Consider the following 72,089-nt stretch of genomic DNA (forward strand, 5'->3'; position numbering starts at 1 on the left):
AATTTGACCCTAAAGCTCCAAAGGCTCTAGTGGGCCAGTGTCTTTAAGAGTTTAACTCCAACCCTAATTAAACACACTTGAACCAGCTAATCAAGATCTTACTAGACACACTAGAAACTTCCAGAATGGTGTGTTAAGGTCAGTTGGAGCTAAACTTTTCAGGGCATTGGCCCTCGAGGATGTACTTTGGAGACCCCTGTCCTACAGAGTTGTTACTTTGCACATGCTTTTTGATCATTACAAATAATAATGTAAAATTATTTTCTTAGAATAGGAGATATGCTGTCTCTCGCATCATATACATTATCAGTAGTTAAGTATGTGGTTTGAAGAGGATACTTTTTTCTCTCATTTGGACTGGGTCTTGACTTGGACTCAAAACTTTTGGACTTGACTTGGACTCGAACCTCTTTGGACTCGGTCTTGACTCGGTCTCGACTAGTCCTGGACTTGGTCTCGCCTTGGACTCAACAAAAGCTGGACTTGACTACAGCTCTATTTATAATAAGCAATATTTTAAAATATATACAATGTTTAATAGGGAACCAGTGCAGTGTGGAAAGAACAAGGCTAATATGGTCATACTTCCTGGTTCTAGTAAGAATTCTAGCTGCTGCATTTTGGACTACCTGGAGTTTGTTTACCAACCGTGCAGAACAACCACCCAATAAACCATTACAATAATCTAACCTTGAGTTCATAAATGCATGGATTAACATATCTGCATTTGACATTGAGAGCATAGGCCATAATTTAGATATATTTTTGAGATGGAAAAATTCAGTTTTAAAAATGCTAGAAACGTGGCTTTCTAAGGAAAGATTGCTATCAAATAGCACACCTAGGTTCCTAACTGATGACGAAGAATTGACAGAGTAGCCATCAAGTCTTAGACAGCATTCTAGGTTTTTACATGCAGAGTTTTTAGGTCCTATAATAATCACCTCTGTTTCTTTCAGAATTTAGCAGTAAGTAATTACTCGTCATCCAGTTTTTTTATATCGACTATGCATTGCGTTAGTTTTTCAACTTGGTGTGTTTTGCTGAGCTGCGAAGAAATATAGAGCTGAGTATCATCAGCATAACAGTGAAAGCTAACACTGTGTTTCCTGATGATATCACCCAAGGGTAACATTTAAAGTGTAAAGTGTAATGGCCCTAGTACTGAGCCTTGAGATGCTCCATACTGCACTTGTGATCGATATGATACCCCTTCATTCACTACTACAAATTGATGGAGGTCATATAAGTACGATTTAAACCATGCTAATGCACTTCCATTAATGCCAACAAAGTGTCCTAGTCTATGCAAAAGTATGTTATGGTCAATAATGTCGAACGCAGCACTTAGATCCAATAGCACTAATAGAAAGATACAACCACGATCAGATGATAAGAGCAGGTCATTTGTAACTCTAAGGAGAGCAGTCTCAGTACTACGATATGGTCTAAATCTTGACTGGAAATCCTCACAGACACCATTTTTCTCTAAGAAGGAATATAATTGTGAGGATACTACCTTTTCTAGTATCTTGGATAGAAAAGATAGAGCCGATATCAGTCTATAATTAACTAGTTCTTTGGGGTCAAGTTGTGGTTTTTGATGAGAGGCTTAATAACAGTAAGTTTGAAAGTTTTTGGTACATATCCTAATGACAATGATAAATTAATAATTCATCGGGAGAGGATCTTTGACTTCTGTAAGAACTACTTTTAAGAGCTTAGATGGAATAGGGTTTAAGTTTAAGTTTATACAATTATTCCTCTCCTATAGTAGAGAATGAGTGGAACTGTTCCTCAGGAGATCTATAGTTCACTGTCTGATACAATAATGTAGCTGACGGCTGAATAGTTACAATTTTATCTCTAATAGTAACGATTTTATAAGTAGTTCATAAAGGCATTAATGCTGTGATGTTGGGCAATGTCAACAGTTGTTGATGCTTTTTTCCCCCTTAATTTAGCCACTGTATTTAATAAATACCTGGGGTTATGTTTGTTTTCTTCTAAAAGAGTCAAAAAGTAATCAGATCTAGCCGTTTTTAATGCTTTTCTGTAGGATAGGTTACTTTCCTGCCAAAGCAATACAAAATACGGTAGAGCTCATGTGATTGTTCTTCTACCAGCCAAGACAAACATATGCAATGGAAAAAGTAGGTTCTGCTTTTCATTCATTTTTGTTTGAGTGTACAGATTTAATTTAGATTTATATTATATTTAATCTTTTGCCTCCATAATATTTGTATTTATTGGCAGATCCGTGTTCGGCAAAGAGGCTTCCCGGCAACAGGCTTCGCTGCGTCAAGGCAAGAGGTCAGTTGCTGATTACTCTATTGAATTTAAGACTCTTGCAGCTACAAGTGAATGGAACTCAGCGGCCCTGGTGGCTCGTTTTTTGGATGTATTGGTGGCGGATGTTAAGGACGAGATCTATGCACGTGACCCGCCGGACCTGCTTGACGATATTATTGATCTCGCTATTCGTTTGGATTCCCGTATGGAATTGAGACGTAAAGTTTGGGGAAATACCAGCTGGATGCGGCCAGAACCGTCTGTTTCCTCCTCTGCTTTCCGAGCTCCTGAATCATCTGACCTTGAGCCCATGCAGCTGGGGAGAATGTGTCTTACTGCTGAGGAAAAGCAAAGCAGACTTTTAAAGGGGCTTTGTCTATATTGTGGCGGTCATGGTCATATTGCTGCCGTCTGTCCATTAAAAGCCAACGGCCACCAGTAAACAGGAGAATTCTGGCGGGCGGTACTTAAATTTCTCCATCTGAGGGTTCTCGTACTCTCATTCCTGCTTCAGTGTTACTGAATGGCTTGGTTATTAAATGCTCTGTGTTAATTGATTCAGGTGCGGAGGGGAATTTTGTTGATGTTAAATGGGCTCAATACTATGGCTTACCCATTCATTCCCTTTCCTCTCCTCTCACCGTTCATTCCCTTAATGGACAGCAGCTCATGGCAGTTACTTAAATCACTGGTCCGGTGAGTTTGATTACCTCTGGTAACCACCGGGAGGGAATAGAATTGTATTTATTTAATTACCCTTCTGTTTCTATTGTATTGGGTCATCCTTGGCTTTCTCTCCATAACCCACATATTAACTGGGCTGAGAATTTAATTATTTCTTGGAGTTCTCGTTGTCATGCTGCTTGTCTTGTGTCTGCTCCGTCTTCTGTTGTTTGTTCTGTGTTGCAGGAGGAGGAGGAGGTGGATCTTTCCCTGATCCCTGGCATGTACCACGATCTGCGTGCGGTCTTCAGTCGGTCCCGAGCTGCCTCTCTTCCTCCCCATCAACCTTATGATTGTGCTATTGATCTTCTTCCCGGCACTTCTCCTCCTCGCGGACGTCTTTTCTCTTTGTCTGCACCCGAGCGGGTGACCATGGAGAAGTATTTATCAGATTCTCTAGCAGCAGGTTTGATTAGTCCCTCTTCCTCTCCAGCAGGAGCGGGGTTCTTTTTCGTGAAGAAGAAGGATGGCTCTTTGCGCCCCTGCATTGATTATGGTGGGCTGAATGACATAACTGTTAAGAACAGGTACCCCCTGCCTCTTATGTCAACAGCCTTCGAGGTCCTGCAGGGTGCAAAGTTCTTCACGAAATTGGATCTACGCAATGCTTATCATCTAGTTCGGATTAAGGAGGGGGATGAATGGAAGACGGCTTTTAACACGCCCACCGGGCATTTTGAATATCTCGTTTTACCTTTTGGGCTTTCCAATGCTCCAGCCGTCTTCCAAGCGCTCGTCAATGACGTGCTGAGAGATATGATTAACCATTTTGTCTTTGTGTACCTGGATGATATTTTAATTTTTTCTCAATCATTCCAGGTGCATGTCCAGCACGTCAGGCGAGTGCTTCAGCGGTTGTTGGAGAATCAAATGTTTGTGAAGGCGGAGAAGTGTACTTTTCACACCCAGTCGGTTTCGTTCTTGGGGTCGATCATCTAGGGGATTCGCATGGATCCTGCGAAGGTTGACGCTGTCTGGCCGGTACCTAGCTCAAGAAAAGCTTTACAGCAGTTCTTGGGTTTTTCCAATTTCTATAGGCGTTTTATTAGAAATTTCAGCCAGGTAGCGGCCCCTCTGACAGCGTTAACCTCCACCAAATCCAAATTTGGCAGCTTTTGACGAGTTGAAATCCAGATTCACTACTGCTCCTATTCTTATTTTGCCAGATCCTAGTAGATAGTTTGTGGTGGAGGTGGACGCGTCACAGGTTGGTTTCGGAGCAGTTCTTTCCCAAAAATCCCCTCATGATAATAAGTTGCATCCTTGTGCTTATTTTTCTCATCGCCTTTCTCCCTCAGAACGAAATTATGACATCGGCAACAGAGAGCTGCTGGCAGTACGCTTGGCTTTGGGAGAGTGGCGTCACTGGTTGGAGGGGACGGTAATTCCATTTCTGGTGTGGACTGATCATAGAAATCTGGAGTATATTCAATCTGCCAAAAGGCTGAACTCCAGACAGACTCGTTGGGCACTGTTTTTTGGACGCTTCAACTTTGTGTTGTCTCACAGACCGGGTTCTAAGAATGGCAAGCCCGATGCGCTGTCCCGGCAGTTTGATGCGCCTGTTGACGAATCTCCTCCTAACACCATTTTGCCTTTGGGCCGTGTGGTGGGGGCCGTCACCTGGGGTATCGAGGGTCGGGTCAGGCGAGCATTAGCTCAGGTTGAGGTGCCCATGACCCCATGTCCGGCGGGTTTGTTATTTGTGCCTGATACAGTCCGCACCGCCATCTTGCAGTGGGGTCACTCTTCTAAACTCACGTGTCATCCTGGTGTGAGGAGGTCGCTGGCAGCCATCCGTCAGCGTTTTTGGTGGCCGGCCATGGCTGAGGACATCCGTCGGTTCGTGGGTGCTTGTGAGGTTTGTGCTCAAAACAAATCTTCCAATCAACCTCCCGTTGGTCTGCTTCATCCCCTCCCTATTCCTTCCCACCCCTGGTCGCATATTGCCCTGGATTTTGTTACTGGTTTCCCTCCATCCAGCGGCAATACGGTGGTCCCTTACTGTTGTGGATAGCTTTTCTAAGGCGGTTCACTTCATTCCCCTTCCTAAACTCCCTTCGGCTAGGGAGACGGCCCGGGTTATCATTGACCAGGTCTTCCGGATTCATGGTCTTCCCGGAGGATGTGGTCTCTGACAGGGGGCCCCAGTTCGTGTCCCATTTTTGGAGGGAATTCTGTCGACGACTGGGTGCCTCCGCCAGTCTGTCCTCAGGATTCCATCCACAGACCAACGGCCAAAACGAGCATGCAAACCAGGATCTCGAGCGGTTGCTCCGATGCCTGGCTTCTCATAACCCCTCCTCCTGGAGTAAGCAGCTAACTTGGGCTGAGTATGCCCATAACTCCTTGCCGGTGTCCTCGACTGGGTTTTCCCCGTTCATGTGTTGTCTTGGTTATCAACCCCCTCTGTTTCCTTCCCAGGCTGCTGAGGCCGCAGTTCCCTCAGTCCAGGCATTTATGCAGCGCTGTTACCGTACCTGGAGGAGGGCCAGGGAAGAGTTGGTCCGGTCTGGGGGATGCACTAAAAGAGCTGCTGACCGCCGTCGGACTGTGGCACCCAGGTATGTTTGTGGGCAAAGGGTGTGGCTCTCTACTAAAGATCTGCCACTTCGGGTTCTGGCCCGTAAGTTGGCACCCAAATTTATAGGGCCTTATTCCATTGTCAAGGTGGTCAGTCCGGCGGCGGTGCTGCTTCGGTTGCCTCAACCTCTCTGTCGTGTCCATCCTGTCTTTCATATTTCTCATGCTAAACCTGTTGTACGTTCTTCCCATTCTCATGTTTCTATCCCCACCCCCCTCCTCCCCTGATGATTGAGGGCGCTCCAGCCTTTATCGTTAGTCGTATTTTTTCCTTATTTAAATCTCATGTTTTCTCTTTGTCTTTGCCAGTGTGTTTTGTTGTTGACGCTTTTTACGCGTTTCTTGTTTTGATTCATCAGTTATAGTTTTGTATTTGTTTTCTCAGTTTCTCTTTTTTTTCTGCCCAGTTATTTCAACTGCTGCCTGGACTGTTTATGCTCCTTGACCAGTGGTCTGTTCATCTGGACTTTTGGATTGTTTGCTCTGGATTATTATCTAGATTTGTGGATCTCTCTGAATCTGCCTGGGCTATCATCTTTAATGACCATCGCCTGATTCTGACTACCGCTCGATTGTGGATCTGGAATTCAGCAGTTCGAATAATCACTGAATAAAACTCTTGTTGCATTTCTACTGCAACTGGGTCCTTCATTTCAGCAACACCTGACACGCCCTGTGAACACAGCTTGATTTTTGGCCATTTGGAACAACATAAGGGTGATCACATCTCAAATTATCACATATTTTTATTATTATTTTTTTTTTGTATGAACTTTACCTTTAATACAGTGCATAATTATGATTCTGAATAAAGTGTAATGTTTCTCAAAAAATATTATCAGAAATATATTGTGCAAAAGGCGATAAAGAGAGCGACAGAGTGCTGCTGCATTGAATCTGTTGAGGACTTTGATTTTGAAATACGCACATCACGTTTCGGTACGTGTGCACGCATACGTGCCGACTTCAGTATGAACCAATCGACAGTCTGTGTCTGTGACATTTAGCGATCGGTCTCTCCGCATAACGAGTGCCAGAGACTGCATTATCATTTATCAGCCTCAGCTTGACTGTATCTGTGCCGTGTGCGTCCTGTAGGAGTGAGTAACGATCGCTTCACACTGTTGTTTGGTTTATAGTTGTTTGTTAGTTGTGACACAGTTAGTTGTGCGTCTGAGGTATTTATGATTGCACTTAAAGTTACAATGTTAATACCCATATTATCGATCACATAGATATCAGTGAATGTGTTGTTATATTCAGTGTTTCTACTATTGTATTACAGCCTGAGGGGAGCAGCCTATAATGTATGTCAATATGTTAGTTTATTATGTTAATTACTGATGTTAGATTCCTGTTCTTTGTGTTTGTAGGAATAAACCACACACATCCACAAACTTGTATGCATATGTCATGCATATATCTACAATACATCAAGCTCTCATCCTTTGATAATCATCCAGCCTGTCGTGAGTCAAACCAACTGCAGTAAAGAACACACAGTGGATAGCCTGTACATTTGATTCCCTTCTGGATGGATATAATTTGCACTTGATTCAGCTTCATCATCTCGATGTTCTCTGATGCTGCAATTACAGAGATTGAACAGAGGTAAGAATATTCATCTTATCTGAGTATTATAAAGCAGCCCATTGACTGAACAAAATACCCAAACCTCTCATCGTGACCAAGCTCATATTAAAGTATCCTGACATTTAATCACTGTAGTTTATGTAAAGGCTGTCTTCCCTCACCAATGTTAATCATCATACTTTATGATTATTAAACGTATTGAAACTAATGCTCTGCTCTGTGTGTTCTGACCGACACACCTGGTTCACTACTATACCTTACTAGCCTTAGTAATTCAGAGAGCTCTTTGCTACATATATGAAGACATATATTATTAGAAATTAGAGCTGCACAATTAACCGATAAAAGATTGTTATTTTGATCCAAACACAACTTACTCATTTCTAAATGACAACAATTGTTGTTGCGATAAAAGTTTACTTTGTATATATACAATGGTGTCTATTAGTTTTTTTCGAGTATGGCTCTGTGTGACGTTAGATGGAGCGGAATTTCCTTATATGGGTCCTAAGGGCACGTCTGTCGGAAGAGCGCGCACTCCCGTATAGCAGAGCACTGAGAGGTTGAGCACAGACATTCACTGATCAGAGCGAGAGTGTCGCAAAATGTCACAAAAGAAGTGTATTTTTGGTTGCCAGGGCAAGACAACCCTGCACAGATTACCAAAAAAAAACAGCATTAAGCGACCAGTGGATGGAGTTTATTTTTACAGAGCATCAACGGAGTTGTGCAAGTGTTTGTGTTTGTTCCCTGCATTTCGAAGATGCTTGTTTTACAAACGTTGATGTTTGACGACGGATTTGCATATCGTTTATTTCTTAAGGATGATGCAATCCCAACGAAAAAGGGTTACGATCGTGCGTTGGAACCGCAGGCGGTGAGTAAAACTGCTTAAAATATCTCTGCCTCCTTGTTAGTGAGCCCGCCTCCCATGCCGGAGACCCGGGTTCAAGCCCCACTCGGAGCGAGTCGTTGCTGCTGCTGCTCTCGTTCAGTTTCAGCCTCTGGATCTGATTCTGGATCATAAATATACGCTGAATCTGACTGTTAGCCATGGTTTGTTTTGGATGTTTTTTTCCTCACGGTAATGTCACAGCTTCCAAACGCTCTCAACGCAAAAGCCTACTGGCGCTCGTGATTCTTTAGCTCTGCCCACACGTCACGCCTCCAGCCAGTCGTGTTTTTCCGCGAAAAATCGGTACAGACTATCTTTCTCTTATGAATATAATAAAACTAAAGACTTTTTGGAGTTATGAAGGATGCAGAACTACTCTGTAGGAACTCAGATATTGAGTGAAAACGAGCATTTCACCCCCCCTTTAAGTTATTGAAACTGAGACTCTTAAATGAATAATTGACAACAACAACAAAAACATCTGTCACCATTTAGTCACCCTCAAATTGCTCCAAACCTGGAATAATTTTATTATTCTGATCAACACAAGATATTTTTTTTATTTTTTTGTAACCAAACAGTTGTGGGCAACCACTGACTTAATATTATTATTAATAGTATTATTATTATTATTATTTCATATTGTGAAAGTCAATGGTGCCTCACACATACACACACAAAAGAACACTTTATTATTTGTCACAATACACTGGAACAAGGAATGAGGAGGTGCTGGAGAACATTTTTATTCAGGAAACAACGAAACACCGAACACAGGAACTTTAAGAATGGCATTTAACAGCTGACAGGAAACACTTGGGAACAGGGTTTACATAACACAGGAGAAAATGAGGGAATTAATCAACAAAACGGGGAAACAAGGGAAACACAGGTGGAGTCAAATAAACATTGTGACAGGCACAGGAAACTTGACCAAATAAGGAAAACAGGAACTAAGACGGGGAAAAAAAAGTAGACACTAGTCCACAACACTTACATTATGCATTCTTTTGTCTGTCTATTCTGTCCATGTCAGAGAATCTAAACGTGAGAAACACTAATAGAAAAAAATCTCAAATGCATATGCCAGCATTATAAGCTGATTTTATCATTACAAATTGAAATAAGAATTGTCTGACAGTAATAAACAGTAATTCTCAATTAATTCGCCCTTCCAGTGATATTCCAGTGCATTCCAATTTAAGTTGTTGTTGTTTTTTCTTAGCATAAGTTATTTCATATGGTATTTTAATGTGTAAGTAACTTAATATTTCATGTTTACTAAACACATCCTAGAAAAGTCGGAATGGCATGTAAACACTTTGGTTTTTACTTTGTTGTTTTCCTTACTTTAAGGGAGGGCAGTATCCTCTCACATCATCCTCCTGACAAAGTAAAAAAAAAAAAAAAATGAATTAATTCATTATTTTTTTTAAATGATTTTTAGTATTACCATGATTCAGCTGAGCATAAAAGTCTTATATAAAAATAAATATTATATAGCTTTATATCTATAATAATAATAAACATTTTCTTTTTGCAGAAGCTCTTCAGAAGACTGCACTGATGTCAAAGATCAACTGGCAAGAACTCTCAAAATTTGTACACCTTTTTAGCCCATGTCAAACCTACATGGGCCCCACATACGAATGTTGACTAGGACTGAATACAGTCTCTCTGGTAAGTGATCTCACTTGATTGATTAAACTAACTGCTCAATTTAGCTTGTTTGAAGTTTAAAATCATTGGTTACCCATAAGCCAATCATTTACCCATTAGTCAATCACATAACTTTGGGTTATGACGTGTGTTATGTGTCAGCTCAGTCACCTCGAACTTCTGTAGTAAACACAGGTATGCTGCCACAATTATCTCCTTGCTGGACTTTGGCCTCCCCAGTTTCTCGCTGACGATCGGTAAGTTGATAAATTAAACTTTTCCCAAAACCTGTCGAGATGGGCCACGACATCACCTCCATTCAAAATGTAAAACAAACACTCTGCAAATAGCATCCTGTGTCTCCATGTCCACTGTCATTTTTGATTTCCCTAATCTAAACTACGATCTTACATTCAGTGCTTTGCATCTATGTTACGGCTTTCAGCACGCCCTATGTTCGTTGATTTGCCGGATGTTTTGAGGCCAGAGGAAAACTGGGAGATAGGTCGCTATCTCAGACTGATTATATAAGTGAAATTAAATTGAGCGGAAGAACGAAGTCTGACGTAGTCAGGCTAGTTATTCTGTGCACGTGATAAACAAACTGCAGCTGCTCCAAAACGCAGCAGCTAGAGTTCTTAATAGAGCCAAGAAGTACAACCATATTAGCACGTTTCTGTCAACTCTGCACTGCCTCCCTACTGAACAAGGAATACGTTATAAACTCTTGCTGTTTATTTATAAAGCCTGAATGGTTAAGCTCCTCAATACTTGAGCAAGATCATATCGCATTATAGTCCAAAACTTAAGCCATTTAATAATACAGAGAATATCAAAATCAACTGAAGGCGGCAGATCCTTTTCCTATTTAGCATCCAAACTCTTGAAAAAAATACCTGTTGTTGTTCAGGAGGCACACACATCTCTTTAATTTGGCATACACATAACACACTATGGCATTTCTATCATTCAAATATGTAAAAGAATTGTTAGGCTGCATAATTTAGGTCTACTGGAACTGGGATCACTTCCCATAACACCCAATGTACTCTTTACATTGTAAGAAAAATGGCATCTACACTAATATTAGTATCTTTCATTCTAATTCCAAGGTCTGCTGTTTTACAATTTTGAACATGAGCCATGGCTTTACAATCAACTTCAATAAACTATTGAATGCTCAAAATTGTAAAACAGCAGTTACTCTTGTAGCGAACAGCAGCAGGTGTGTTGTTGTTTGCGTTTGTTTGTCAAGAAGTGCTAAAAAGTTTCTTGTTTGGACTCGTTGTTTGACGGAAATGGACTAGATACGATTGTTCATTTAAGCAGTCGGCATGGAGATATACTACGTTGTCATCTAATGGACTTTATGGATTTATTATGTCCAAGGCGAACACAGCCAGCAACGTGAGCTGGTAAGGACATACTCTCGGCGGTTTATGACATAAACTTGTAAGCACAAAACACAAGATACTTCTCTTTTCAATATGAATAAGGCTTTATTAGATAAATCTAACATTCCCCATGTACATACTATGTACTTATTAACTAGGTACTATCCCTGAACCTACTCCTAAATCTAACCCTACTCCACGTAGTTACCTTGTACTACCAGAACTTTCTCAGATAAATACATTGTAAGTACACTATAAGTACATGTAAGTACATGTACTGTAAAATAAAGTGCACCCGATAAATCTAAGACATATAAACTAATCTAACACATAAACGCACGCACGCACACATTCACAAGTTTCTGCGAGTTGCAGAAAGATCGAAAGTTAGGGAAAGATGAGTGTAAAAGAATGGAAATGTGGAATCCCAAGTTTACAGCAATACGTGAAATTGCATAGGCATGAACAACCCTCAATCACTTAATTAACCCTCGCATTAAGTTCCTCAATGAGGTTAAAATTAAATTAGATACACCAGCACAAATGTCTGAAGGTACATTGCCTGAAGGTGTCCCTTTGTTGTCGCTGATTGTCTGGAAGTTCAGTCGCTGAAGTGACATCTTGGGGAGCCCGTGGTTGGACGTTGGCTGAAGATGGAGTTGTGTGCACTGGTTGAAGTTGAACGGGCACCCGAGGTCAGGCGTCGGAGGCTCAACGTTACAAAACTTAACTCAGAACACGAAACTCTCAAACGGAAAAGAAAAGAAATAAAGTTTGCAGAGACAAGGTTGTGTTCCTTCTCATCGTGGCTAAGTAGCACGCTGGGACCATGCTTAAAGAACAGTGACAACAAACAGCATGGCTAAAAGCTAAAGCTAGGTAGCAAAGCTACAAACTAAAAGCTAAGAGCAGGCATGAATAGTAGCAGAAGCAAAGCTAACAACTAAAAGCCAAAATTGTATGGTGTCCTAAGTATTTAAACTGGCCTGTTGGCCACACCTCAGATGTTGTCTTGACCAATCAGATATTGTCTTGGCTCGGAGGTATCATAAATCATATGTTTATCTTACCAAGCATGTGGTCTGAATTTTCCTGCTCTGGCAGGGTCTAAGGTGGGTTTTGTTGTCCTTACCCACACGAGTTGCTCTTGGATGAGTCAGGTGATTACCTTTGGATATCTGATTAGGTTTCCAGATGTTATCCTTTTGGTTTCTTGAGAAGCGTGGCTGGTCCCATGGATTTTTCCAGCAGTTGGGCTGAAAACGGTTGTGGATATGGGTGTCACGCTCTCTATGCTCTTGATGGAAGCCTCTGGCGTTGTGATGCCACTGGGTGTCGTCCAGTGCAAGGCTTGAGTCTTTGTTGACCGAGTTCAAGAGTGTGGAGGTTCTGTTACCTTTCTTTGAGGCCATCTTCTGCTTGTTATAGGTCTTCTGTGTTAGGTCACGCAACTGTTGGATGGTCATGGAGTTCGGACAGGCCATGACACCTAGACGGTGACTGACTCCAGGGTGCAGATTTCTTAGGAAGAGGTTTTTGAAGTTCACATCCTCTTCAAGGTCAGGGTTGTTGTGTGCACCATAGTAGGCTTGTCGGAGTCGGTTGTAGTAAGCTTGTGGAGTCTCTTGACGACCTTGTTTGGTTTCCAAGGCAGTTAACAGTCCATGTTCAGACTCTGGGTCTGTAAACTCTTTAATCAGGACCTCACAAAGTCGCTGGTAGTTTGACTTGGTTTGACTGGGCTGTCGATCTAGAAAGTTTCGCACCCCTGGACTGGACGTGGCTCTAAGGAGGTATAACCAGCCTCTGTCAGTCACATGAGGTCTCATTTCCAGATGAAATTCAATATCTTGCAGGTAAGCCTGGATGTCGTGGCCCTCTGTGGAGTTCGGGTTGAACCTGCTGATGTTTTTAGACAGCTTGTTGAGGTCTTTGATGGTCATCCCGTGTGCAGCTCCAAGGTCTTGGACGGGGGGGGGGGGGGGGTTTCTTTCGTTGGCAGGAAAGGGTTGTGTGGCGAAGGCAGGTGAGGTTTTAGGTTTTGGCCCTTCGCTCCTTTCGTCATATGCCAGTTCTTGGACGTGGGACTCTGCTCTGCTCAGCAGTGATGAGGCTAAGAGATGTTTCTCTTTTCTTGGCTCTTGTTTCTGCTTGTAAGCATATTGGAGTTCTTTTCTGACCATGTAAAGCTCATCTTTGGTATCGTCTAGTTGTTGGGTCAGATTGTCCATTTCAGTTCTGTACCTTTCAAGGTTGTTTCCTGCTCCCTCTCGCTAGGTACTTTGAGTTGATCTTGAACTTTCACTTCCAGCTTGTCTATGCGCCGTTGAGCACGTATCAGTTCCTCTTGAAGGTGGATGATGTGCTTGTCGCTCAGTTTCAGCTAGGTTGTGAAGGCATAGCTTATGCCGCGTTTCCACCGAAATTACCCGGAACATTTGTACCAGGAACTTTTTTTCCCAGGAACTTTTTTCCCCCCAGACCTGTTGCTTTCTGCGTTTCCACCGCGGTGTAAAGTACCGGGTAGATTAGGCAAATAGACTGGTGACGTAGGTCTGCGCGCGTTTCTCAATACAAAGTACCGCTGATAAAAATTTTTTTTTAAAAAGTAAGCTGATTTTGGACGTGCATCCTCAGTAGTTGGTTCAGACTTTGTGCATTCGTCTCAGGAGTGTGATATCCGCGACGACGCAAGTCTGGTAAATAAACAGCAGCGTACTTGATAACTTCAGTCTGCTCGTCATGGCTACTGCAATTTTCCTTACTGTATATTTACAATAAAACGAAATATGATATCAAATACCACTGCCTCCTTTCGTTTTCATTTAAGCATAATAACAGCTGCAGAAATGTACTTAGTTCAGGGAAATGTGTATATGCAGCCATTACAATGAAACGAAATATTATATAAATTTGCCTTTTTTATTTTCATTTTAACATATAGATAAATTGAATACAGACCAAAGAAAACCTGTTAGATTTACCCCGCAGCTGAATTATATGTTATGTTTAACCACTAAAGACACATCAGAGCCAGCGGCACATATCAGAAGGTCTATCCCAGGAGAGGCTGCTCTCTGCGGATACATGAGGACTGAGCTTCCGCTGATCGAGTGGAGCTCACCGTCTACGAGATCGGCGAAACACATTTTTTAAATAGGCATGATCTTTATAAATAAACCATAGATTTGAGTTTTAAACAACTACTTCTCGCCTGAAATACTTTTAAAATTACATTTCATGACACAATAACAGTAATATTTGAAAATTATCCGAATAAATGGTGGTTGAATTCAACCAATGCTGCGTGAACTCAGATTGCTTTGGCTACTGCATTTTTCCCCTCAGTATATTTACAATAAAACGAAATAGGATATAAAATACCACTGCCTCCTTTCATTTTCATTTAAACATAATAACAGCTGTAGAAATGTACTTAGTTCAGGGATAAGTGTAACGTTATATACAGCCATTACAATGAAAGAAATATTATATAGACTTGCCTTTTTATTTTCATTTTAACATATAGATAAATTGAATACAGACCAAAGAAAACCTGTTAGATTTACCCCGCAGCTGAATTATATTTTATGTTTAACCACTAAAGACACATCAGAGCCAGCGGCACATATCAGAAAGTCTATCCCAGGAGAGGCTGCTCTCTGCGGATACATGAGGACTGAGCTCCCGCTGATCGAGTGGAGCTCACCGTCTACGAGATCGGCGAAACACATTTTTAAATAGGCGCTGTCTTTATAAATAAACAACAGATTTGAGTTTCAAACAACTACATTCTCGCCTGAAATACTTTTAAAATTACATTTCTTGACACAATAACAGTAATATTTTGAAAATGTTGATCCGAATAAATGGTGGTTGAACTCAACCAATGCTGCGTGAACTCAACCAATCAGAATGTTTAGCGCCAAAGTCCCGCCCCCGAAAGTTCCTGAACTTTAAAAAAGTACCACCTCGCCAGCAGGGACTTTCTGGGGGGCATTTTTTTACCTGGAACTTTTATTTAGTTCCTGGTTCCTGCGGTGGAAACACACCAAGTACCGGACCAAGTCCCTAGTTCCTGGGTAAAGTTCCTGCGGTGGAAACGCGGCTTAAGTGAGCTCGTGATCTTGACTAGCTCCTCATGGTTGTTGTTCTGGCTTGAATCTTGTGTCAGGAATCTTCTCAGGATTAGGATTATTATTAAAAATAATAACAGTTCAAATGTCTTTGGAGTGAGGCTGTCTGTCATGCCTCTCAGCCAAATGTTCACATCTTCCCCATGGGCAATGGGATCTGCAGTCTGCTGCATGTTGGCACGCTGGGGAGAAGAGAGACTGACACAGATCTGTGTGGAGTAAAAGCCTATGTGTTGTGGGACAACTAAGTGTTGTATCAATGATTGTGAACCACTAGTGAAATGTGGTGATGACTGTGTTGGTCTCAGGGTGTCTAAGTAGACTAGAGATGTGAAGACTTTGTCACTCTAATGAGGAAGAGGAAAAGAGAGAAAGAGGTGAAAAACAAATTAAATGACAAGCAAAATTTCTGTTTTTCAAATGAGGAAAATTATTATTATATTTTTTTCAATTAAATGTTATAAAAAAGGTAAACAATATTATTATATTTCTTGTTTTGGACAAAAGAATTCAATAATAATGCTGATATCTCTTTCCTTAGTCTGAAAGGATTGACACCGTACACATTTCAGTTGGACCGCTCACCAGGGAGGCTGCGAAGGCGACAGTTGTTCAACACATATCTCTATTAAACTGATCTCAACGTTGGATGAGATGCTAAAACTTGGATTGCGTTTCCAAATGTAGGGAGGTTAGGAAGAACAAAGGAGAGGATGATTACAATCAAAATTCATAAGGATGATTCATCGTCTTTGGCACGATTGTGTATTTAATTCACTTAGAATTGATTGATGGTTCTTACATGTCCTACAAATGTAAAAAGAGAAGAGGAAAGTAAAGGAGAGAGAGGACGGAGATGGTAAGTCTCAGTAGCGGTTATCTCAACTACAAGGAGATCGTTGTGTTAGTTGCTATACAACTAATCAAACAAAATAAACTTTAAGTGAAAGAGAGTTGTCTTTCTAATTTATTTGAACTCATAGTGAGGAATAACAATGTCTCCTTTTAGGGCTCAGGTGTGTCGTTCCCAGGCTAGGATACACAAAGTAAAGAAATGGTAAGAAAATAAGTAAAATAAAATAAAAAATAATAATAAATGGGCAAAATATGCAAAAATGAAGTTAGAGGAAATCAATAAGTAAAACAATAGTGGTTAAGTGTATAACCAAAACAGGAAGAGGGGTAAAACGCAATCAAAATAAGTAAAGGTCTGAATAGCATATATTCAGATGGGTAATAAATTAATTAAGTAGAATTAGTTTACTTAAACTTTCAAAGTTCAAGGCTTATTCATTCCTAAAATAGATAGGCCCAAAAGAGAATACTAGAAATAAAAGATCATATGAAATGATCTGAGAGGGAAATTTTAAATGCTTTAAAATAAATGTAATGTTTCAATTAAATTTCAATTTGTCACAATTAATAATTGTGAGTTAGTATTTCCCTTTCTAGTAAAATGAAAATAAGTGGTTTAGTGAGAAAAGAGAGCAATGAGAGAGAGGAAGAGACCAACAGGTGTTAGTTAAGATGTTTAAAATGGTTAAATCACGTCAGCGTTGCCCAAAACACACTATTCTACCACTGGATGGTAATGCTAACGGCTAACCTTTGAGGCTAGTGGCTTTAGCTTTTCGTTAGCTTAGCAACACCGCGGAGTTTGTTTACACATGAATCGTTGCATTGTTGCAAATACAGTTAAGCATGTTACATGAAATGTCGGCTCATTTCAACACTGTACAAATAACAACACCGCCTTCAGTTGGTTTTGCGATGTGGCACTTAAACTCTCAGTTTGTGTAGAGTTAAATTTATGTTATTTCAAATAGCAGCTTTGTGCTGTAGTTAAGGGAACACAGTGATATCAATCTCAGCGATCTGAATCTCCATGCCAGTTTCTCTGGACAAAAACACAAAAAGGTTTCCTTCGCTGTTGGTACACAGTTAAAATTTACTTGATCAAGCTTTTAAAACACTCCCATTCAAATCACTCTTGGACACACGCAGTGTTCCGCGAGAATGCATTCACTTTGTGAACGGTGGTTGCCCGTGGTTGGACTTGGCTGAAGATGGAGTTGTGTGCACTGGTTGAAGTTGAACGGGCACCCGAAGTCAGGTGTCAGAAGCTCGACGTTACAAAACTTAACTCAGAACACGAAACTCTCAAACGGAAAAGAAAAGAAAAGAAATAAAGTTTGACGAGACAAGGTTGTGTTACTTCTCATCGTGGCTAAGTAGCACGCTGGAACCATGCTTAAAGAACAGTGATAACAAACAGCATGGCTAAAAGTTAAAGCTAGGTAGCAAAGCTACAAGCTACAAGCTAAGAACAGGCATGACTAGTAGCAGAAGCAAAGCTAACAACTAAAAGCCAAAATTTTATGGTGTCCTAAGTATTTAAACTGGCCACGCCTCAAATGTTGTCTTGACCAATCAGATATTGTCTTGGCTCGGGGGTATCATAAATCATATGTTTATCTTACCAAGCATGTGGTCTGGCAGGGTCTAATTTTGGACAATGTTCCTATAACACAAATATGATACATGGTACAAATAAATTATTGTCTGGTCTAATTCAAGCAAGCAGATTCAATCACACACATACCAAACATAATTATGAATCCTTAAGCTATACCATAGTTATTTAAAGAAAACATACACAATAAGTGATTATAACATGATAGTCAAATGTGTGGGTTACACATAAATGAATATGGAGTGAATCGATGGACTGATCATTTATAAGTCATTTTGGAGTTCATTTTGGTCCATATATATCTACAAAAGACAGTTTCTTTGTCATTCTCTGACATAGGGATGTTCTGTGGAGACCAGAGGTTACAAGTCCCCTCTCCCCCCCTTAGGAATTTCAGTCTGGTTCTGCTAGGTGGGGGGAAGTCAATGGAAGTGTTTAACTCGATCTCATGTCCAGCATTGCATTTCCATTATGAACAACACATTTGACACCAAATTTCTCTTCTTCGAATTGAAATTGTAAATAATTGTTCTAGTGGTGTTAATGTTTAAAGCTGTTGTGTTAACAAGTTGGTTGCTCATCTTGCTTGGGACTTGTGGCACATAATGTTTTATGACTTCCTGAGGAATTCGGCTCCGTGTTTCAAACACAGCCCTGATAGACTCTTTCATTCGTCTGGTTCACCAGTCATTGAGATCTCATCTGGGCCCAACTTCTTGACGGCTCCTGATTGTACCAGCTGATTGATTGCCTCACAGTAAGCTTTGGCACGTTGAGGGTCCTTAGCCAATCTTTTTTCTGTACTCCTCCAGCTTGGTAGAACCGCCTCTTTGGATGCACGGAACAGGGGCATGTCTTGTTTCCGTAGCAACGGAGTAGCATACCGAAAGATACAAGCAACTTCAACCCTCCTTGTCTTTGCCTCCAGGTGCTCTATTGCCTCCTTGTCTTGCTTCGATCTCACTGCCATCTTGTCCCTCTGAAAAGGCAGCACATCCATCTGCCAGAGTTTCTCAACATTCCTCATCAACTCTGTTGTCTGTGGTGAAACACTGGTAAGGAAGCACTGTTGTGCGTATGCTATCCACTGGATGAGGTGAGTCGGCCCCTGAAGCGTCCAACCCAGTCTTGTACGGATAGCTGCCGGTCCTCCTGGAGGGCCTAACCTCACTGGCTCCACTGGAGTGAGCAGATGGGGGTGATCTGCTCCTATCAATACAAGTGGCTTGACATGCTCGAACGGTTCAATAGGGAGGTCTGCCAGATGCTTATATTTTCTCTTCAACATGGAGATGGGATATGAGTGATCCGCCAGACTGAGGCGCTGTGAAGTGAATGCCTCTGCCACCTGAAAGCTTCTTCTGGGATGTGCAAGGGGTGATATGCAGAATGAGATGGATGATCCCTTCAAGGTTTGGACATCCTGTCGTATTGTGCGAAGGACAAGATCCTCTGGTCTACCTTGCAAACCAAGTCGGTCAACAGCTTCTGGAAGGAGCATCGTGCGTTCCGATCCATCATCCAATACCGCGTAGGTGTCAAGAGTGCGGTCCTTGTTCCGAAGAAGCACTCTCACAACCTTTAATAGGACACGAGTGGAGGTTGATGGCCGATCCAGGTAAAAAACCTCTGTACCGTTATTCACTAAACAACTCTCTACTTTGGGTGGCTCTGCAACGGGACGGGTGTTCACACTGTGGAGAACTTTCAAATGCCTGCCCTGGCACAGGTCACAGAGCCTTTTGAGGTCACACTGTGCAGCATGGTGGGACCTCCCACATCTCCAGCATCTTTTATTCACCTTGATCCAATCTATGACTTCCTCCCTTGTGAACTTCTGAATGGCTGGGCACTTATTCAGAAAATGTTCCGAACTCTCACAATATGGGCAGTATGGCTTTATATTGCCTCTCCTTTTGAAATCTGAGGAACTCTGACCATCTTGCTTTGTGGCCTTACTACCTCCAGAGCTCTCTGCCCCATGAAGCACGGTAGCCGCTGATCTACTCTGTCTCTTCTCAGCTTTGTAGCTCAGTGACCCTTGGACTCGGGTGTCAGATGGGGTGTCATAACTTTGACACCATGACTCATACTGGAGCCACTCTGCTAAGTCAAGCAGGGTATGAGTAGAGCCAGGTCGATGGAACATCTGGCGTCGGAAATTGGCCCTCAACTCAAGCCCAGAGTCTTTAACATGCCCACTAATGACTGAACATGCAAAGCAAACTTCTCAAAGGCTGCTGTATCACCCCGCCTTATCTCTGGTGAGTCCATGACAGCAGCAATCCTCTTTAAGGCGACTTGATGTGGCTGCCCGAACTTCTCATTCAATGCGGCCATTGTGTCTGAGTACGGCATAGGTGAATTGATGTATGAGTCAGCTATAAGACAAGCCTCCTCCAATCTCAGATGGTCCACGAGAACCTGATATTTGAAGAGCTCAGTGGCATCCCTTGGCAACAGATTCATTAGGGCGAGCTTCAGGCGGGAGAATTCCATGGGGTCCCTATGGATGAAGAGGGGAATTTTCGGCGCTGGGCCATGGTATTCCTTTTCCTTCACCATAGCTGATAAAGGCTGGTATGGTATGTCTCGAGAGGGGGTACAATGACTCATGTGAGGGCCTGGTACGTGTTTAGGTAGAGGCCCAGATCTAGCCGAGTCAAGAACAGGAGGAAAGCTGATGCCTGGTGAGTAAGAATGTAACCGGTGCGTCAGAGGCTGAGACTCATGAAACTTCCTAGCTGGTGGTCTCTTAGGGGTTGAAGACAGATGACTTCTAGTTGCAGAGTTAGATACAGCACTATCTCTGATTAGCTGGAGTTCCTTCATCATTCTATCTATAATTGTGACCATCTGTGTCTCCTCACCCTCCGAAGGCATTGTCGGTGGTTCAGCAGAGGGCCATGGTGGAGGTGGTAGCCAGTCGTCATACTCCTCTTCTTCCCTTCGGGTCGGAAAGTGATCCTTTACAGGAGGAGGTGGTACTGGCCACGATTATTGTCGTGCCCCCTGCTGTGTCCTAACTGGGGCTACAGGAGAATGCATTTCACTCTGAATACTCCAAATCTGTGCATGGCTGCTCTGCCTGTCCTCTTCAGATTGCCATAATGATGTGTTCTCTCTACGCATCTCAAATAACTCATTCTCGTCCCCTGCAAAGGGTGTCGGAGTATATGTCCACTCTGCACGTCGGCCAGTTGAACGTGTATCATAGCTGGGAGAGTAGTCTTCATCATGCTCACTAATATCGGAGTCCCACTGAACCTGACGAGGGGACCTTGTGATACGTGTTCTTTCAGCGGGCGTCATCATAGCCGCTCCCTCACGGTGAGAGCTCCACCCCTCTAGACCATGCATATGCTGTAATAAACTTGTACGAGATGAAACTTGTGTCTGTTGTCTCATTGGACTAACCTCATAGTCCTCCAGATACTGTGGCAGTCTCCGCTGCCTCTTCGGTCGAGTCGATTGGACCCAGGATGCTTCACCGTTTTGCTGCATATTCCCGGAACAGCTTGTATCCGGCTCGAAGGACCAAATGTAGCTGAGGGGCTAAGGACTGTAAGGTGCTAGCTGTGGCTAATGAATTGAAGCTGGGCCGGGTGTGTCGGTAAGAACACCAAAATCGGAGAAGGAATCCAGTTTAACAGATTTATTTATACAAGCATATGAAGAGGGGGAGCCAGATCTTGATTAGCTGTATTAAACAGTGCTCTCTGTGCACAGATCGAAGATGAGCATGAATATTAAGTGATATCGTCTTTGCTTTATGTCCTGAGGAGTGTCAGCATAAGCGTATGACTGTGTGTGGTCTGTAACAAAACAAATAAAAGATATGCTCTAACAAACAATGCTTCTTTCTTATCACAATCACACTCATAACAACATAAATGACATTAAAACTACTGGCCTCCCCAAACATCAACACAATGTTGTCATTAAATACAGCAGAATATGAAACATAATTCACAGCTTACATGTATAATAATTATACATAATTACGCAATTACACTGTACTGGATGAAACTCAAATACTAACTATACTTCACATTAGCATCCATTTTGTGTCATAACTCTTTCCACATCGATATCTAAGCAAACAACAATCAACTAAGCCTGAGTAACAGTGCTATTTGTAGTACTCACTTTCTCTCTGGACGCACACAACTTTAAACACTAGAGAACATAACAAAGATCAAAACTGCATTTAGTCAGGGAATTTCACGGCTCGCTCTCTCTGAAGATGACGCTGATGCAAGACTAGATTGCGGTGTGCGCGCGCGCTCTCTGAAGCATCCCACCGTATGAGTTGCGCTCTGTCAAAATAAGATTCCCCGCAACCGGGGCGAGAGCGCTCTTATCCATCCGCGTCGTAAATCAGTGTCATTAGTGAGACTTTCACACATGCTGTATAAAACAGGGAACCTTAAACTATTAGAACAAACAGCCTTGTGCATATAGCGTGGTTGTGAATCAGGTGATCCTTGAAAAAGTCCCAGCTCTAGGTCCCTTCTGACACCGCAATCTCTCCCACTTGTATGCTTTCTGTACTGTCCTGTATAAACAAAAACAAAAACATCAAAACTAAATCCTCATAAAGTGTAATCTTTCATATTCTGAAATATTTTTAACTGAAAATTTAATGCATAAAACAAATCACACAATATTTTTGGCTGTAATTCTATGTCAGCCATGCACCAAGGATGTTTTCTTTGTGTATTTACGCTTTGATTTGAAAGAAAACAGGTTCATCCACTGATAGCAGATCACTATTCTGACGATGCTTTTAAAGGGTAAGTTCCACTGAGAATGAATATGTCACGGTTCATGAATTCACTCTCTCTCTCTCGTCTAGCGTGCTGTTGTGTTTGTGTCTGTGGGCGTGGTCACTGATCAACGATGATCAGCAGCGCCAGCTGGTTTCAATTGTTTGTTCCCTTTATAAGTTCAGTAACCTGTGTTTCATGTTGTCAGATCGTTGTTTCTCCCCGGTGTGCTCCCGTACCTGTTCCTGTGTCCTTAGTTCCTGCCTAAGTCTTCCTGTTATCGTCGTTTGTTCCTGGATCTTCACTCAGCACTGGATTACCGAGCACCGTCACAAGGATTACACACACACTGGGATTCAAGGGATCATCACTGGACCGAGCACCACCTTGTGTTGTCCACCGAAGTCCCTGCGTCACCATTCCATCAGCCTTGTGTCTGCCCGCCTGTGTTTCCCGTGATTCTTCGTATATATCTGATTCTTGTGCTGTTTGTCAATAAATACGCCTTGCGATTACATCCTGTCTCTGTCGTAACAGAACGATCTGACCATTATGGATGTAATCCATAGTGCCGATGGAACGAGGAGGCACAGTGGGACAGATTCCTGCATGGGTTGGCTGACCGTATTCAGAGGGAAATTTATATGCTGGACCTTCCCGCTAGTCTCAATGGACTTATTGAATTAGCACTTTGAGTGGATGCTCGGCTGAGCAGAATAGGCCGTTTCCAACAAGGCCATCCAGTTCGCGGCATGGAGACCAGACGTTCAGAATTCCTGGATACGGTCAGTCCCTCTTACGATCCGGAGCCCATGCAGGTGGGTAGAGCTCGGCTTTCCCGGGAGGAGAAGGAATGGCGGAGATCCCTAGGACTGTGCCTTTACTGCGGGAGGGTGGGCCACTTCATCCACTCATGCCCGTTAAAAGATCAAGCCCGGTAGTAACTATGAGGCTACTATCGGGTGGGATCTCCACCGAGAAGACCTCATCCTCAAGATTTCTGTCAATGCTCTCAATGGACAACAGTTTCCCAACATTACACATGCTACTGAACCCATCACTCTCATCACGTCTGGCAACCACACTGAGACAATAACATTCCTCCTCATGAACTCACCTCTGGCACCCATCGTACTTGGTCATCCTTGGTTCACACAACACAATCCCAGAGTCGATTGGGGGCACAATTCTATCTTTATGTGGAGTAATACGTGTCATGAGTCATGTCTAGTGTCTGCGTGTTCGTCTGTACCTGTGTCTGTTTTCCAGGAGGAGGCGGTGAATTTATCTAATGTGCCCGAAGAGTACCAGGACCTGAGAGAAGTGTTCAGTAAGTCTCGTGCTGCTTCTCTTCCTCCACATCGTCCCTATGACTGTGCCATAGACTTAGTACCAGGTGAGTCTCCGCCTAAGGGCAAGTTGTATTCACTTTCTGTTCCAGAGAGGGAGGCTATGGAGAAATATATTTCTGATTCTCTAGCATCCAAATTCATTAGACCTTCCTCATCTCCAGCGGAGGCGGGGTCTTTTTTGTGGGGAAGAAGGATGGGTCTCTGCGATCGTGCATTGATTATCTAGGGTTGAACAACATCACGGTAAAGAATACTTATCCTTTGCCGTTGATGTCTTCAGCTTTTGAACGATTGCAGGGAGCATCCATCTTCACAAAATTGGATTTACGTAACGCTTATCATTTGGTTTGCATAAGGAAGGGAGATGAATGGAAGACCACATTTAATACCCCCAGAGGGCACTTTGAATACTTGGTATTGCCCTTCGGGCTATCCAACTCGCCCGCGGTCTTCCAAGCACTCGTCAATGACATGCTGAGAGATATGGTTGATCAATTCATATATGTTTACCTGGATGACATATTGATCTATTCCTCTTCTCTCCAGGAACACGTTCCGCACGTCTGATGAGTGCTTCAGAGGTTGCTAGGGAATGGGCTTTTTGTCAAGGTGGAGAAATGCGTTTTTCATGCACAGTCCGTCCCCTTTGTAGGGTACATCGTCTCGTCTGAGGGAGTGCGTATGGATCCTGACAAAGTTAAGGCTGTGATAGATTGGCCAAGTCCAGATTCCCGTAAGGCCCTACAGAGGTTTCTGGGATTCGCCAATTTTTGTCGATGTTTTATTCGTAACTTCAGCCAACTAGTCACTCCTCTGACCGCCTTGACCTCCCCCAGAACGACATTCAAGTGGTCCGATACAACGGAGGCTGTATTTGCCAAACTTAAGAGCCGCTTTGTTTCGGCTCCCATCCTCGTTGCCCCTGATCCATCAGGTCAATTTGTGGTGGAGGTCGACGCGTCAGAGGTGGGGGTAGGAGCAGTTCTTTCCCAACGTTCTGCCACAGACGATAAGATTCACCCTTACGCATTTTTTTCTCATCGTTTATCACCTGCCGAACGTAATTATGACATTGGTAACAGAGAGTTGTTGGCAGTCAAGTTAGCACTGGAGGAATGGGTTAGAAGGGTCAGGGGTACCTTTTATCGTTCGGACCGATCACAAGAACCTAGAATACATTAGAACTGCTAAAAGACTCAACTCTAGGCAGGCTCGGTGGGCACTTTTTTTTCGGTCGTTTTGACTTTTCTCTTTCGTACCGCCCGGGTTCCAAAACCATCAAACCCGATCACATCCCTGCACATCTTCCGGTTCCCCACAGTCAGCAGAATTGAGAAAAAAGTGTTTATTACATTTGAAATCTGGATATATTTTACAAAAATGCATGGATTCACTACAGGGGGACTTTATTCATCCCCCGGAGCCGTGTGAGGGAAGTTATTTCTTTATTTCACGTTTTCTGAACTGTTGACAACAAACCTGTTGACAGCTTTACCCCATTGAAAGGCTTGGAAGAGCAAGGACAATATTTAATATTACTCAGACTGGATTATTCTGAAAGAAGGAAGTCAAATACACGTAAGATGCTTCAAGGGTGATTAGAAGAAGATTCTCTGGTGAACTAACCCTTTAATATTTTCTGGATCTTGACAGTGTATTTTACTTGGCAGTCTATGGGACAGTCACAAGCCTCCAAAATATCTTAAATTGTTTTCCGAAGAGAACAAAGATTTTACGGGTTTGGAACGACATGAGGGTAAGTGATTAATAAAAAAAAAGTTCATTTTGGGGTTGAGTATCCATGTAATATTAAATCTTATTTTTGAGTTCAGTAGATAGTAGTAGTGATAATAAAATATTTAATGTGAATGCCACCACATGAAGCACTTAACACCTGTCACTTGCACCAGCTGAAGTGCCCTGATTGTCCACTAGAGGGCACTCCACACCAGACTATAGTCACTGTCATGGACTACATTGCCCATTATCCTTTGTACAGATTCATCAGCGCTCATTGTTTTCTCCTGTATCTCATTAACCTTATTTTCAGTACAGAAGCTGTTCACTTTCTTTCATGTGTAATAACTGCATTTTTAAGCCTTGTATCCTGGTTCTCTTGTGTTTTGTTACTTTGGCTGTTATTCTGTATTTCTCCATTTGCCTCAGCCATGAACTCATTGTTTGGATTTTTTGTCTCTTCATTTCTGCATTTGGATCCTCAACCTTCAGTTCCCCATGCAGCTCATGATAATTCTGATACTAAGTATCAACTCTACCTGTCATTCCACCCTGATGATCCGGCGATAGCTATTCGCATCTCAGCTTGTCTAACAGACATTTCTTGCTGGATGATGGACCATCATCTTCAACTCAACCTTGCCAGGACAGAACTGCTTGTGATTCCAGCAAACCAATCGTTTCATCACAATTTCACCATCAAGTTAGGTACATCAACCATAACTCCTTCAAAAAAAGCTAGAAGGCTTGGAGTTATGATTGATGATCAGCTGACTTTCTCAGACCACATTGCTAAAACTGTCCGATCCTGCAGATTTGCTTTATTCAACATCAAGAAGATCAAGCCCTTTCTTTCGGAACATGCTGCACAACTCCTTTTTCAAGCTCTTGTTCTGTCCAGGCTGGACTATTGCAATGCCCTCTTGGCAGGTCTTCCAGCCAGTTCTATCAAACTTTTACAATTAGTCCAGAATGCAGGAGCAAGATTAATTTTTAATGAGCCAAAAATAACGTCACACCTCTGTTTATCAATTTGCACTGGCTTCCAATAGCTGCTCGAATAAAATTCAAGGCATTGATGTTTGCCTACAAAACTACCACTGGCTCTGCACCCATTTACCTAAATTTGATACTTCAGACTTATGTTCCCTCTAGAAGCTTGCATTCTGCAAGTGAACATCGCTTGATTGTGCCATGCCAAAGAAGCACAAAGTCACTTTTTACAGACTTTTAAATTAAATGTTCCCTCCTGGTGGAATGACTCCCCCAACCGAGCAGCTGAGTCCTTAGCCATCTTCAAGAATCAGCTTAAAACCCATCTCTTGCATCTTTATTTGACCCTCTAACTTTAACACTCACTATTCTAATTCTATTCTTTAAAAAAAAAAAAAAAAAAAAAACCTTCTAACTACCTTTCTAATCTTTTTTTATTCTATTTTCTTTTCATTAATTATGCAATTGTGTGTGTGTGTAAAGACCTCTAACACTAGCTTGCTCTATTTTTTTTTAATTCTATCTGTTTTCTTTTTATTTAATATATTATTTAAAAGCCCATGCTACGTGTACTGTGTTAACCTAACTAAGACTTGTTATAGCACTTATATATCATTACTCTTTTTGTTGTTTTTGATTGCTTCCACTGTCCTCATTTGTAAGTCGCTTTGGATAAAAGTGTCTGCTAAATTAATAAATGTCAATGTAATGTAATTTAAAGTATAAGATTGGAATATTCTAAATTGAAAGATATAGGCTTTTTTTCATAAATGAAATGCCTATATGTACTTTTGGTGTAACTAGTATTGTGTACCAACGCACACACATGTTCTCAGTGTGTCAACCCGGTTGGTCCCAATAGGGAAAACAGCTTTCAAATCATACAAAATTATTATTTTTTTATTAATCTAATATATTAGTAAGTTTTCTGTGAGGGATAGGGTAATGGGATAGAAAATACAGTTTTTTACTGTATAAAAACCATTACGTCCATAGGATGACCCCATAAATCTCATAGAAAGCCAACGTGTGTTTGTTTGTGTGCAGGCACTGAGCTGAATATTGAGGATTATTAGACCACAGATGGTGTGTCAGTTCTAGTGAAGAACAGTTACATACATGTGACTGCCGAAAAAGCAGGACTCAACATCAAGCTATCATTGCAAGGATTCTGAACGTAATTGATTTTAGGTTAATAGTTAACACTGTCAGTTTTTAAGCACCCACTACCACATCCTGGTATCAATGAAAGAAAAATACTATACTCCACATACCAAGTGGTGTGTTTTTCTTTAATTGATGCCACACTTAGCATAGAATTAAGCGGCTTCTTTCCAGCTCATTCACAATGGCTGGCTAGAGGAAAGAAACCAAATGTGGTTACTCTCATCTGATGAACATCTGTTCCTCAATTGAAACAATTTTATACAGGTTAAAATTTATAATCACATCACAACACACAGATGCAAAATCAAACTATATTGCACTAAAGCAACTCTTCCTACACAAGCAACACACCACACTGCAGCTTTGTATCCTGCCTATTTTATACTATTATTTTAATTCATTGTCATAAACACACTGGTATCTATCTATCTATCTACCTACCTACCTACCTACCTACCTACCTACCTATCTATCTATCTATCTATCTATCTATCTATCTATCTATCTATCTATCTATCTATCTATCTATCTATCTATCTATCTATCTATCTATCTACCTGTCTGTCTGTCTGTCTGTCTATCTATCTATCATGCTAAAGGAATTAAGAAATTATGAAATATTAATGTATCAAGAATTCAAAATATTAAAAAAAGAAAACACTACAATAAGGGTCAATTTGTAAGTTGTTATTTATGCATTAGGTATCTTGAATTAATAAACAACACCTTTTACTATGCACATAAATATCAGTAACAGAAATTCAGCCAAAAAAAAAAATTAACAAACAGAAATGTAATAATGAGTTTCTTACAGATTTTAAGAAACACACACACACACACACACACACACACACACACACACACATATATATATATATATATATATATATATACATATATATATATATGCCATCTGGGAAAACCCGAATTAATATCTCCCAGCGTGACATTAGTTTTGTCGTGACAACGACATAACTCATGGGAACGTGATAATATGTCGTGGTCACGACAAAACTAATGTCACGCTGGGACGTTTTTCAGGAAGTTCAGGTCAAATTGAATCTAGCCATTTATGTATCAAGTTATTATACTGTTATAATCATGCAATTGCCTGTGTGTAGAGGCCTGCATGAGAATGGAATGTGCAGTGAGTGCAATGGTGTATATGGTGCAGCTGCACACTCTATTTGGACATTAGACAAAATATATGATGAGACCTCCTTGGTGCACAAATTACAAAAGTACAGTATATGGTAAAGTTGAATGTCCTGTTTTGACAAAAGACAAAATTTATGATTATGTCTCCTCGTCTCACTTAAAATGACAAATAAAAAAACCAGGCTGAAGACACAGCCAAAAAAGTTAAAAGAGTTGATAAACAGAACCATAAGTATAAAATGTTTTGAACATGGGCACGCCTTCAGAAGCACTGTATAAAATAGAGAACCGTCACAAACTCGACAGACTGTTCTGCATAGCTTTCTCGGTTTTATTGTCTCTTGATAATAAAATCAAAACCCCAAGACTTAGAGAGTGATTCTTCTAGACATGGCAGAAGCCACCACATTTGGCACCCTAACAGGAACTGGAAAGAAGCAGAGGGTAGAGGACCACTTTGTGCTGGCTTGACGAACAACATCAATAGTGGCCACTAAACAATAAGGTAGGCAGTTTTTTGCTTATATATTTGATGTTGTCAGAGTCGGCCGGTGGTAGTATAGACACTCAAAACTGCTTCTCCAAATTTATAGAACAAAAAGAAAAAGAGTTTTGATTCCTGAAGAAATAACTGCATGCACATATTTGGTTTATTGAAAGGTCCTTGATAGGTGACATAATTTGAATCTAGATAGTGTAGGCAGAAATACATTGCATGCAATGGTCTGTTTTTGTTGTAGACTGGGACTAAAAGGGACAGCAGTAAACGTGAAATAGAAGTAGTATAGAAAGCGCGGAAAAGTCCTTTGGATACCGCTCTGTGGAAGTCGTAAGATACAGAGGTCTCATTGGGAAGGCAGAAATCCGGCAAAGCACTGCTTTTTACTATGTTGAGGAAGTGCATCAGTGAAAGAGTGAGTAATACTGGCTGTGGTTGTATGAGAAAATAGACTCTATATCTGGTGGAGCAAGATGTGCTCTCCCCTCCTGGACCATCACTTGAGTGAGTGTGATAAGTTTATAGAGACGGGCGGGCTGGTGTTAAGAAAGAATGAGTGCATGAGCCCTAAAACAATAAAGTGAATTGTATGAATGTTATTTTAGAGAAGAAATGAATAAAAATGTTCCAAGAAATGGACTGTGCCGAATATAAAAATAATAATATATTAAAATAAGATATGAATTTTGTATTTAACAACTTGTCTTAATAGATGAATTTAAAAGATTGTATGTGCCTAAAACTTTATATCTAATATGTGAAGACATCTAAAATGTGTATCTTGTTATCCCTGGGACACAGTATGAAAGTTAATCCATTACAGAGTTTCAGAGATTTGGGCTTGAGTTAACTAAAAAAACAACTTGTGTAGTGCAATGTGGAATGAGAGCAAGATTGGGTGACCAAGTTAATAGACATTTTGATTCAAAAGCCATAGGTATTTTCAATAGGAAGGGAACTAGTTGCTTAAATATTTAAATTAAATTATTGTATTTACAATAATAGGAATTATTTTAGGTTGGTTAGGAAACATTAATTCACCAATACCAGATTATTCTGAATCATGTATGCCAAATTAGAAGAAAAATTATGATTGAAGTCTTTATTTTACCATATGCATGTCATGCTGTATATTGCAGTATAATTCGATAAAAAAGGTAGCTGATTTCTGCATTTTGCAAAGAAAATAAAATGCTTGCTATTTTCCTGCAATGAGGAACTTGTTTTACTAACATAGAATAAGAGAACTGCTGTTTTCAACCAGACGATTTTGTTTTTATTGAGGGACCACTGAAAGAGGAGGTTGAAAAGTGAAAATTAGAAAAAGAGCTGACTGCTTAGGCACAATTTGGTCAGAAGTTACATAGGTACATTTGATTAATGCAGTATCTGAGTGTTAAGATAAGAATTAAGAATGCAGAAAGATTAAGAATGCAGTATCTGAGTGTGCTCTCCTCCTGCATATTCAATGGACACCACTGATGCGCGGGTTGATCCAAAATGAGCGTGTGCCTGCGGTCACCCGCGGTTGCCCGCGGTTACGAGTCATCAATTTTTTTTTTAATGATATTCGAGTCGCAGTCAGTCGGGTCGTTTGAAATAAAGATGCCAATTAAACCTTTGTAATTAATATAGTATAGACACAATTTTGAAATACATACACTCTAAAAACTGCTGGGTTGAAAACAACCCAATTTGGGTTATTTTGACAACCCAGCGCTGGGTCAAAAAGGGACGAACCCAGCGCTGGGTTGTTTTAACCCAACCAGTTGGGTTATCATATTTAACCCAGCCTGCTGGGTTGCCTTTTTTATGGTTTAAAATGACTATATTGCAGGGTTTAAAAAAAACAGAGCGGGTGTTTTTTTATCACTGTATTTCAGAAGGAAAACTACTGTATTTAGAAAATGTTCGATATCATTTCGCATGTGCTTGATAAGGCAGCGTTTGTGAGCTCAGCACCGCTCTGCAGCCGTTACCGGAGAAACCTACCTCTCCCGCTCTTAGCGCCTCCTGCTGGCAGAAAATAAACTCGCAGAGTGCAGCCATGTGGGGAAACAATGCATTTCTACGTTAAAATTAACCCAAATTGAGCTAGGCATTAAACCTACAAATGTTATTCATTTTAAATATCACTTTTACACACAAATAATAATTACCAAAAGGAAAATATTTATTAAAAACAAGAGAAAAGTCAAAAAGTAACATGTTAGAAGAAATGCAGAAAAGGATGGCATTAACAGCTACAGAGTTCATAAAGCATTGAACATTTGATGAATATAACTTAAGATCAAATTGGACTTTGTTCATTTGTATATATTGTATAAAAATATATGAAAACACATACAATAAATTTACCAACTATTCTTGCATGACAGTACACAAATAAATCACAACATTAACTTTGATATAACATTTAACAGACGCGCGTGTGTGTGTGTGTGAAAGAATGTGAGCAGGTGTATGAATGACAGAGTGTAAATTCTTCTACTAAACAACACAGAAAAAGCATTTAACTTTTTTTTTTTAACAAATTATACACTTACAGTTTGTTTCATAGTCCATGAATACAGATCATGCATCACAGTCAATTTTCATGATCTCTTTGTGACATCTTCTACATCATCCAGGGCAGCGTCCTCCTTTAAAACCACCGCTGTTTAGGGGAAAGAAGATTCTCCTCTCTGACCAGCATTCATCCCAGTCACCGCCTGTTCTTCATCAGTGGCCTAAGAGAAACACATTTGAAAAAATTAAACATTTAATTAAACTATCCATTTTCAGGTAGAGGTGTATTCACATCCGTAAGGATAGGTAAATAATCGGTTTTAAAGTTTCAACACTTTGTGTGGTTGTTTAATGTCTGTCTATCACAGCTCTCATGAAGTCTATAATGACAGCACTAGTGTGAGGACATGCGATATTGTTTGAATAAATATTGCTTTCAGAAAGCTTCTTTACTGAAACATTAAAACAGATATGACATTCACATACCTCACAATATTCACGTACATGGAGGGCTGCTCTTCAAACCGTTAGTTCACCAAATAATTAAAATGTTTATAATTTACTCTCCTCATGTTTTTCCAGACTCATACAAAATCTGCTAATTTTTTGGAAAACGTATGAATATATTTAATATTCTCTTTTTGGGTCCTCCATTGCTGGTCTGGGAGACCAGTATTTTATTTTGAACATACATGTTTGCTATCATATAATTTAAGATGTATTCATATATAAATATCAAAATTTACTTCTACAATAACTCTATATTTATGAAGCTTGAAAATACTGATTATCTAAACTATAAATGGATTAACAAATATTATGAGAAAACTAAAAGTATATTAATTTATGTTGTAAAGACAGACAAAAGTCTTATAGGTTTGGAATGACTTGAGGGCAAGTAAATTATTTTTTGTGTGAACTTTACCTCTAAGAGCGAAGAACCAGAATAATGACTCTCCAAATCAGACAACTCCAAAGTTGGTTTGAGTTCTGCAATAAAAAACACAGACATCAATGGTCTTAATGAAATGAGCACGTAATCACACTGTTGTTGCATCAAAATGTGAAGTAAACTGGCAGGAGACAACAGAAAAATTTATTTTCTAAAAACAACTTACATAAAATCTCAAAGGAATGATGCTCTCCCATGTCTCTTACTTTTAACATCTACAAAAACAAAAAACAAACATTATTTTACTCTTAGTAAAAAAACAACAACTGATAACATGAAATATGAAGTTTACTTGCCTTAAACGATATTTCCCTCTCTTCAGAAGAAGCTGAGAAAACCACCTCCTCACACAAGCAGACGTCTGTGTCCTTAACTCCAGTTAGTTTGAGTTCTGCAAAGAAGGGGCATCAATGGTTTCAATAAAATATTAACATATACATACATACATATATATATAAAATCACACTGTTTTTGCATCAAAATGTGAAGTTAACAGGCAGGACACAACAGAAACATTAATTTTCTAAAAAAATAATAATAATAATTTATAATAATAAATAATAATAATAATTTAACTTACATCAGTCTCAAAAGAATGAAGTTATCTTGTCTCTGGATTTCAACATCTAAAAAAAAAACACACATTATTTTAGTCTTAGTAAAAATAAAGATAACTTGATGTTATTCTGAAGTTTACTCTCCTTAAACCGTCTGTCCCTCTCTTCAGAAGAACACCTCCTCCTCATCCTCACACAGGTCTGTGACTCCTCACACAAACAGCTTCTGTGTCTTTAACTCTCAGCGCGAGGACAATGAAGACACAAGCTTGACAAGTCTGAAATATTACATGTAAAACATACTTTTAACAGTCACCACTTCAACAGCCTCAAAATAATTATGCTAGTCTTTACTACACAATGCAGTTTCCTTTAGGAGACAAACATACATTCAGTTTAACCGCGAAAAAAAAGACAAATTCACATGAGAGTAACCGTGAACACAATCGTCTGTTAACGCCTCAAAGAGAACAGATAATGTAAAATCTTATGTAAATATGACAAAATACATTCACAGACGTTATATTAAAAGTACATCCTCCGTTCAATAACGTTACATGAGGCAGTTAAGACCTCCGTGTCCGAGGCGAAAACCGCGTCCGTTTTTTTTTATATATATATATATAACGTTAAGCTCCTTTGTTTCCGCCTTTCATAAAACCTTCCGCCTTTCATACAACCGGGTAAACAATAAAAGATAACTTTACATTTTGAATATTTAACGTTACTTACCATAGTCTTTCACTCGCTTCTCGCTTCTATCACGCTGAGAAAATGGCGGCTGCTCGCACTGGAGACGTACGATTTTGACGTGACGTGCGTGCTCTCCTTCACGTCCGCGTCCTCAACCCACCCCGCTGGGTTAAAAAAAAATAGTTATTTTCAACCCAAACTTGGGTTAAAACATCCCAAAGTCCTATCCAACGGCCTCAACCCAGCAGTTGGGTTGAAAAAACAACCCAGCGTTTTTTAGAGTGTAGGCCTAACTTTATTGGCTGAATAACTGACGCGAAGATGAAGCACGAGCTCAGTCTGCAGGTAGAGGTGGAAGCGGCACGAGAAAACGTGAAGATGCTGTTTTTGGTAAAACATGATTTTGACGACTTCATTAAATTTTGTTTTATAGAAAACTCTTTTTAACCCTCTGGAGTCGATTAACGCATACGCGTTATGAGTCATTTTCTCCTGATAACCCCGAAAAGAACTTAAATTACACTTTCAGTTTTGATCCTACAGATAAGAGCAATACATCAATAACAGAAGAAAAAGCAGCAAGACTGTTCTTCAAGTTCTTTTATTTTACTGTTTGCTTCGCGATGAGAGGAATCAGGAATATAAGACATAATTAAGCACGAAAAGATGTGATGTGGTTGAGGATTTCAGATTTGGATTTCCTCAGAGAAAAGGATGAAGTGCTTTATTCAGCAGAGATCATAAACATGAGTAAGTTTCTTTTTATTTATTTATATACTTGTACTAGTTTTCACTTCTAAAAATTTTACTAGTTAGACTTTTTCCAAAGACTTTTTCCAAAATATAATTCCTGACTAAATGTATAATCAAGTGATACATATTGAAGTTTCAGTAACAATATACAATACTATACAATTCAAAAGCTTGATGTAAATAATATAAATGTAACAAATAAATGTAACTGTAACAAATGTAATAATGCTGTTCTTTCAATTTATCCCCCCTAATAAACCTGAAAAAAAAAATATTCTCAGCTCTTTTCAACATTAATAATAATGATAATGATGATAATAATAACAATAAATGTTTTTATTTATTTATTTATTTATTTATTTATTTATAAAATCAGATTGTTAAGATAAAGATTTTCATTTTGTATAAATTGTATCTTAATTTTGATCAATGTTTTATCAATCAATTGCCCATATTTTAAAAATTAGAAGCAAATAGCGACAATGTAATGAGGCCCCATCACGATCACTTGCATGTGAACTGGAGGGCGCCGAAACTCACAGATTTGACAAATATAGGCTATATATTACAGAAAGCTTGAAATCTCTACTTTTAAATGAAAATATTAAAACCAAAATAAATAGGCAACTGTCTGATTATGTAATCCATATGAAATGTGCATTTCTCTCTGGCATGGCGAGTCCACATCGTCAACTTCATTTTTGCAGCAACACAGAAAATACCAGTTTATTACTAAACAATTAAATCTCTCCTTGCATATTTTCGAATCAGGCCATTCTGGCTTGAGCGAGACCCCACGGAATGAGTGAGCAGAGCGTAATATATGAAATGCGCTCTCTGCTCACAAGCTCTGATTGGAACAAACCGAGCCTCACTGTCTGCTGAACAGAAACATCAAAATATATTTGACATAGCCAGACTAGACTATTTTAAAACAAATTATGAGCTTATTGACGATTTTTGTATAATTCTTGACAAAATGTAAATATATTAAGGATTTTTTTTGTTGTTGTTGTTTGTTTATTTTTTTTTTTGTTTTTTTTTTTTTGTTTTTTTTCTTTTTTTCCTAGTTCCTATTTCTATGGCCCAATGACGATATGATGAGCATTTACTACATTTACTACAATGCGGGTCAGGAAGCGGGTAGGGTACAATATTTTATTTTCCTTTTTTTGCGGTCAGAGTTGCGGTCGGGTTAGTTGAAAATGTAGGTCGGGTGCGGGTTATTAATACATTGACCCGCGCATCACTGATGAACACTATAGAGACTGCTTCAAATGTTAATTATTTTATTTTATTAACAATATTAATATTGATTATTCGTTGGTTTCACAGCACTTCTTTAAATTCTGTGTTTTAACTAACATTCTCAATCTGCTTTTCAATAGGTTCTAGTCCAGCCTTATGTCTTAAAGAAAAATGTATTTTGACAGACAGAAGTGAGTACTTGACTCACCAATCAGGTAAACATGGAGCTGGATTTGGCATAGTAAGGCTGTTTCAGTAACCAACTAGGGGAAAAGCACAACTGAATACTTGACAACTATGCCGAACCCTTTTTTTTGGGGGGGGGGGGGTATATATTGATGAACAATAGCAAATATATATATGTATATATATATATATATATTTTTTTTTTTTTAATTAATATATATATATATATATATATATATATATATATATATATATATATATATATATATATATATAGAAATATTGGTCACTCCATGTTGTTTAAAGGTAAATTTCTAAGGCTAGATTGAATAAAATAATAATGAATAAAAAATTATAAAAAAAATCCAAAATCATGAAATTACATATACTGTCATCACTGGGGATAACAAGATGGAAATGTTTATGGCCATGGATCCTAGATTTTGCGGATTTCTCCAATCCTCTTCTCAAAGTTGCTCAAGCAATAACAAAAAAGTATTTGACTAAACATTAAATTAGACAAACAAGCGACATTTAAGAAATTATAATTGGCTCTCTCAAATGCCCAATGCCTAGGCCTAATATTCTAAACAAATTAATCTATTAGATTTTGAAGAAAGAAGGAAAGAAAGAAAAAGAGGTTTATACAGCGGTGTTAAACTAAACTTTATAGTGACTGATGTTGCCCAGTTGCATGACAACTAGAAACTATGTGGAATGATACCAGGTCTACGCTAAGTAGAGTCTAACATAAAAGGTTCATGTTATCCTACACAAAATGTGCCATTCCACAGCTAAAATTATTTAGTTCACAATCAGCTGACATTTTGAGAAAAAAATATGCTTTTGGCCAAAAGGCGGTGTGAAAGGGTGTGAAAATGTATGAATGATGGTGTTGTATGGCATGAAAGAGAGTGTCTGAGGAATCACTGAGGGAATTCAATCAATTTGCCAAAACAGCTGTATACAAATTTGGATATGGTCCGTATAACATGGGAAGGCAGAGTAAAGCAAGCTTGCTCTGTTCAACACCATCATCCCAACAGCCCTCCAGACCAAACTGACCCAGATCTCTGTTCCTAGCTCTATCTGTCAGTGGATCACCAGCTTTCTGACAGATAGGCAACACTTAGTGAGACTGGGGAAATTCATGTCAAACAGCCGCTCCACCAACACTGCTGTCCCTCAGGGAGACCAACGACTGCACCTCTAAAGACTCCTCTGTGAAGCTCCTGAAGTTTGCAGATGACACTACAGTCATCTGCCTCATCCAGGATGGTGACGAGTCTGCTTACAGACAAGAGGTTGAGCAGCTGGCTGTCTGGTGCAGTCTTAACAACCTGGAGCTGAACACGCTCAAAACAGTGGAGATGATCATGGACTTTAGGAGAAACCCCCCCTGCACTCCCCCCATCATGAACAGCACTGTGGCTGCAGTGGGGTCATTCAGATTCCTGGAAACCACCATCTCTCAGGACCTAATGTGGGACAATCACATTGACACAAAGGCCCAACAAAGGTTGTACTTCCTTCGCCAGCTGAGGAAGTTTAACTTGCCACAGGAGCTGCCTATACTCTGCCTGTCATGGTTCAGGGTGCTTCATCGGCTTCCCTGTTGTCTGTGTCCTGTCATTGTCTGCAGTTTGTGACCTGGGCAATCAGCGCTGATAAATCGTCGCTGGTGTGTGCAGATCACAAGCTGATTGCCCTCACCTGTCATTGTTCACATTTTCCCTTATATTCCCTGCTGTGTCTGTCCCTTGTTGTCAGTAGATTTCGTGTTAACTTTGTGACAGTACTGTGTGTCTGTTTCCTTTCCTGTTTTCCACTGTGTTGCTCAGGATGTCTAGACGAGGAGTCTTACATTTTTTCCAATTCCCGTTGGGCATTGCACCAGTGGTGGTCTCCACAGCCTGTGTCCACAGGTGACTGTACAGACAGCTCTGGAGTTGTTACACTTGGGTTTTTGTTCATGTGTGTGTCTTCACACAATGGAATATTTTTGGATTCACAGTTGTACAAATAAACTTTTTCACTTATCCTCTGCGTTTGAGTCCTCTCTCTTCACGCTTGACACTGCCATCACTGAGTCTGTACTTTGCACTTCAATAACAGTCTGGTTTGGTTCAGCTACAAAATCAGACATCACAAAACTACAGCCGGCAGCCATATCACCCTGGAGCCCAAGACCGGTTGCCCCCTGAAGCTAAGAAGGGCTGAGCCTGGTCAGTACCTGGATGGGAGACCTCATGGGAAAACTAGTTTTCTGCTGGAAGAGGTGCTAGTGAGGCCAACAGGGGGTGCTCAACCTGTGGTCTGTATGGGTCCTAGCGCCCCAGTGTAGTGATGGGGACACTATATTGTCAACAAGCACCGTCCTTTGGATGAGACGTTAAACCGAGGTCCTGACTCTCTGTGGTCATTAAAAATCCCAGGATGTCTTTCGAAAAGAGTAGTGCTATATAAATGTAATGAATTATTATTATTAACTACAGAGAATAGTTCAGACTGCTGAAAGGATTATTGGTGCTCCCACCATTCAAGAACTGTACATTTACATTTATTCATTTAGTTACGCCTCTGGAGCAACTAGAGGTTAAGTTTCTTGCTCAGGGACACATTGGTGTCTCACAGTGGATTCGAACCCAGGTCTCTCTGACCAATGGCATGCGTCTTATTCACTGCGCCATAATCACCCCACAACTGTATACATCCAGAGTGAGGAACAGGGCTCAGAAAATCACTCTGGATCCCTCACATCCAAGTTACTCCATCTTTGAACTTTTGCCATCTGGCTGGCACCTCAGTGCGGCAAATACCAGAAAAGTCAGGCACAAGAACAGTTTCTGCCCCCAGAAAATCTACCTCATGAACAGTTAAATGTCCCTCACTTATGCAATAAAAATGTGAAATATCCTTATATTTCTTTGTTACCACTCCATCCTAGTAAATCCCTGCATCCTACTCAATCCTATTCTATTATCATTTATAGCTCAATTGTTTATACACTTATTTATTAGCCTAATTTTTACTTTATTTTTTGTCTGTGTGTTGCTGTCTCTGTGCACTGGAAGCTTATGTCACTAAAACAAATTCCTTGTATGCCCAAGCATACTTGGCAATAAAGCTCATTCTGATTCTGATTCTGATCATTTATTTATTTATTTTTAATTTTGAGCGAATTTGAGTCGTGACATGTCAGTGGATAACAAACACATGTGAACAAAAGAAGGGTCAAGTCAAATCACTTTATTTATATAGCGCTTTAAACAAAATGCATTGCATCAAAGCAACTGAACAACATTCATTAGGAAAACAGTGTGTCAGTTAAAGGCAGTTCATCATTGAATTCAGTGGGAAGTCGTGGCCTAATGGTTAGAGAGTCGGACTACCAATCGAAAGGTTGTGAGTTCGAGGTTCGGGCTGGCAGGAATTGTAGGTTGGGGGAGTGCATGTACAGTTCTCTGTCCACCTTCAATACAAGGCACTGAACCCCCATCTGCACCCCAGGCGCTGCAGCATAAATGGCTGCCCACTGCTCTTGAGTGTGTTCACAGTGTGTGTGTGTTCACTGCTCTTTGTGTGTACACTTTGGATGGGTTAAATGCAGAGCACAACTTGGCTGAATGTCATGTTTTTTTTTCAATTTCAGTGATGTCATCTGTGTTCAGTTTAAATATTGTCTGTGCATTCATTTGCAATCAAGTCAATGATATCGCTGTAAATGAAGTGACCCCAACTAAGCAAGCCAGAGGCGACAGCGGCAAGGAACCACAACTCCATCAGTGACAGAATGGAGAAAAAAACCTTGGGAGGAACCAGGCTCAGTCAGGGGGTCAGTTCTTCTCTGACCAGACGAAAACAGCAGTTCAATTATATGCTGCAGCAAAGTCAGATTGTGCAGAAGAATCATCTGTTTCCTGTGGTCTTGTCCTGGTGGTCATCTGAGACAAGGTCTTTACAGGGGATCTGTATCTGGGGATCTAGTTGTTCTGGTCTCTGCTGTTTTTCAGGGCAGTAGAGGTCCTTTCTAGGTGCTGATCCACCATCTGGCCTGTATACGTACTGGATCAGGGTAACTGCAGTGACCCTCTGATCTGGTGTCTACGGTGACCTCCGAATACGAGAGAAACAGACTAATATTAGCGTACAGTAGATGCCATTCTTCTAATGATCTAGCAAGTACATCGGGTGTTATGGGAAGTGTTCCCGGTTCCAGTTTACCTAATTAATGCAGCCTAAAAATCCTTTAATGGATATGGATATTAGAAACATATTAGTGTGTTATGTGTAAGCCAGGTTAAAGAGATGGGTCTTTAATCTAGATTTAAACTTCAAGAGTGTGTCTTCCTCCCAAACAATGTTACGTAGGTTATTCCAGAGTTTAGGCACCAAATAGGAAAAGGCTGCTGCTCGCAGTTGATTTTGATATTCTAGGTATTATTAAATTGCCTGAGTGGAGAACGCAGTGGACATGGAGGATCAGGGCTTGAAAATGAAAAAAAAAAATTCAATCGGTTCACTCTGAGCAGAATTTATATTTTAACGTTTCTGTTTCTGCATTCCTCTGATAGTATTACCGTTCCGAAACCGGTTCAGGTGAAAGAAATACCAGTTAATAACGTTGTTTTTTTCTAACAATATTCTTTGTCTCCAATATGCCTAATAATGATGTAACGCGCGTCGTTTCTATATGCAGGCTTTACAGTTCTTATCACGTGCTAGCTTGTGGGTTCTTGGCTTTGTTGGAAGGAGGACACCGACAGGGAGCTTGGCAGATCATAACACTTAATTAAACATGAAGAGGTGAACATCAGGAATTAGCCACATCTGATTACACTAAAGTCTCTGATTACACTCTCTACCTCTCACAAGGTATAGAACATTAATTTTGACCTTAAATTTCACTCCCTGCAATAATAGTAATATAATAATAATAAAGTACAGTGTTTTCCTTAAAAAAATAAAAAGAGGAAAGAGGAAAAAATTGAGATCTAAGGTTAGTCAATAACCCGCTGCGGTTAGCCAAAGCCAAAGCATCATGTAGGCTACAAAAAAAAAAAAAAAAAAAAAACTATCAACATTTTTAAAAATGTACTGCATTGTTAAAAAAAAAAAAAAAAAAAAAAAACTATTACTTTCTGAAATAATGAAGGCTAAAATGCCTGTAGTCTAAAGCAAAATGTTAACAAACATTATAAAAACAGTTATTGGTTTCTCCTCTAAAGGCTATAAAAACATCAATCCAAGAACAAATGAATTTACGGTTAAGCTGATGCCTACCTCTCACATTCGCACGAATCCAAATGTTTCCATGTTACCGATGTATCTGGATGCTAAAATATGATTTATTATATAGTGTTTGTACTTTCATTCACATAAAACATCATCCTTCACATTGGGTTTATCAGCAGAGTGAGGTGTGGTCACGCTGAACGGAGCAGTGTAACTATTTATTTGTTTCTATTATTATTTTGTTTTGATAATGAACAGGCTTCAATATAGCAAAATGATGTTGTATCGGTGCGATGGTCATACCAAAGCTGGTTGGTTATACAGAAGCAAGACATTATTCAAAGCCGTCAAGCTTTTGCTAAATAATTAAAACTGTAAAGCTTTTACAAAATAAAGAAAACTATTCTCTGCTGTTTGGTTTTTTGTTTTTGGTTTCCTTTCAAAATTCAAAAAATTCCCTTCAAAATTATGGATGTGTCACAGTGAACCGTAATTTAGTAAATTTTTTATTTTGTTTTGTCAATCTGTCAATAAGATTTAAGTGTATATATTTACATTTATATTTTATATTTATACAATATATTTAGTGTATATGCCTATATTCCTCTTTATGTAAGCCTATAGGGGTTAGTTTTTTTCTGTTTTCTCTATTCACAGAAGCACTGCAGATGTGTGTGATCTGTTGAATTCATCTCACACTATCCCTAAGATAAACTCTTGTGGTGCATTTCCATTGCGACTGACCTTAAATCTAGATTAAAGAACCATCTCTTTAGCCTGGCTTACACACAACATACTAATATTCTTTTAATATCCAAATCCGTTAAAGGATTTTTAGGCTGCATTAATTAGGTAAACCAGAACCGGGAACACTTCCCATAACACCATATGTACTTGCTACATCATTAGAAGAATGGCATCTACGCTAATATTTGTCTGCTTCTCTCTTATTCCAAGGTCACTGTAGCCACCAGATCCAGTCTGTATCCAGATCAGAGGGTCACTGCAGTCACCCGGATCCAGTACGTATCCAGTCCAGATGGTGGATCAGCACCTAGAAAGGACCTCTAATGCCCTGAAAAACAGCGGAGACCAGGACAACTAGAGCCCCAGATACAGATCCCCTGTAAAGACCTTGTCTGAGAGGACCACCAGGACAAGACCACAGGAAACAGATGATTCTTCTGCACAATCTGACTTTGCTGCAGCCTGGAATAGAACTACTGGTTTCGTCTGGTCAGAGGAGAACTGGCCCCCCCAACTGAGCCTGGTTTCTCTCAAGGTTTTTTTCTCCTTTCTGTCACTGATGGAGTTTCGTTTACTTGCCGCTGTCTTCTCTGGCTTGCTTAGTTGGGTTCACTTCATCTATAGCGATATCGTTGACTTGATTGCAAATAAATGCACAGACACTATTTAACTGAACAGAGATGACATCACTGAATTCAATGATGAACTGCCTTTTACTATCATTTTGCATTATTGACACTGTTTTCCTAATGAATGTTGTTCAGTTACTTTGAGGCAATGTATTTTGTTTAAAGCACTATATAAATAAAGGTGACTTGACTTGATGGGTTCACAGCTGAGAGGACATTTCACTCGTTGGCTTCAGCGTCACATTTGCATATGGTCATACTTCCTGGTTCTAGTAAGTACTCTTGCTGCTGCATTTTGGACTAGCTGTAGTTTGTTTACTAAGCGTGCAGAACAACCACCCAATAAACATTACAATAATCAAACCTTGGTTTGAGGTCATAAATGCATGGATTAACATTTCTGCATTTGACATTGAAAGCATAGGTCATAATTTAGATATATTTTTGAGATGGAAAAATGTTTTACAAATGCTAGAAACGTGGCTTTCTAAGGAAAGATTGCTATCAAATAGCACACCTAGGTTCCTAACTGGTGATGACAAATTTACAGAGCAGCCATCAAGTCTTAGACAGTGTTCTAGGTTATTACATGCAGAGTTTTTTGATCCTATAATTAACACCTTGTTTTTTTTCTTTCAGAATTTAGCAGTAAGAAATTACTAGTCATCCAGTTTTTTTTATATCGACTCTGCATTCAATTCGTTTTTCAAATTGGTGTGTTTCACAGGGCCGCAAAGAAATATAGAGCTGAGTGTCATCTGCATAACAGTGAAAGCTGTCGTCAATTCCATGTGACAGTATTCAATCTAGAGTATGATTTCGACAATGAGTAGGTCCTGAGACACGTTGTCTAACCCCAATAGAGTTCAGAATGTCTATAAATGCTGATCCCAATGCATATTTTCATTATAAAAAAGAATATTAAAAGGACCAACTATTATTAAAACGTTATCTGCAGCCAGAACTAACTCGGATATAAAATCACCAAACACCAAACTGATAAAGTATGTATGGTGCCCTGGTGGCCTGTATACAGTAGCCAGTACAAACATCACAGGGGATTTATCATTAACATTTTTTTTCTCTGGATAATGTTATATGAAGCACCAATACTTCAAACGAGTTATACTTAAAGCCTGCCCTCTGTGAAATCCTAAAAACATTGTTATAAATTGAAGCGGAACCTCCCCCTTTGCCTTTTGGATGTGGCTAATGTTTATAACCGTAATCTTGGTGGGTAGACTTATTTAAAATAATGTAATCATCAGGTTTTAGCCAGGTTTCTGTGTTCTGTGCGGTCCTGTTAAAGTAAAGTAAGAAAATCTTTATTATCTTTTGAAAATAGTAAAGTATATTGTTACCAGAGCTTACAAATGGGCAACTTAAAGGACATGTAACCTGCAGAAGATAAATACCTGTGTGTGTATTTTTGCTTTGCTTTATCACAGATGCTCAAGTTAGATCTGATGTTGTGTTGCTGGTGTTATGTGGATGTAATGTATTAATGTCTGTCTTTTAGACATTTTTCCACATTTTCCTGATATGAATCCCATGCATTAGGTGTGCTATATATGTTTTTATTCTTATAATAGTCTCAAAGTATTTTCTGAAATATATAATTGCAAAGTCCGGTACAATTTAAATTAATGAATGAAAAATATTTTAAAAATAAATTAGGATTGTTTAAAGCAGTGGTTCTCAAAGTGTCAGGGTCCCTCTGGTGGTTAAGCAGGGGAATCACTAAATTAAATATCAATTTGTGTTAATACATTTTAATTTAATCTTTGAGTAATCTTTCTTTCTTTCTTTCTTTCTTCCTTTTTTTTTTACTACAGTGAAACCCGTTTAAACCCATTCTTCTCAAAGTTCCATTCTTGAAAATCATAGCTATTAGCCAACTTCAGAGCTATAACTTTTGTAACGTTCAATTTATAGTCAAAAAGAAAACAGATTTGGAAAGGGTTTGAACCCATATGGTATCAAAACCTAAAAAGAAAATAATCAAAAATACACCCATCAGTCAACTTGTTAATGCTATAAATTATTTACAGCAATAAAATAAAATTTCAAGAACATGAACAACAATATAACATTAGACCACATAAATTCCAAAATGGCATTTCCTTAAATTCAACTTCCAAAAGTGCATTCCTCTCTGCCATATTACATTCATTTAGTTGACTAGTGCTATTTGCTGTTCTAACAAAAACATAAATGGAATTAATAAAAATACTAACACTAAGAAGCTACGCAAAATTGCATTAATAATGTGATTCATCTAATGAACGTGATATAGCATAGCTTGTCAGTGATCTACGGCTCTGTGTATTAAATGATGTTCCATCTAAAAGCACATGATGGAGATTTACCGGTAGTATTAATCACAGAAACACAGTGGTGGAAACACAGTTCAAATTATATATATATATATAGACCCAATCCCTTCTCACCTTATCCAAACAATCTCTCCTACACTTTTACCAGCACTCACACACATCATCAACACATCTCTCCTCACAAGCACCTTCCCCACAGCATTCAAGCAGGCTCCTATAACCTCACTGCTCAAAAAAACCTACATCAAACACTTCATTTACAGATAGTTACAGACCTTTCTCTCTCCTTCCTTTCACAGCGAAAACCCTCAAAAGAGTAGTTTTTAACCAGATATCATTGTTTCTTTCATAGAACAACACACTGGATGTTAACCTGGCAGGCCTTTCATGGTGGTTTGGGGCAGGGAGGTATCCAAAATACATCAACTGGTCACTGGGGTTCCTCAGGGATCAGTTCTTGGACCCCTCCGCTTCTCTGTATAAACAAAATCACTGGGTCCCATCATACAGGCACATGGTTTCACCTACCATTGCTTTGCTGATGACACAACCGCTTTATCTTTCATTTCAACCAAATGATCCAACAGTAGCTGCACGGATCTCAGGCTGCCGGGCAGACATCTCGGCATGCATGAAAGAATATCACGACTCAACCTGGCAAAAACTGAGCTTCTTTGTTTTATCCTGCTACTACAACTCTACAGCATGATTTCACCATCCAGCTAGGTTCTTCCACAATTACCCCATTTTATCAATTATCAATTATCAACTTTGGTCAGAAATCTTGGTGTAAACTTTGATGATCAGCTGACCCTTCAAAGACCACATTGCAAAGACTGCCTGATCTTGCAGATTTGCATTGCACAACATCAGAAAAATCAATCAATTTTCTAAAACTGGACTTTATGCTTTCTTATAGAACAGCCATAGGCTCAGCACCTACCTACTTCCACTCACTATGATGAATCTACATCCCTTTCAGAAGACACCTCATGGTACCATCACAGAGAGGTTCAAATCACTTTCTAGAACATTCCTGGCTGGTTGAATGAAATTCCAACCCCTATATGGAACGCTGAATCCCTGGCAATTTTCAAGCAACTCATCTCTTTCGAAGCTACTTGAGAAAAAAAAAAAAAACCTTCCCCTTAATTTATTCATTCTCTTGTACTTATTTGAACAATGCCTAAAACTTGGTATTACAAGCACATCCTGTGTCTATTCGCCCCTTTAAGAAGAATTGCTTTATGTATCCCTCAATTGTAAGTCGCTTTGGATAAAAGCATCCACAAAATGACTAAATGTATGTATATATTTGTATAACACAATACAACAACAGTAATTACAACACATTGTCGAATTGTTTTAATTGTTTTATTGGATTTAAACTATACACACGCACTTATAAATTTCCATGTAACAGAGAGAACAATAACAAAAAAAAAAAAAAAAGCTTTTCAGTATTTTACTATCACCCCCCATTTTTTAAATAGGCATTAAAGTGCACTATCCAAACTTAGGATCCAACACTTAGGAATGCAGAAGAAAGTTTGGTCTCTTTTCAAAACTCGATTTATAAATTTCTCTGCCAATATTACTTCTACCACTAAATATGGAATCCAGAGACCCAGACTTTTCCAATGATATGTTTTATGTCAAGATTATAAAAAGTTTTGATTGTAAAAGACAGTAATGCATTTTGTAATATGACACTTGACACTGTCCGAGGACACGCCAAAATATTTTAAAGTACCATTTCCATGGTAACACAATGTCCAATTTCAAAATGGTTTACACAGGATGAATATTGGGCTTCTAAGCTTTCAAACGATTATAATTTATGATGATTACTAAAATATTTGATAGAGAAAAGGGACAACAAAATAAAAGAGTGCCAAGCGTCCCACAGGTGGGATGGTGACAGTTAAGGGGGTATCACACATTTCCTCAAAATGTCCTCAAGCTCTGTCAAAAATTGTATAAATTAAAGTCAGGCCAGATTTTATATATATATATATATATATATATATATATATATATATATATATATATATATATATATATATTAAACATTTTAAAAGTAGCCATTCATCAGAGGTATTCTGAGATTTTGTGCCATCAAAAAAAAAAAATATTATTTATAATAATAATCATAATCATAATAATAAGCAATTAATAAAAAATTGGGTGGTGGGGTTATCTTACTGTCAAAGAAAAAAAGTTACAAGTCTTGATCTTCTGAGTTCTTGGCTGATTAAAATTATTGTTATCAAAATCAATTCTTTATAACAGTTAAGTGAGAAGTGTTTCTTCAATAGATCCTTTCTTTGTTCTTCGTCTTAACACATTAATTGCTATGAAGATGAAAAATATGAGGACAGGTGTACCAAAGGCTCAAATGAATGTAAGGCAAGAAAAGTGACAGTCTGTTTAAAAATTTAAAAGTGAGAGAAAGACAGAGAGACAGAGAACAAGGGATACAAGGGTAGTGAGCTGGATTCAATGCCATCTGACAGGTCCAGCTGGGTGACTGGCTACCCCAGAGCCCTGCAAACCAGGCAATATGGCACCCAATTACTGATGCCCATGTGACCATTGCATGGCATCATCAGAAAACCCGTACCCCACTACTCCCCCCGCCACCCTCCCCCAACCACATGCCATCTGTGCAGAAAAGCAACAACCACAAAGCACTCATATGTACTCAAGATATAAACACACACTGAACACTATGCTGTAAACGCTCAATTATGAAAGGGAAAACACACTATGGCACTATAAAAGGGAGATCATTGTACTTTTCTATCACCTATATTTGTGTTGCAACACTGACCACTCACATTCTAATAGACAGTATGAGATAGAAAGAAAAAAAGACCACTTTTTTACTGTGAATAAATGCATTTAAATTGATTTACATAAATGTATATTCCAAGTATGAAAAAAAGAAAAGATCTCACATCTTTTTTATCCTCTTCTCTGCACTCATTTTCTCTGCAGTGCCACCCTGCCATAGAGAACAGATGCTGTGGAATTTTGATAAGCTATGCCAATCTGTGCCAGCCTCCATGACAGGCACTACTGGGGTGTGGCCGGTATGCAGAAAATGGTACAATGAACACAGTTACTGCATGTCACCCACGTTTGATTTAAAAGTGGAGTCTGACGGTTGGTTTTAAAGATAAATGTTAAAGGTTTTTACATAAGTTGTACACCAAGTACATTGCACACTGTACCCAAATCTGTCTCAGAGAAAGCTTCAATTCATTAAATATCATGAGGGTAAATTTGATACTAGGTGTTCTGAAATCCAAATATATTAATATCCCAGATTAGAAAACAACATTATTTGCTATCATAAATAATCAGATGCAATTAATGTTATTAAGTCATTAAGTGATGCATTTTTTTATTTAAATATTTTTAAGTTTTGCTGTTAATAGTTAAGATGGGGCAAGGTGTTTTCCCCACATTATCATTTTTTTTTTTCTCTTGATCTCTGATGGAACAAAATCTCAACTCAGCACTTTAGAATTTTGTAATTTCATCTGAATATCACAATTTGGTATATTTAGTCAGTCGAAGTTTGAGTGGCATGTTGTTATAGGTGTTATATTTTTTAAACGTAATACTTATTGTAATTAATGAGTTTATTATTTTATTTTTATTGATAATAGATTTATATAGATATGTTTGCTTTTATTTAAACCTAAAGATTAAGTAAGTGAAATCTGTTTTTCACATAATACTTTATATTTTGTCCTGTAATAACTATTTCAAACATTTATCTTCATTTCTTACAGGCTAGTACATTGGCTGATCACTTGACACTGTGATGCAATTTCGTTTTCCATTTTATTTTAAGAATAGCTTTAATTCTAGAATATTGTTTCTCTCCACAACATCTTTAGCTACATTACATTATTATTCATTTAAAATGTATCAGATGAATTAGTATATAGTATTACGTGTTTGTTCCAACTGTTATACGGTGCAGTGTCGATAGTTGGGCTTTGCCGTTTCAGTTGCCAGCATATAGTTGAACCATTCTTCCCTGTAAAATATGAAGTAATGAACAGATGCTGCTGAATTAAGAAAGAAACACCGTCTCCACCCAGCATTGCAGTTTTGGCCAGGCTTGGCACACGGCGCAGCTGGCATCGCTGTGGTGGGCTGCCCCGCTGGCCCTGCGCACTGACGCTAAGACATTTAGCGAATTGGCAAGCGCATGTCTCCTGAGTCCCAAGCTTTCGTGCCAGCCCGTGGCCTCTGGACGCCGCTTAAGATCACCTCGGCTGTGGTCGAGTTTAAGGAGGGAGCGCCTTTTGTCTCCTTGTTGGCTTTTACCTTCTGGACTTAAAACATCAATGCCTTAATCACAAAAGAAATAAGCTCTTTGAACTCAAATGTTTATGTGATGAGCAGTACTACCTGATTTCGGGAGGAACCTAAAATAAAAATAGGAAAAAAAAAAAAAAAAAATCAAAAACGGTTTTGTTGTGTGATAATTTATATGTAACATTTTACATACATAGAACCATTGCTCTAGTTTTTCAAGGAACCTAGAATTAAAGTAGTCCTGTTGTAACAATACCATTTACACAGTGCTTTAACGAAGGCAATATCTGCTGCCCCACTCAAACAATTTATTTGTCCACTTAAATTGCACTGATTGGTATATTCGTGATTGCTAAAATGATAATGAATTCCAACCGTGGGATAATGTACTAACTGCCACGAAGTACAATTATTTCACGAATTAGTTAATTTATCTATAATGTGAACTATATAATAAAATAATAATAATTTTCCGCAGTCTAGAATTAACTGAAATCAGGACGTATCAGTCCTGTAATTATGCTAACCAAATGGATGATGGATGTAGCAAATATGTCAGCATAAAATTATTTAAGCAATTTACGCTTTAGTATATGCAAAATGTTAAAGATATTTTAGTTTCTGTATATACATAATAAAACACTGAGGCTGAAAATACAGAACAGAAAATACACAAATCGAAGATTGTTATAATTATGCATATACATAATCATTTAACCCAACCAATAACGCCTTGATTTTTTTCCCCCCGAATGAATTCGTAGTTGTTACTGTTATTATAAATTGTTTGACGTTTCCAATGCAGGACAGCTGCCCTTTAATTTTAAATGATCTCACATAATGATAAGAAGGTCTATTTATTTTTCGTTCTCTCTCTCTCTCTCTCTCTCTCTCCAAATAATGTAACTCCGTATATGTTATCACACAAACTTCTGTAGATTTTTTTTTTTCTCGTGTGTGTGTGATCTTTAATATATATCAACAAATTATGATGCATTCTATTTTAATTCGTCATCCAACCGTTTTGCATTTTATCTTATCCCAGCACTGTCGGTTGTACAATTATCTGATTGTGATATTGTGAAATTTGCAGCTGTCGACTTCAAAAATACATACAAAAATAACTTAAAACTGTTCATCAAAACATCAATAAAATAAATGTTTTCGTTTTCATTATTTGTGAAAATTTACTGGATTTATTCACAAGTTTTTTATATATATTTTTTTATTAGTTTGTAAATTCTTAAAATGCATGCCTGACCAATTTCCAATAGGAAAGGACAGTCCCAGATGATTCTGGAACAGTATGCATCTTTATTTATTTGATCAAGAAACAGAGTTAATTTAACAGTTTTGTTCATTTCATATGTTTTTCTTGAGTTATTACATTAGATACTTGTTTTGGTTCAAAAATTACAATCAATCAGAAATTGCAATCCCACTTTGCAAAATGTTTTTAGATGGATTTATTCACTTTTTTTATATTCTTTTATATTTTCCCATTAAGGTTCGTTATGGAATTATTGAAAAATCAAGATAATTGTCCAATCATGTAATGCAAATATATATATATATATATATATATATATATATATATATATATATATATATATATATATATATATATATTATATTATATTATTATTATTATTATATTATTATTATTATTTATTAATTAAATTACCGTTTAGAAGGTAGAAATGCATTTTGCTTTTCCACGCCGGGTTTTTTCATTAACATGGAAAATCACCTAATTGTGGAAAAAGCCGTCGAGTTCATCGTATGGAGGCGCACGATCATGGTGCACATGTACATCATGAAACGGTGCAAGGGTGGAAGTCTCTGAGTGAGCGCTGCCGCTGCGAGTTCCTGTTGGGCCGTAAGCAAGACCATGACTAGCGGAGGAACGTGAGCCTTGCAGATTGGTGTAATGCATAGAATATTGATAACCTCTTTCCGCGTCTGGTGACAGTGAATCCTGTTGTCTTAAAGCAAAGTTACCACTTACACACATCGGAGGGCTGTGGTGACTCTCGTAATCTGGACTGTTGTATTCTGGGGACGTGCTTTCGGTGTACAGAGCCTCATAGGCCGAACAGAAAGAGTGATTTCGGAGGCTATGTGCATTGGACCCGGACTGACAGTGTGTGCTTTGCAGACGGGAGCACTGGTACGGAAATGCATGCATTGAGAACGAGGGGTTAGGTAAGTGAAAGCGCGCTCCCTCTTGACATTGTTCCATTAGAAAATTCCTTGAGTTAAGTTGGAGGCACCCAGCCACCAGATTGGTCGTGGGTTGGGAGAGGCCTTTGCACAGTGTCTGTACATAGGAAACCACGTCCGGTCTCTTTCCATTCCGCAGGATTTCTGACAGCGCCCAAATGTAGTTCTTCGCCAACCTTAGTGTTTCAATTTTGGAGAGTTTCTGAGTTTTTGAATAGCATGGTACGACCTTGCGTAGATTGTCCAGTGCTGAATTTAGATCGTGCATGCGTGTGCGCTCTCTTGCGTTTGCTTTTTGTCGCCGTACTTTTGAGCGCTCTAACCTAGCCGGTGTCATTTTGCGTTTTTTTGGCCCACGTTTTTTTGGCCTGTCTCCGTCCCCGTCATCTCCACAATCATCTTCACCAACATCCTCATCATCGTCCTCCTCCCCTGCAATTTCTGACTGAGCCCGGCTGCTCCCGTCTTTCACATCGCCGTCTTCCAAGTCCTCGTCGCCTAGGTGACAGCGCTCCTGCTCCTCGTCCTTGATTTTGGAGTCCTCGCTCCCGCTGTCATCCACCCACCCCCCGAATTTCTGCATGTCCGGGAGCAGTGAAGGTTCGTTGAATAATCTAGTCAACATGGCAGCGGCACTGAAACATCGAAACACGTTTTACTATTAAACTCTGCCTTTCAAATTGTGTAAAGCATGTGGATTAAAATATTAATAATGACATCGGCGAAATGTAAAGGTAATGCACTCTCCCATTAGGGAAGTAAATAATGATTGTTTTAAATGTAAAAATATATAAAAATGTACTTTCGCTTTTTAAAAAACTTTTAAAATGGCGAAAACATAAAAAGGAAAACGAAACGAAAGAAAAACTGTAAGGTACAATCGATCTAATATTTATTTTTTATGAATGCAGGATCCCTGAAATAGGCTAGTAGTATAAAGCAAAAAATAAAAATAAAATAAAAATAAATATATACAAATTTTATAATAATTATAATTTATATAATTATAATAATTTATAAATAATTTTACTTTACATTGTCACTCACAATTTAATTGTTAATGTAATATGAGAGGTCCAGTGTTTTTATTCTGAAAACGCAATCTAATGAACACTAATTTGTTTAGAAATAATTTGTAGACTATACTATGTAAACTATTGTAATATGGTATTATTGGTAGTAATATCTACATACTGTTAAAATAGTGACGTTAACACTATTCACTGATACACCCCCCACCCCCAAAAAACTTGCATTATTAGTAGCTGAATGTAAATCATCTCAGCAAAAGTATTTGAAAATGTAACAGAGGCTACTAAATAGATTTACCTGTTTAAATGTTTTAAAATATTTACGTTTTTTCTCTCTTGCACAACATATACATACGACACAACACTATCTGCTAATCACTCTCCTAAATGTTTTGTGAAATATGTCTAAATAAACAGAATTAGCCTATAAAATGTGTAGCCGTTTTTATATATTTGTTCTGATATATCTTTTCGTTCTCATTATGTAACATGACACGTTTTCTTTAATTATAACGTATGATATAGACTAAAATTATATATATAAAAATAAAAACATCGATGATAAAAATCTAAATTGGATATTTACATAACAAATACATTGAACCAGTACCAGTTGACATAACACATTCTAATAATTATTTATAATAACATATGATAACATATTCTATCAGGGTCGAAAAACTCACCTAGTTTGTGGTGCTCTATGGATGAGGGCGCGTATATCTACACCATCTCCGCGCTATAGTTCCCTACTACGCTAAAAAGATTAAGAAAAAGAGAAGCTCAATTGTCTTTTGATCCGATACGATTTATCCCTTTTCCGGACTGCAGCGAATCGGTGCGGTATCCCTTGCAGGCAACGTTACATAGCCTACCTGCTCTGATGCCAGGCCATATGGTGGGCACGTCACTGGCAGGCGCCATCACATGAGAGCGGGTGATTGACACGCGCTCGCATTCGTAGAGATTGCCTTCCCGAGGGAAGAGGAGACCGCCATCTGTCGCTGCCGCTGCACACGCACCTCAATGGAGTGTACATGCTTGAATAGAAACTACACCCATGTGCACACAGATATTCTCAGATAAACATTGGGCGAGGGAATGTGGTAAATCTGAATCTTTGAAAACACTATTTGTAAACTGAACAATTTCAAACCATGTCAGTGTATGTGTGTGTGTGTGTGTGTCGTTGTCGGTTATTATTATTATTATTATTATTATTATTATTATTGAACATGGCAATCTATTTTAAACCATCTATTAAATTCCCCAAATGTTTCGTTGTTGCTTTCTTTTATGCGTTGTGTTGTTTATATAATATAATCTGGAGACATGTTCTAATCTCATAATTAAATATTTGAATTTGTGATTGAAATTGTTTCCTGTAAAGAAATCAGTGTTGGGGAGTAACTGGCTACAAGTGTGACGATATAAGCTAAACTACATTGTTCAATTTCTTTTCAGTAGCGACGCTACTTTTAAAACAATATTGAGAATGAGGAGATGCGTCATGGTAGCTTGCTGTCACGTGACGAATTGAGCCCGCCCACCATTTTGGGAGGATACGCTATCGGTTGCCAGGGGCAACAGTGTAAGAGCCATACAGAGACGGATACAAATTGAAACGGATATACGGATAGAAATTAGAGAAATTATATAAATAAATACAAATATAATATAGAAATTAAGAAGAAATGGAGAAGAATGCGGCAAAAGAAAAGGGTCCTTACAGGTAGAAACTTACTACCAATGCCAAACAGAGGTATTTAGAGAAACGTCGTATTAAAAACGTCGACCCACTGCCTGCAGCTGAATGGAACAAAGACCTAGACTCTTTACCACCTTGCACTTACATGGAAATAGTTAATTACTTGTTTTTTGGCATCAGTTATTACACTATGCTAGAATTCAAAAGCCTGAAATCCTTGGAAAGTTACGAGACATTCTGCTGCGGCTGGGTGCGCGACTTGATCATCTACAAGCCCCCAAACTGTGAAAACACCGTAGTACTGGCAAAGATAAGTTGCTTCACCTTTTGTCAAGTCAAGTCACTTTCAATTATATATAGTGCTTTTTACAATCCAGATTGTATCAAAGCAGATTAATAATATAATAATAATAATAACAGTAAAATAACAAAGTTTGTTTCTGCTGTAACTTACAGCAGCTCTGGATCAAACAGTGATGGCATTCAGTTCAAATGAAATGCTTTTTCCATGTAGGGAAACGAAAAAACGGTAACAAATGGTTCCTACGGTTTCCACGACAATCGTGTGAGACACTGGAGCAGTTTTTTACACACCAGTGTTTTCCAGGCATTCTAGAATAGTGCGACAACCTCCTCTACTACCAATGTAAACAATTTACTGTGCTGGCGGGTATCCTCCCAAAATGGCGGAAAGGGGAGGAGACGCGGTCTCTGGGGGCGGGGCGCTGTGTCGTGACGACTTCTCCTCATACACAATAGGTTTTCCTGAAGCTATTTATCTAAAAAAAAATCCTGAAGCTAACTATGTCCATCAAGTAGCGGTGGACCGCAACCAAACTTTACATTATTATTTTTTTTTGCGTTCTGAGGAGTCACGTAATGCATTGAAGCAGCAGCAGAGCGTCTTCTGAAAAAAAAAAAAAAAAAATACCGCCATCTGTTGTTAGGCTATATCACGCATTGCGCGTCTTAACAGTCTTTCCACCGACAAGAGACAAGCGATCGTCTGATGATACTGCAAAGGATGCACAGGAGTGGATATTTCACATGAATCAACTGTAGAGGTAATGGCCTTTTTAAACTGATTAATTGTTCTTCTTTTATTGCACTCTAGATGTATATTTTATAATGATGAACGCTCACAATATAATCTGTCCCCCACAGTTTTGTAATGAACACTACAGAAAATAAAATCGTGTTATAGAGCTTGGGAAACTACGTCACTGCGCATTGCATTCTGGGTAGTCGCGGCCATTTTTTGGGACACGCTTATCAGTAAAAGTGAAAGTGACATGACATACAGATCAAGTGTAAGATTACATATAAAGAAAAACTCAACAAGGAAGCAAAGATGCGGTATTTAGAAAAAAAAAATCAAGACAATCAACGAACTCAATCTGCACGAACACAAAGAGTGGCCGGATGATCTTAAAGAGCTGCCACTCGTAACCTTCCCCAATGTGTTTTCTTACCTTGTGTCAGAGCGTACACCTCTGATCAGTTTAAAAATGATAAATCTCTCGAGTCTCACCTGCAATTTACAAATGGATGGGTGCAGAACCTACACATTTTCCGCGTCAACGAGCGAGTTACACTGCCTTCGCTTTTTAATATGCGTTATTGTAAGCTGTACAAATTAACCTCAGCGTTATGATGCACAAATAAAGAGATACAGAATTGATAAATTTTGCCGTTTATTACTGTAACAGGTGGTATGCAATATGCATAACACTGATAATGCAGGAGATGTGGTTCATGCATAGGTAACATTTAATGTAAGTCTGTCAAATCTATTAATCACATCCAAAAAAAAGTTGTTTATATAACGTACATTTCTGTATATATGGGTATATATATATAAATGCACATACATACGTGTGTATATATCAGACCAAAGGGACAATCCTTATTTTCCTTCTTACTGCTGCTAACCAAGCTATGTGATGCCGCTTTGTTAACTCAGAGACCGGAGATCAAGGTGCGGTTTTCCAGCGGGAAAGGTGAAAAATCGCACTCCATTCAAATTATTTTTCCATGCCCGTCATGAGTACGAGTATGGCAGTTAATTACACAACAAGGTTTTACCATTGTAACTTATTTTTTAGCTGCAGAGAGCAAACAAAAGTCTATTATCAATACAATACAATACATACAGCAGCGTCCGTGTCCTAAAGTCCCAGAATGCATTGCGTTGCTGACGTCATGTTCCCAAACTCTATAGTAGTGTGCTTATCATTTGGCAAAGGATGGTTGCGGCAGGATTCACGCAATGCGCTGTGTACGCAGATGTTGATTGACATATCCGTTTACAGTCAGAAATACCGCATATGCTGTGATTTTAACCTGCTTATTTTATGACTCCTCTGTATGCAGTTTAAGTTGCATACATTTTGTTCTTACATTGGTTTTAAGTTAATAACTATTTGGACACTTTTTGTCACTGAAATGGCTTGGACTTTTTATTTGGGTCTCAAATTTCCTGAAAAATATGCTTCTAGTCGGACACCTGGTGGTGATAATTTTGAACTACATGGAGGCTCATGGGTCCAAGCATGTGCTTAAACCCTATTGTAATTGTAGGAATTTGACATTGTTATTATAAGAGGTTAAAATTGTTTTGAAAATGTGCTGAAACACTTTTTTAATGATAATTTTATGATTATTAGGGGTCCAAGCATGAAGTACTGAAACCCTATTGTTTTTGTTTAGATTTAGCAAATGAGGTCATCCAGACTGGACATGCCCTCAATGTCTTTTTTAAATAGCCTCACTCATTATCTCTTCTTTCTACTTCCTCTATACTCTGATGCTGTCCTCTGCATCTTGTCCCGCAAATCACCTTTTTGCTCAATAATCCACATTGCCAATAAAAAGCATTAACAACAAACATTGCCTTCTTTTATTTGTAACAATTTTAAAACTTTTAAACAACAAAGTGTGGTCTTTTCCTTAATAAATTCTTAGTTAAAGCTTTTGAACAACAAATCGTGTTTTCCTTATCTCTTTGACCCTGAATTCCAATCTGCACACATAACTCTTCAGCGCTCTCCAGCAGTTACAATATTACTGGGTTTATACTGTAAAATATCTTATAAATGTTAGATGCATTGTATTATAAATACAATAGCTATGCAGCAGTAACATAATTGCCCATATGAGGCAACAAAATAATACACCATTAGACATACATTAAATACATCTAATAATGCTCTGCATTTAACTCATTCAAGTGAACACACACCAAGAGCAGTGGGCAGCCCTCTTGCTGCAGCACCTGAGGAGCACTTGGGGGTTCAATGCCTTGCTCAAGGGTCTCACCTTAAGGGTCTGGTATTGAGGGTGGAAGAGAGCACTGGTTATACACTCCCCCACTTACAATTACTGCCGGTCCTAAGACTCAAATCCCCAAACATCGGGTTACAAGTCTGATTTTGGACTGCCAATGTATGCATATTATGCATATTACTCAACAAACTCTGCCACTCCATATGGAGTACCTGTTCTGTGATTTGCTTTAAAGAAGCTCCATGTGGGGAGTTACGTGACGTAAGATGGCAGAGTAGTCATACTTTTGCTGGGCAGCTGCTAAGCCCTTTGATTTAAACTATTTCAGACCAAATAGTCTTATTTCATTTGTGTTATTCTGAGTTTGGTGGAGGCAAAGTATGTCAGAAAAGTCTGAATCTAAATTACATGCTTGGAAGATGAAAACAATCAAACTACCGACTCCCGTGCACACAACCAAGATGGCTGATGTATCATTGACTGCTGGTGAAATGGATGCGTTAGTTAAGCGCATTACTTAGGAAGTCCTCACAGGTGTAAATAAGAGCTTAAGAACAAAATTGACCCTTTGATGAAAAGCTCTCTGCCGTAACGACACAGAGGTGGAAAACCACATTGCTGGAGCTGAGTTGCATATATACAGGTTGGAAGACAGCTGTCAAAGATAATGCAGACTTGGTCAAGATAAACGTGACACTTGAAACCAATCAAAATAAATGGCTTGGTGAACACAAGCACGAGGTACAACGTAAGAATAATTGGCCTACCTGATGGAAAGGAAGTTACCAACCCTGTTCTTTTTTATTTTTTTTTATTTTTTTATTTCTGGCTTCCCAGTCTGCTGAATATTATATGCAAGCATGGGCATCTCAAAACAGAATGCGTGGACTGCGTACCGATGTGCCAACCTGCTCCAGGTGAGAGGCTGCACACTGTGATCCTGAAGGTTCGCAATTTTCTGGATAAATTGTGCATTTTATAAGTTGTGCAAGCTGCTGGAAAATTACTGCACAAGCAGCATGTAATTTCCATTTACATGTGATTGTTGAAGGAAAAGGCAGACATTTCGATGTTAAGGATTTTCTTCTAGCTTGCCTGCCTTGACTCCCACTCATAAGCTTGATACATCTTGTTCTGAAGTGGCTGAATGACTTTAAAAACTAGTCCACCAGTTTTTAATGGTAACTTTTTTTTTGCACATAAGGAAGTTTGAATATTTACTGGAAATAATGTATGAATATATATTATCGCTGCTTCATCCCTTACTTCTCCTCCTTAGCTTCTCCCCTGACAGACTTGACCAGGAAGGGGCAGCCGGAGAAAGTCGTGTGGAACTCCGGAACAGAAGCAGCGTTCCTCAAGATCAAGGCTGCCCTGACGACGGAACCGGCCTCCGTGCCCCCGACTTCAACCGCCCCTTCCTGCTGCAAACCGACGCGTCCGACACCGGGTTGGGAGCCATCTTGTCGCAGGGCCACGACGGTGAGGAACACCTGTTGATGTTCATCAGTCGAAAGCTGACCCCCGCAGAACAGCGGTACGCCACCGTAAAGAGGGAAGCGTTGACAGTCAAGTGGGAAGTCCTGGAGCTCCGTTATTACCTCCTCGGCTGCCACTTCACCCTCCTCACGGACCACGCTCCCCTGCAGTGGATGGCCCGGGCGAAGGAGACCAACGCCAAGGTGACGCGGTGGTTCCTGGCGCTCCAGGACTTTAACTTTACCCTACAACATCGGATGGGGATGGCCAATGCCAACGCCGACGGACTCTCCCACCTGTGGTCAGCTCTCACAGGTCTGTCAGGCTCCACTTCCCCACCCTCCCCCGATCTCCCCGCTGCTCCAGAGGTATAGAACAATGCTTAGGTGGGGAAGTGTGACACGTGTCCCGAGCGCTCATCAGCGTCGCCCTGGCAACGCCGCAGACACACCTGCTCCTACACATCACGGGCTGAGCGGCCACACCTCCATGTCATCAGCCGCTGCAGATATAAACCCCGCAAGTGGGCACAGAGGTGAGTGATGTCTCCACGAGATTCGGCTAACGTTGTCTTTTCCTCTGCCCCTAGAAAGCAGCTTGTGACCACCAGCCTCAATGCCATAGGAGAGCACGGACCCACACTGCACTATAGCACGTTCAAGACAAGACGCCGAGCACCAAACACCCAAACCACCTCACAGCATTGCCCGTTCTTTCACGGATTCCCTAAATAAAATCCACCCTTCGGGGAACTTACCCTCATCCTCGTGTCATGTCCTAATTCACCCCGCCACAATATATAGATGGCAGTAGGTTGACTTTTTTTTGATATTCTGTATCTGGATTGATCTTGACGTGACTGTCTGATTTGAATACCTGCAAAAAACTGCACTTGCCAGCTCTTCTAAAATCTATGATTGTACGACCAGTTTTTGTGTTTCTTGTATATCTTCTAACATTTAAACTTGCTATCTGTTGTACTTCTCTGTCTTGTAAGATTTCTTTTGCTCAAAGTGTTTTGATCATCATTTACCAGTTACTGTAGGGGAGTATTATTCACAAACATCTCCCTCTCTCAAATGTAAATGTTCAGGTTGATAACTCAGGTCAAAATGTGCTGCTTAAAGGGATGTTGAGTGGGGTACCTATTACCTTAATGAATATATATTCCCCACTCAATCTAATAATTTTATTACCTCACCTATATTTATATAGCGCTTTTAAGAATATAGATTGTAGCAAAGCAACTGAACAGTATTAAATAGGAAAACAGTGTGTCAATAAATCAAAAAGGCAGTTCATCAGTGATTTTCAGTTTAAATAGTATATGTTCAATCAAGTCAATGAAATTGCTGGAAATTAAGTGTCCCCAACTAAGCAAGCCAAAGGAGACATCGACAACGATCCAAAACTACATCGGTGACAGAATGGAGAAAAAACCTTGGGAGAAACCAGGCTCAGTCGGGGGGCCAGTTCTCCTCTGGCCAGACAAAACCAGCAGTTCAATTCCAGGCTGCAGCAAAGTTATATTGTGCAGAAGAATCATCTGTTTCTTGTGGTCTTGTCCCGATGGCCATCTAGGAGACATGGTCTTGACTGTGGATCTGTCTCTGGGGCTCATCTAGTTGTCCTGGTCTCTACTGACATTACTTATATAATTAAATACTTATATAAATGCATTATCATGAGCTCTATCTACATTTACAAATGAATAAAAACCAAGTCAATGATGTTGCAAATAAGTCTTTATTAAAACTGGTTGAAAGACATTGCAAGGCTTTTACTGGTAAAATAAAAATCATAAAAATAACAAAGCATCACAAAATAAGTAAAAACACCTGTTAAAAATAAGCCATATTTAGAGTAGAACATCAACTTTCTATAAAAATGAAGGTCAATCAACAGAATTTGCATAATTTTGGTTAAAAAAAAATGTTTTAAAGAAAAGGATTAAAATAAAATGATGGAATCAACATTAAATTACAAATTCTGTTGTTTGAGCTTATGTTCTATTAAATTAAGAATATTCCTGCAAAAGACAATTTAATAAATACATACTGAAAGTCCATCAACATGAGCACACACATAAGGGTTTCCACTTGTTTAGCCTCCATGTGTCCGTCTTATATCCAGTGAATGTTTGAAACTAGCTCATTAAAGTAAATGTCAAAATGCCACTTATACAATAAAATCAGCATTTACCAGTATTTAAAGGGTTACTCCACCTCAAAATTAAAATCTTGTCATTAATCACTTATCCCTAAATCATTCCAAATGCGTAAAATCTTCGTTCATCTTCTGAACACAATTTAAGATATTTTGGAAGCAAAATTGTGACCGTCCCATTGACTCTCAAGTAAATACCACTGTCAAGGCCCAGAAAAGTATGAAAGACATCATCAGAATAGTCCATCAGTGGTTAAACCGTAACGTTATGAAGTGACGACAATACTTTTTGTATGCAAAGAAAACAAAAATAACGACTTTATTCAACAATTTGTTTCCTCTGCATCGGCCATTTTGGAGAGTATCTGCTGGACACAAACTGCATACGCTCTTCTGTGTCAGCTGGGTGACAGGATACACTTTCTATGTTTATTTATGCTTTGATTTGAATGAAAACAGTGTATCCGTGTGGTGCGGCTGAATAAAGTTGTTATTTTTGTTTTCTTTGCATACAGAAAGTATTCTCATAGCTTTGTAAAATTACAGTTGAACCACTGATGGCAGATGGACTATTCTGATGATGCTTTTCATACTTTTCTGTGCTTAGACATTGTTAAATAGGCCTGCTGCCGGGACGCCAGACTGAAGTTGTAATAAGACTGCAAATCCAGCTACAAAGTTGAAATATGAATTCACAACCATCTGACCTTCAAATAGTAAAAAGCCAGTGGGTGGACCTGAAATGAATAAATATAAGTAATAATGTAACCTACAATGCAGTATTTCAATATAAAATGTAATCTAAATTAAAGCTGCAAGCAGCGATGAACGGGCCCTCGCACCAGGGCTCACCGGCAGCGAGTGGCTTTAGTAAAAAAGTGAACGGTGAGAAATTTGCATTTAAAGTCATAAATATAAGTGGAATATATCAAAGTATATTCCATATATGCAGTGTTAATTTTGACACAAAATTTTAATTTAGTTTTAGTCTTAGTCTTTTGACTATAATTCTTTTTAGTTTTAGTCAAGTTTTAGTCATCTGATTTGTTTTAATTTTAGTCTTATTTTAGTCGACTAAAATTGCTTGGTATTTTAGTCGACTAAAATTGCTTGGTATTTTAGTCGACTAAAATAAGACTAAAATCAATAACAGATTTACTAGACAATTTTTTACAGCTGGTATAGGAAACAAACTTAACCAAAATATATAAAACACAAATTCAACTTTATTTCAACACAACTGTGTCTTTATTTCGATTCAAAAGCTTTTATGCAGCAACAAACACTGTCATGATAATGTAAACAATAACTAGCTGCCAATTGACCATCAATAAAAGAAAAATAACCTTAGGTCCAGGACCTTAAAGCTTACAGCTGAGCTGAACAATAAGTGCATACATTTAAAGTAAATATTTAATAAGTTGGCAGCTAGGTGGATAAAAAAAGTAACAAGATTTTATAAGGTATTCATTTGTCTAGCAATATTGTATGTTTTAAATACTACAATACTGCTAGATTTGTATGTATAATGATAGGATGTGAACATTCATGTTTCACATGACTAATATAGAAATATTTGTGATATTGTCAACAAGTAGAACATTATAAAATATACTAAACATTAGTATTAATCAAATGTATTTATCATGATATCACGTATTAGTATTGTGCTCTCATCTAATTTGAAGAAGGGGCTATTTTACAGTACTTTTCAGTTCGTAATATTTAATGCTACAACATCTACGCACTGCACTATTCCAATTTTGCTTAGCTCAATAAACAAAAGAACATCGTTGTAAAATTACATTTGAGAAAATGTCCGGGTGGCTCGTCTGTAAATGTCTTTTCAAATTGGTTGTGTTCTTGCCACGAATGAGCGCTCTGCGTGCTTTACACTTTGTTTTGTTTTGTTCGTCGTCAAACGTGAAGTGAGCTGTGGACATTTTGTCGCTCTTTTAGACAGTAGGGACTTTAAGCAACAGCTGCGAATGGAACGGCTACAGCGACCGGAAGTTTGCCGTCACACCGCTGTAGCCAAGAACGTAAAAGTCACTAAGCAACGGTAAAACAGAACAGCGCAACGCAGCATTAATTCATTTATTGAGATCCAAAAAAATATATAATTTAAAAAAGCAAGAGAAGGATTGCTTTTGGCGTTAAATGACAATCTTTTGTCAGAAGAGGAGTTTTTAATATTGTATGATGTAAATAAGTCTAAAAACATAACATTTATTTACCTAACCTCTCACGTTGTAGCGACTCCGGCAAATCAGCTGTTCTCCCGTAGTAGACCGTTAAATTAGAACGTCACAAAGTAGCAGTTAAATTCGCGCAGGCGCAATACAACGCCAGAATGGCGTTGCCGTTCCACCAGAGGCTGTTGCTTAAAGTCCCTATCACCTCTTCGAATGCCGACTTCCCGGGAGCTCATAAAAACTGAAAACCTTCGCTTCACGTCTCAATAAGTCAGGCTCTGATTGGTTCTCTTCTCTCATGCAGTCTGTTCTGTTTTGCCGGTTCTTTTGCTCATTCCTCGCATCTCTCCCGTCTGCTGATTTGATTTTCGTCACAGTCTATTTTCGTCTCGTCCTTTATTCGTTGACGATAATGTCAATCAATTTAGTCATAGTTTTAGTCTCCATCAGTGCCTTCTATTTTAGTTTTCGTTTAGTTTTCGTCGGCAAAAATATATTCGTGACGAAAATAATGACGAAAATATTTAGTCAACGAAATTAACACTGCATATATGTGCCAATCTTCCTGTTGCCAGCAGGTGGCGCTATCATTATAATGGAATATTGGCCTTCAGATGTGTTCAGGCCAGGACTCTTATCGAACATGTGAAGTTTGGGGAAGATTGAACATTTTATGCCAAAGTTACAACAACTTCTCTTGCTGTGACGAGACATAAAATTTTGTCATGGCGCCATGGAAATGCCCTTTAACAAAAACTCAAGATCTCCACAATTTAACATCGCACAGGCCTTTAGGTTAGACATGACCACATATGTCACTTCCTGTTGCCAGCAGGTGGTGCTATGACTATAATTTAAGACTATAAATAATATGGGCATGTAGATCTGTTAAGGACAGAAGTCTTATCTAACATGTGAAGTTTGGGGCAGATTGGACATTGTATGTCTGAGTAACAGCAACTTCCTTTTTCATGGCGAAACATCGAAATTTGTCAGGCCGCCATGGACATGCCCTTTAACGAAGCCTCAAGATCTACACAATTTAACATTGCAAAGGCCTTTAGATTACACTGACCAAGTCTGACCAAGTCTGTTGATCTAAATAAATCTCTAGAAGGAGTTTGTTAAAGTACAACCCCTGAAAATTTAAAAAACAACACCAATTTTGCAGAGAAAATTCTAAATAACCGACTTCCTGTTTGGATTTGGATTTCGGACCAAGAGACTTTTTCAAAGGTATTGGTGTGTTACATGTGTGTATCGATTTTCATACATGTACATGAAATATAGCTTGAGGCGGACTTTGTTGAAATTGTATAGGTGGCGCTATCGAGCCATTTTGCTAGACCCGATGGAACATTGGCCTTCAGATGTATTCAGGCCAGGATTTGTATCACACATGTGAAGTTTGGGGAAGATCGGACATTTTATGCATGAGTTATAATATGTTTTATTCCCATGGTGAGACATCGAACTTTGTCACGGCGCCATGGACACGCCTTTTAACGAAAACTCAAGATCTTCACAACTGAGCATCGCACAGGCCTTTAGACTAGACTGACCACAAAAAAGATTGATGTAATAAAATTTCAAGGAGTAGTTCGTCGCGGTGTAAAATATGTCACTTCCTGTTGCCAATAGGTGGCGCTATGACTAAAACTGAATATGGGCATGTCAATCTGTTCAGGTTCTGAGTCTTATCAAACATGTGAAGTTTGGGGCAGATTGTACATTGTATGTCTGAGTTATAGCAACTTCATTTTTCATGGCGAATCATCGAAATTCGCCAGGCCACCACGGACACGCCCTTCATCAAAAACTCAAGATCTTCTCAATTTAACATCGCAACGGCCGTTAGATTAGGCATACCAAATTTGGTGTTGATCTGAATAAATCTCTAGGAGGAGTTTGTTAAAATACAATGCAAGGAATTGACAAAAATTACACAAAATTTGCTCATAATATAAAAAATACCTGACCTTCCTGTTGGGTTTAGAATTTTGCTCCAAGAGTCTTTTTTGTAGGTATTGGTGTGTTACATGTGTGTGCCAGTTTTCGTGCATGTACGTGAAACATAGCTGGAAGGATGTTGACTTTTTTTAGTATAGGTTGTGCTGTCGAGCCATTTTGTCACACTCTCTTCTGAATCCTAAATCAGACAAAAAATTTCACCAGGTTTGACACCTGTGCAAAGTTTCAAGACTTTTTGAGCTTGTTTTAGCCCTCAAAAATGTGTTTCATTTGGGAGAAGAATAATAAATATAGCTGCAAACAGCGATGGGCGGGCTCAAGCCATCAGTGCAACGCCACCCCGGTGGCATCAGAAAAACTGTGCCCAGCGGGCATAAGCATTTACTGTAACCCTCTGGCAATCAAGTTTTAAGGGATACGGCAGTTAAAAGGTTAATCCGACCCATCTAGACTTTGAAATCACATACACAGAACAATATATATATCTTTAGCAACACTTTATTTTAATATATATAAAAATGTATAAGGTGTGCATCATAGCTGACTCTAAAATGAACACATTACAATTGTTTTATGACTGCAAGTCTTTTTCCTCAAATGCTATTGAGCTTCAAATATGCATTTGAGCCCAAGTGAAAAAGTATCATAATTTACATATGACTTATAGGTTGTTTTAATAAATATCAAACATTCAGTTTAATTGTGCAGTATAGCTGTCACGTAGATGAACAATTACAGTTGTTTTTATGACTGTAAGTCATTCTCTTCATATGCTACTGACATTAGAAAAGTGTATAACAACATCACATGTATCTACCGCGTAAAGTTAGTTTTAGGTTTGATATTCGCCTAGACTTGCTTTAGGGACCGTCTGCAAATTAACCTCTCAGTACAAAACGAAGTCCAAACGAAGTTTTTTTTTATGTTCCAAAGCTTGTAGTACGTTTGTAGTTACAAGACTGACTTACTATAGGTGAAAGTTTGCCAATATCTCCCTTACTGTACGTACAGTACATAATTATTCTTAAAAAACAATTTCTGTAAATCACCAAAAGGGTTTTTTTCATGTTCCAAAGGTTGTACTATGCTTGTAGTTACAAGACTGATGTACTACATGTAAATTTTTTCTAATATCTCCCTCATTATACGTACAGTACATAATTATTCTTAAAAAACAATTAATGTAAATCACCAAAAGGGTTTTTTCATGTCCCAAAGGTTGTAGTATGTTTGTAGTTACAAGACTGATTAACTACAGATGAAATTTTGCCAAAATCTCCCTTACTGTACTTACAGTACATAATTATTCTTTAAAAAACAATTACTGTAAATCACCAAAAGGGTTTTTTCATGTTCCAAAGGTTGTAGTATGTTTGTAGTTACAAGAGTGACTTACTGCATGTACATTTTGCCAATATCTCCCTAACTGTACGTACAGAACATAATTCTTAAAAAACAATTACTGTAAATCACCAAAAGGGTTTTTTTCATGTTCCAAAGGTTGTACTATGCTTGTAGTTACAAGACTGATGTACTACATGTACATTTTTCTAATATCTCCCTCATTATACGTACAGTACATAATTATTCTTAAAAAACAATTAATGTAAATCACCAAAAGGGTTTTTTCATGTCCCAAAGGTTGTAGTATGTTTGTAGTTACAAGACTGATTAACTACAGATGAAATTTTGCCAAAATCTCCCTTACTGTACTTACAGTACATAATTATTCTTTAAAAAACAATTACTGTAAATCACCAAAAGGGGTTTTTCATGTTCCAAAGGTTGTAGTACGTTTGTAGTTAAAATACTGACTTACTACAGGTGAAAGTTTGCCAATATCTCCCTTACTGTACATACAGTACATAATTATTCTTAAAAAACAATTACTGTATATCACCAAAAGGGTTTTTTCAAGTTCCAAAGGTTGTAGTACGTTAAGAAATTACAAGACTGACTTACTACAGGTAAAATTTTGCAAATATCTCCCTTACTGTACATACAGTACATAATTATTCTTAAAAAACAATTACTGTAAATCACCAAAATGGTTTTTTCATGTTCCAAAGGTTGTAGTACGTTTGTAGTTAAAAAACTGACTTACTACAGGTGAAAGTTTGCCAATATCTAACTTACTGTATGTACAGTATATAATTATTCTTCAAAAAGAAATACTGTAAATCACCAAAAGTGTTTTTTCATGTTCCAAAGGTTGTAGTACGTTTGTAGTTACAAGAATTATTTACTACAGGTGAAATTTTGCCAATATCTCCCTTACTGTACGTACAGTACATAATTATTCTCAAAAAACAATTACTGTAAATCACCAAAAGGGTTTTTTCATGTTCCAAAGGTTGTAGTATGTTTGTAGTTACAAGAGTGACTTACTACAGGTGCCATTTTGCCAATATCTCCCTTACTGTACGTACAGTACATAATTATTCTCAAAAAACAATTACTGTAAATCACCAAAAGGGTTTTTTCATGTTCCAAAGGTTGTACTATGCTTGTTGTTACAAGACTGATGTACTACAGGTGAAGTTTTGCTAATATCTCCCTTACTATACCTAAAGTACATAATTATTCTTACACAACAATTACTGTAAATCACCAAAAGGGTTTTTTCATGTTCCAAAGGTTGTAATACGTTTGTAGTTACAAGAATTATTTACTACAGGTGACGTTTGGCCAATATATCCCTTACTGTACGTACAGTACATAATCTTAAAAACAATTACTGTTAATCACCAAAAGGGTTTTTTAATGTTCCAAAGGTTGTAGTATGTTTGTAGTTACAAGAATTATTTATTATAGGTGAAAGTTTTCCAATATCTCCCTTACTGTACGTAGAGTACATCATTATTCTTAAAAAACAATTACTGTAAATCACCAAAAGGGTTTTTCATGTTCCAAAGGTTGTAATACATTTGTAGTTACAAGACTGATGTACTACAGGTGAAAGTTTGCCAATATCTAACTTACTGTATGTACAGTACATAATTATTCTTAAAAACAATTACTGTAAATCACCAAAAGGGTTTTTTCATGTTCCACAGGTTGTAGTACGTTTGTAGTTAAAATACTGACTTACTACAGGTGAAAGTTTGCCAATATCTAACTTACTGTATGTAAAGTATATAATTATTCTTCAAAAACAATTACTGTAAATCACCAAAAGTGTTTTTTCATGTTCCAAAGCTTGTAGTATGTTTGTAGTTAGAGGAATTATTTACTACAGGTGAAATTTTGCCAATATCTCCCTTACTGTACGTACAGTACATAATTATTCTTAAAAAACAATTACTGTAAATCACCAAAAGTGTTTTTTCATGTTCCAAAGCTTGTAGTATGTTTGTAGTTAGAGGAATTATTTACTACAGGTGAAATATTGCCAATATCTCCCTTACTGTACGTACAGTACATAATTAATCTTAAAAAACAATTACTGTAAATCACCAAAAGGGTTTTTTCATGTTCCAAAGGTTGTAGTACGTTCGTAGTTAAAAGACTGACTTACTACAGGTGAAAGTTTGCCAATATCTCCCTTACTGTACGTACAGTACATAATTACTCTTAAAAAACAATTACTGTAAATCACCAAAATGTTTTTTTTCATGTTCCAAAGGTTGTAGTACGTTTGAACTTACAAGACTGACTTACAACAGGTGGAAGTTTGCCAATATCTCCTTTACTGTACATACAGTACATAATCATTCTTAAAAAAACAAAAGGGTTTTTTCATGTTCCAAAGGTTGTAGTACGTTTGTAGCTAGAGGACTTATTTACTCCAGGTGAAATTTTTCCAATATCTCCTTTGCTGTACGTACAGTACATAATTATTCTTAAAACACAATTACTGTAAATCACCGAAAGGGTTTTTTCATGTTCCAAAGGTTGTAGTATGTTTGTAGTTACAAGAGTGACTTACTACAGGTGCCATTTTGCCAATATCTCCCTTACTGTACGTACAGTACATAATTATTCTTAAAAACAATTACTGTAAATCACCAAAAAAGGTTTTTTCATGTTCCAAAGGTTGTAGTACGTTTGTAGTTACAAGACTGATGTTCTAAAGGTGAAATTTTGCTGATATCTCCCTTACTATACGTACAGTAGATAATTATTCTTAATAAACAATTACTGTAAATCACCAAAAGGTTTTTTTCATGTTCCAAAGGTTGTAGTATGTTTGTAGTTAAAAAACTGACTTACTACAGGTGAAAGTTTGCCAATATCTAACTTACTGTATGTACAGTATATAATTATTCTTCAAAAACAATTACTGTAAATCACCAAAAGTGTTTTTTTCATGTTCCAAAGCTTGTAGTATGTTTGTATTTAGAGGAATTATTTACTACAGGTGAAATTTTGCCAATATCCCCCTTACTGTACATACAGTACATAATTATTATTAAAAAAACAATTACTGTAAATCACCAAAATGTTTTTTTTTTAATATTCCAAAGGTTATAGTACGTTTGAAGTTACAAGACTGACTTACTACAAGGGAAAGTTTGCTAATATCTCCTGTACATACAGTACATAATCATTCTTAAAAAACAATTACTGTAAATCACCAAAAGGGTTTTTTCATGTTCCAAAAGTTGTAGTACGTTTGTAGTTACAAGACTGACTTACTACAGGTGAAAGTTTGCCAATATCTAACTTACTGTATGTACAGTATATAATTGTTCTTCAAAAACAATTACTGTAAATCACCAAAATTGTTTTTTCATGTTCCAAAGCTTGTAGTACGTTTGTAGTTAGAGGAATGATTTACTACAGGTGAAATTTTGCCAATATCTCCCTTACTGTACGTACAGTACATAATTATTCTCAAAAAACAATTACTGTAAATCACCAAAAGGGTTTTTTCATGTTCCAAAGGTTGTAGTATGTTTGTAGTTACAAGAGTCACTTACTACAGGTGCCATTTTGCCAATATCTCCCTTACTGTACGTACAGTACATACTTATTCTCAAAAAACAATTACTGTAAATCACCTAAAGGGTTTTTTCATGTTCCAAAGGTTGTAGTACATTTATAGTTACAAGGCTGACCTACTACAGGTGAAATTTTGCCAATATATCCCTTACTTTACATACAGTAAATTATTCTTAGAAAACAATTACTGTAATTCACCATGAGGGTTTTTTCATGTTCCAGAGGTTGTAGTGAGATTTTAGTGACAAGAATGACATACTACAGGTGAAATTTTTGCCTATATCTTCTTTACTGTATGTAAAGTACATAATTAATCTTAGAAAAACAATTACTGTAAATCACCAAAAGGTTTTTTTTTCATGTTCCAAAGGTTGTGGTACACCACTAGTTACAAAACTAACTTACTACAGGTGTAATATTGCTATTATATCCCTTACTGTATGTACAGTACGCAATCAATCTTCAAAAACAATTACTGTAATTAACCAAAATGTTTTTTTGTCATGTTCCAAAGGTTGTAGTACATTCCTAGTGGCCAGACTGACTTAATACAGCTGAAAGTTTGCCAATATCTCCCTTAAAGTACATACAGTTAATTATTCCTAGTAAACAATTACTGTAATTGGTCAAAAGTGTTTTTTTTCCAAAGGTTAGAGCACATGTATTTACAGTACATAACTAATCTTAGAAAATATTATTTTAATTGATCAATAGGGTTTTTTATGTTCCAAATGTTGTAGTACATTACTAGTGGCGAGACTGGCGCATTACTAGGGTCAATTTGCAAATATCATCTTTACTGTACATACCATACATAATTATTCTTAGAAAACAATTACTGTAATTCGCCTCAAGGGTTTTTTATGTTCCAAAGGTTGCATTACAAACCTTGTGGTCAGACTGACTTCATACAGGAGACATTTTGCCAAAATCCCCCTTACTGTACATGCAATATTTATTTAAAGAAATCAATTACTGTAATTCAACAAATGTTTTTTTTTATGTTCCAAAGGTTGTAGTACATTCCTAGTGGCCAGACTGACTTACAACAGGTGAAAGTCTGCCAATATCACCATTACTGTACATATAGAACATAATTACCGAATACATTTACTGTAATTGACCAAAAGGGTTTTTTATGTTTCATATGTTGTGGTATGCTTGTAGTTTCAAGACTAACTTACTACAGGTGAAATTTTGCCAATATCTCCATTACTGCACAAACAGTGCATAACTATTCTTGGAAAAATACTCATTTATCAAGTGTTTTTTTTTTTTTTTTTTGAAAGGTTGCTGTACATTCGTAGTGACCACACTAGACTTTCTAAAGGTTACATTTTCACAATAACACATTTATTGCTTGTACAGTACACAGATATTTTCATTAAAAACTAGTTCACCTAATTCACTTTTTTCATGTTCTAAAGGTTGTAGTACACTCCTTGTTGTTTTTAAATTCTACAGCAGATTAATTATATTTAT

General features: G+C 38.4%; 1 protein-coding gene and 3 long non-coding RNA genes across 4 annotated transcripts; 1 reads left to right on the top strand and 3 right to left on the bottom strand.

Annotated features, from left to right (window-relative positions):
• Positions 1-6,585: 6,585 nt before the first annotated feature.
• LOC128025691 (uncharacterized) lies at positions 6,586-46,617 on the top strand. Its single transcript, XR_008186198.1, has 4 exons — positions 6,586-6,698; positions 6,972-7,209; positions 9,630-9,766; positions 42,513-46,617. It is a non-coding gene; the product is annotated as an uncharacterized LOC128025691 (long non-coding RNA).
• On the bottom strand, positions 31,573-33,105 carry LOC128025693 (uncharacterized). Its single transcript, XR_008186200.1, has 3 exons — positions 33,050-33,105; positions 32,857-32,921; positions 31,573-32,152 (listed from the first exon to the last, which is right to left on the bottom strand). It is a non-coding gene; the product is annotated as an uncharacterized LOC128025693 (long non-coding RNA).
• On the bottom strand, positions 33,180-34,981 carry LOC128025689 (uncharacterized). The gene is made up of 3 exons (XR_008186195.1): positions 34,173-34,981; positions 33,464-33,718; positions 33,180-33,274 (listed from the first exon to the last, which is right to left on the bottom strand). It is a non-coding gene; the product is annotated as an uncharacterized LOC128025689 (long non-coding RNA).
• A 2,486-nt stretch (positions 46,618-49,103) lies between the features above and the next one.
• On the bottom strand, positions 49,104-52,453 carry LOC128025684 (neurogenic differentiation factor 2-like). The gene is made up of 2 exons (XM_052612183.1): positions 51,290-52,453; positions 49,104-49,715 (listed from the first exon to the last, which is right to left on the bottom strand). The coding sequence occupies exon 1, from the start codon at positions 52,451-52,453 to the stop codon at positions 51,356-51,358; it is 1,098 nt and encodes a 365-aa protein (XP_052468143.1). The 3' UTR covers positions 49,104-49,715; positions 51,290-51,355.
• Positions 52,454-72,089: the final 19,636 nt, after the last annotated feature.

The sequence above is a fragment of the Carassius gibelio genome, chromosome A12 (genome assembly GCF_023724105.1).
Source record: "Carassius gibelio isolate Cgi1373 ecotype wild population from Czech Republic chromosome A12, carGib1.2-hapl.c, whole genome shotgun sequence".
In the NCBI taxonomy this organism is placed as follows: Eukaryota; Metazoa; Chordata; class Actinopteri; order Cypriniformes; family Cyprinidae; genus Carassius; species Carassius gibelio.

Coding starts and splice junctions, on each gene's coding strand:
- LOC128025684 (XM_052612183.1), bottom strand. CDS start 52,453: ATGTTGACTAGATTATTCAACGAACCTTCACTGCTCCCGGACATGCAG.